The following is a 70,643-nucleotide window of genomic DNA, read 5'->3' on the forward strand; positions in this document are numbered from 1 at the left end:
TGGGGATCAAAAGAGCTGAGAAAGCTGGGATTCAAACCTATGTCTACCTCTAAAGCTTGTGCTTGTTATTATATTTAAAATTAAGCTGTGTGAGGAAAGTAGGGTGATGACTTCTCAGAAGAAGAGTATAGCATCCTTAGCATGTTTTCCAAGAGTTGCCTCATTCCAAAAGTGGACATGATGAGTCTTACTTATTGAGCTCAAAAAATAAGAATCTGCCTTGATTGGAGAAGGCAGTGGGCAGTTGTGCCTCACTGGAGGAGTAGGAGAATTCTAGTGATGCCCTGGGGTATCCCAGAGGATTCTGGCCACCATCTTTGACCCTGACACAGGAAAAAGATAACGTGGATGCTAAGCAAAGCAAAAGATAGAGAATGTAGAAGCCTAGGTGGGCACGTGATGTGCTGTTCTGTCCTCCATAGCATGGGAGTCCCAAGGGAGAAGATCAGTGGCTGTGTTCCAGGCTTGGGATTGGGTCCCCTGAGAATACCTCAGGCAATGGTGACATCTCTCCCCTGCACCTTCCTGAACCTGTATCGAAGGCTGGTTTGATTTTTGGCCTGGTAATCTTAGTTAATATTTCATATTTGACTTAGTTACTTTTCCCACAGATTTCTAACTCCTAAAAACCAGGTACATACTTGATTTCTGAGTAATTTGTGAGGTAGTCAACAACTTAGGTAATGTACTTGAAAGTCACACATATGACAGTCTGTGCAGAGTCAAGGATGGATAAACATGTGGGTGTCCCAGGCAGGTCACAATTTGGAGCTCCCTTAAAGCTAGGTTTTCTATCTACTTGCTCAACGTTTCTTTGATAGGAGCTAAGAGAAAATAATTTCTGTAATGTTCAACATAAGTAATTTGTTCTAGTATGTTAAAAATAAGGAACTTATACTATGCTCTGAATATGACAAAATATTTACTTATTTGGGATTATTTTCATTTAACTTTGTAAAAGAAAACACCAATAACTGGACAATATTAGTCAACCCAACCTAACTAAACATGAATATAGCCATAAAGTCTTTCAAATTATGTTTAGAATTTTTTTTCTCTCTGGCCAACTGGTTCTCACATTCCTGCATTTTGTTTCTGTTTTTTTTTTTTTATGGGAAGAAGGGGTGGGGAGACAAGGGAAGGGGGAGCCTAGGAGAGAGCAGAGAAGCCAGTAATAGAGGGAGAGAGACAAAATCGAAGCCAAGGGAGGATACGGGTGACAGTTCATTCCTGCTCCTTCCCAAAGGAATTGAGTCTTCACTACATAGATTTTTTTAAGTGATATTTGAAAGGTGACGCAATCATCCATTCATTTGGGTTCTGTCTGGCCTTTAAATGTAATATTTCAACTGAGAGTTCAAGCTGGTAGGGGTTTGAGGTGTTTTCACGAGAAGTAACCAAGTCAGACAGTTCCTATTGTCCAAGAGACCCTGTGGAAGGGGAGAAACACTAACATTAACCACCCAGGCTAATTTTATTCCTCAGGCCCAGGGGCACCAGCCTTCTAGGCTGTTCCATTCCTCCTAGCAGGAAGGTACTCTGTTTCTGTTTTTTTTGATTTTTTTGGCCATGCCGTGCAGCTTGCAGGATCTCAGTTCCCCGACCAGGGACTGAACCCGGGCCACAGCAGTGAAAGCCGGGAATCCTAACCAGTAGGGCACCAGGGAACTCCCTGCAATTGGTTTTCTTACTAGCTTTAAAAAAAAAATTATTATTATTATTATTTTGTTTGTGGTACGCGGGCCTCTCACTGTTGTGGCCTCTCCCGTTGCGGAGCACAGGCTCCGGACGTGCAGGCTCAGCGGCCATGGCTCACCGGCCCAGCCGCTCTGCGGCATGTGGGTTCTTCCCGGAACGGAGCACGAATCCGCGTCCCCTGCATCGGCAGGCGGACTCTCAACCACTGCGCCACCAGGGAAGCCCTTAAAAATTTTTTTAATCAAGCCATATATTTTCTTGGGAGTCATATTAAAATATTTTATCTTTAGATAATGTAATAACATATAGTGCACTAAACAGCACTATACTGTGATTGTTCAGTTACTGAATTTTAGCTGGAGACAGCGGGATTTCAGGAGACTGTCAGCTGACTGATCTCAGGGTTGGTGGTGTTGCCTGTAATTATGTTGCAAAAATATCATCAGGGATAGGCTGGCGCCTGGGAGGCCTGTTTTTAAATGTCCACTGGAAGATATTGTCTATTTCTGTAGACAATTATCATTTTACAGCAATACAAGGTGTCTCAAGGGCAAAACAGATAACAGGCACAGTATTTTTGACCATTTCAGTACGTTTTAATGTTCTCTACACAGGGACACCTTGGACACCTCTTTCATCTGGCTCCAGGCATGGTGGGAAAGCACTGGGCTGAGAGAATCCTGGGTGTGAATCTATGACCTTGGGCAAGACACTTAACCCCTCTGGGCCTCAGTTTCTCGCTTGTAAAAAGGTGATAATATCTTTTTTGCAAAGTTTTGAGAGATAATATTGAAGTTGTCAATGAGGCTATTATTTAAAAGTATATCATAGAGTATAATATACTATATATTAAATATTATACAAATAATAATTAACAAGCAATTATCCTCTTTCCACTAACCCTTAATGGCCTTACTAACATATTACTGCTTTGAAGAGTTAGTCCCAGAGTCCAGGCCCCTTATAAAAGGCTGATTTCTTAAATGTTTTCACTAGAAAAAAAAGGGTAATTATGTGACGTGATAGATGTGTTACTTAACTCAATGGGGGGAAATCCTTTCACAATGTACTCATATATTAAATCACATTATATACTTTAAATATATTACAACTTTGTCAATTATATCTCAAAAAAAAGGGCTGATCACCAAGCTGGGTAATGCTCAGCACTGTGTCATTTATATCATTGTCAAGGATCCTTGGGGGAGCGTGTCCTGCTCGGGCAGTGGTTTCCAGCAGAGGCTTTGGAGTCAGACGGATCTGGGTGGGACTGCACCGTGACTCTGCCCTTCCCTATCTGCCATCTCAGAAAAACTGCTTCGTCACAAACGTGTGCGTGTCTCAGAGGGTTGTGTTATCACCCCCTGCCCTCCAAACCCCAGTCATGCGAACCATTTGTAGTTCCCCAAAGCACCAGGCTCACTTCTCTGCTTAGCTTACTGTTTCCTCTCCAGGATGGTTCTCCTCCTACATGCTGCTCCTATTCTTGTTGGCTTCCTCTAAGACTTCCCTGCCCCTCAAGACTTGGTTAGGTGTCCTTTCCGTCTGCCTGCTCCCCAGCCACCCTCGGTTTACCCCTATGGTCACAGTACTGACATTGCCTAGTCATTGGCCCACCTCCCCCTCACTTCAGAGTTGACTAGCATGTTGGGGTTTAGTGTATGCCAGGCACAGTGTCTAGTTCTTTATGTCAGTTATCTTACTGAAGTTGCTTAACGACCCTAGGAAATACGTATTAGTACAGATGAGGAAACTGAAGCTCAGAGAGGGTAAATGGTCTGCTCAAGGTCACACAGATCAATGCAGAAGATCTGGGATTTGAATTCACGCCTGACTCTAAACCCTTTGCAGTCAATTGTAAATTGCTAAGAGTTTACAGGGTTGAGCACAGTGAAAGCACGTGCAAGTACTCAGCAAAGAATGGCTATTATTATTTGACCCAAGCAGATTATAAACCTCTGGCGGGAAGGAATCTTAACCCATAGGTGCTTGCACCCTTTGCACAATACCCCAACCGAGGCTGAGTCAGTGTGTGGAGAGCAAGGACAGAGTAAGGCTTCTGGAATATGTCCCAGAGCAGCACTGATTGCTTCTCAATAAATGGCTGATGCTTTCTATCACGCATCTCTGTATTTAAGAAATATTTCTTGTCGCACTCTGGCCCCTTTCCACTTCTGTGCGAGGAGGGGGTGAGACTACAGAGGGGGCCCAAAGCAACAGTGGAAGCTGCTTTTTGATGAGACACACAGGAACCACCAGCCACCTAAATAAACGTCCTCTTTATTTTACCAAATATAATTTATCAGTTACGTTGACATTTGTCAATTCAGTTATAGTCACTATAAATAATTGTCGTAGGACACAGTTCTGTAACTTTTTAAGGATAGAAGCGTAAACCAATGTTGCTCCTCACAGCTGGGCCACAAGTCCATGCAGTTTGTGCAATCGGGGGAAAAGAAATGGATCTTCCATGAAAGTCATGAAGTCCATTTTCTTTCCCTCTCACCCCGCAGTCCTCCCTCTGCTCACACACTCAGGGGTTGGGGCACGCCTACCTTCTTGCTTTTGTGGCAAAGGACACTCTGGAATCCCCCAGGGCAGCCTGGCTGAACTCCAGAGATGAAGAAGCGGTGAGTGACTGGGGCAGGGGTGACTGCACACCACAGGGGCACAGCCTCAGGGGCGGAAGAGTTGGTTTGGTGCCTGTATAAGAGTCTGTGTGCAAATGGGTTTGGAGGTGGAAGACAAGACGAAAGAAGGCCTGAGGAAGAGCAGAAACAAGGCCAGGCTGGTGTTAATAAACTCTGCTGGACACAACCCCAGCTAGATAACCTCTATGATTCCAATTCTAAAGTTCTAGGCTCTGGAAGGTGGCCTGGGTGGAAATGGAGGGAGAGGAAAGTCTCTGGAAGTAAAGGGCAAGTTCCTGGGATGAGGCATGGTAGTGGTAAAAGTCAGGGTCACTGCCTAGTCTTCCCCTGGAGAGGGGCCCTTTAGGCTACAGAGCGGAGGGCTTAAGGGAAAGCTGTGGATAGACAGGCTAGAAAAAAACCTGCATCCAAATGCCCAGATTTGTACATGTGAGTGTGGACAACAGAATCCTGATCTGCTCACGGTAACGTGTGGGGAAGGTGCAGAGACTCCAGTGTTCTCCCAGTCTTGTGCTGGGCAGAGAAAAGTGGAAGCAGTTGGTTGATATCCAGCCTTCTAGTTCTGAATCCTCTTTTGCGTGGCTGGTGAGGAGATGGGGGGAAGGGAGGGTGAGGAAGGGGAGTTTAGGGAAATCAGCAGTGGCTGAGCAATGGGGCTAGGGGCTCTAGCCGTGGTCAGTGTTGTGCGCAAGTGGGATCCAGGAGTGGAATCTAGAGGCGGAAGCTGGCTCGGTGACAAAGATGGAAATACAGCGAGGAAACTCTCTGCCAGATTGAAAAGGGCACATGGCCTTTATATCTAGGAACGAGGCGAGGTTAGAACCGTGTTTCCCTTACTGCTGGCTAGTCAGTGCCTGTGCAAACAGGACCTGACACGTAGTAGGCACTCAACAGATAGCGCTCAACAAATGTTTCAGACCGTGCCTGCAGAAGAGCTGCTCTTGGGGAGGCTGTGTATTTGCTGAATGAATGAATGAGTGAATGAATGATGAATGTGGGCAGAAGCCAAGAGAAAGGAAAACTGACCTCCATGGCATGAAAGAATGAGCGATTTCAGGAAGTGACAGGGTCTAAGGTGACCACGTGATTATGTCTTCAGGAGAACAGCAGCAGTGAAACACCCCTGGCTGCCCTCAACCTCCCAACCATTTTTCACATACCCATTCTCCGTCCCTAATCTTGGAACCCAACCCGGCAAGCTCTGGGAAAGGTCGTGCTTAGAAGTAATTAGAAATAAAGGTTGAACAGAGATAATCAGTTCTCTGGGCCCAGGGAGGATGTAGATCCTGGCAAACTATGGGTAGACGCGGGTCAACAGGGAGACCAGGCCACTGCTCATATCTTCCTGGATGAGACAATCAATTGGAAAAAAGATCAAAGGGAGGGGCTGGTGGTATTTATCAGGCAATTGGGTAAGGAGCATGTACACAATTTAAGGAGTTCACTTCATTCTCTTTGAGAGCAGGGTAGAGAATAGGGCTCGGATTATTTGGGGCCAGGAGCAGCTGTCTCCTGCTTAGTGCTTTGAAGTTGGTCCATTTCTAGAAAAAGTATGTGTGTGTGGGAGGGGAAGGGAGAGTGACATTTATCCCTCTGTTCAACCGAAAAGAAAAAAAGAAAACAAAGACAAACCCCCAAAACCAGAGCCCACTCACTGAGGCTGAGTTTGCTAAAGCTAAACCAAATGTCCCCAGATCCCAGATGGAAACCCCTGCCCCAATCCACTTCACCTGGAGGCACCCACCATGAAATTGCACTTGGTGATTGTCTCAAAAATCTACTTGTACTATTCATCTCAGTCCATCTGTCCTGCCTGAATTCTTGCTCTACAAACTTGGCTCAATGTATAAAAATTCCCATTGAAAATAATGAGAATTCGGTATCAAAGTGAAGTCCTAGAAAGAGGTGGGAGTGTCAAGTGGGGTGGGGTGGGGGAAGAGAAACCAAAAAAAAATTTCACACAGAAAGTGCAGAGAGGTGGAGAGAAGGCCGAGTGACCAGGCTTAGTCCCCGACATCCGTGTCTCGGTCCCCAATGAGCCAGAGGACATGGAAGCTGAGTGCTAGGAGCCCAGTGCCAAGCAGGTCCCCCAGGGCCGTCAAGTACGGGATGGAGAAGTTGTCCGGGTCCAGGCCCCGGCCCCACATCCAGTGCACCATCCAGTCTGCGATGTACAGGAGAATCAGCACCTGGAGAAACAGAAGGGCCCAGCCTGCAGCCATCCCCTCTCTCCAGGGGGAGACAGAGGCCATGCCATCAACCCATTCATTGCATCACAAGGCTTGACTATCCACAGTCCTTAAGCTGGGACAGCTCGTCCCTCTGCCTCAGCAACCCCTCTATGTTCCTTCACCCCACAGTGACCACCTTGAACAGATGACAGGAGTAATTCGAGTTCTTTGGGAAGGAAGATGCCCCTACCCCGTGGAGTTTCCCACATCAGCATTACATTCTGCTCCCAAATTTACTAAACAAGAGGCTTCCTAATTGACATCCCACTGGTTGCAGGAATTCAGCCCTCTTGCCTCTAATTCTGGGTCATCCTATCCTCAGGTCACTCCAATTCTTGCCATGTTGGCCTCTTTGGGAGCCCAGCAGGGGACTGGGGGTTGGAGTTTGCCTTTCATACAGGGATTTGTCCCAGAGCAGAGTGGAATAAGGACGGCGTTTGAGGCTGCTGCCGGCACAGCTGTCTGAGTAACAGTTGATTATCCCAAGCTGCCTTCCTCCTGACCCTTCCCATTCTGCTGTTGTGGGCTCAGAGAATGCAAGTTTATTTTAACATTAGTCCTAGCAAAACAGAATTAAGAATGAGTCGGCTAAATACAAAGCAGACAGTGCACACCAATTCAAAAGACGTTTTGGATTATCTGCTGCTTTGATTTATCTGTGCCCTTGCTTTTCTTCCATTACTACAGAAAATTAAGAATGATCTAGATTAGAACCTTGCTAGTGGGCCCAGGACCAGTAGCATCAACAACAGCTGGGAGCTTCTGAAAAATGCAGAATCTCAGGCCTCACGCTGGATCTCCTAAATCGGAATCTGCATTTTAACAAGATTCACACGCACTTTTAAGTTGGTGATGAACTCGGTCTAAAAGATTCTGGTGGAGTGGGCTGGCCTGCGTCTTTGATATAGTCCGCATGATTCCTGACATTTGGGGATCCCCAAATGACTGCATCTGCGTGAGAATGAAACGGTTTCTAACGGTAAAGCTCCAACACAGTCATTTGGGAGGTTTTACTCCTGACTGTACTTTGTAAATACTGTGGTATGCAAATTCTGCCCTGAGGGGCTCAGATGCCGGAACCAGGGCCACTGGGGGATCCAGAAGCCAGAAGTGATACCTATTTTTAGGCAAACCTGGTTGCTCTCCTGTCTTCTCTCCAAGGAAGCCAGAGGTTACAGTTCTAGCACCTTCACGTTCCACCTTGCCCCACACACGGCTGCTTTGGACTCCTGTGGCCCTGGCCCCAGCCCTGGGTGAGGGCCAGCCCCCCATAACTTCACACCCTGGCCAGCAGCTGCAGAAGCATCCCAAATAAAGAGCGTGGCCAGAAGGACTTCGGGACGTGTCCCACGAAGGGAATGGCAGCAGCTGTCCCCACATTCCAGCCTCCCGAGCAGGCCCTGGGACACATGGCTGGGAGGGGGCAGTGAGGGGGTCAGGAAGAACCTTTAGAGGGGATCAAGTGCCATGCTCCGGCCCTGCACAGGCTAGAGAAGACAGTAGAGGTGAGAGTGTCCCCCAGCGTGTTCACAATGGGGAATGAAGCCGGGCCCATCCTTCCCGACGTGGCCAAGGGCTACCCTCCAGCCACAGACCCTCGGTACACACACCTTCCCTTCTCCCACCGAGTGTGCTTCACCCCAACTCACAATGCAACGTGGCAACTTGGGTAACTGCCGCGGGGAAACTGCATGTGGTTGGCCCAGCCCTTGCTAAGATGTCCTAACACACAACATTTCTAAAGTCGGGGATGAGGGGTTGGAGTTATGGATAAGGGCTTACCAATAGGGGACTGGTTAAATGAAACTGTGGCACGTCTACACAACAGGAGAAAATGCAGCCATAAAAATCAGGGTGTTCTGCTCTTCACATATGGGTGTGGAATGATCTCTAAGATGAATTAAGTGAAAAAACCAGGGTGTGGACAGTATGTATAGTGTGCTACATGTGTGTTTAAAAAAAAGGAGGAAAATAAGAAAAATATGTATGTTTGCTTCCATAAATATAGAATAAACTTGAAGGATACATAAGAAACAGATATAGATAAACAACAAGGTCCTACTGTATAGCATAGGGAACTATATTCAGTATCTTGTAATAAACCATAATGGAAAAGAATATATATATTCATATATATATATATATATATATATACACATATATATATATATAAAACTGAGTCACTTTGCTGTACACCAGAAACTAACACAACACTGTAAATCAACTATACTTCAAAAAAAAAAAAAAAGAAACAGATAACACCAATGGCCTGTGAGGAACAGAACTGGATGGCTGGAAAAAACAGAGAAAAGACTTTTCACTGAGGTTTCACTATGAACCTTACACATTTTTTGAACTATGTGACTACTATTACCTATTCAAAAAGCAAATCTGTAGAAATTGAAAATGTGATACTAAGGGTGAGTTTGGCTATAAAGGGGCTGCATAAGGGAGGCTTGTGGTGATGGAACTGTTCTGTATCTCGACTGTGGTGGTGGTTGCATGAATGTACACGTGATAGAATTGCATAGAACCACACACACACACACACACACACACACACACACAGATACACACGAGTGCATACTAAAACTGGTGCAATCTGAATAGCTTTGTGCATTGTACCAACACTGATTTCCTGGTTTTGATGTTGTGCTATAATTATGCAAGATGTTACCACTGCAGGGAACTGGGTGATCGGTACATGGGATCTCTCTACATTTTGGGGGGCAACTTCTTGAGAATATATAATTATTTCAGAACAAAAAGTTGAAAAAAAGGTAATAAAAAGCCAGGGAGAAAGCATCCTAGTATTACAGAATGGCAAGGCTGGATGGGATCCAACAGATTATCTAGTGCAGTGGTTTTGACATGTTTTCAAGCTGTGAAACCCTTTATTCAAATGAAATCTCCCAAGGAACCCCAGCATGTGAACAGAACCACATGGAGCTGTGTGGCCAGGATAGTGGGGGTGGCACCTGCCTGAAGTCCACCACCTCTGGTCCACTCCTCTCAATTTACAAATGTATCACTGAGCCTCAGAGAAGTAAAATGACTGAGCAAAAGTCACACAGCATGTTAGTGACCTTGCTGGAACTACAGCCTGTTCTCCTGAGCCTCTGTCCAGTGTTTACTGGCCACACAGTCACAGAGAAAGAGTTGGAAGACTCTTTCTGGGCCAAACCTGGACCTCCCCTCCCATCCGTGCAGGGCAGCCCTGGCCCCCGCCCCCGTGCCCCTGCCAGTCCGTACCTGGAGCAGTGCAGCTGTCATATAGAAGATGATGAAGATGAGTGTGAGAGTGGTGTGCCCGCCCTGCATACAGCTGATGGTGTAGAGGAACACCAGATGTCCTGGGACCACGAGGAGAAAGAGGACCCGGGCCGAGCGAGAATTCACATCTGGAACCAGGGGAGAGATGGTGTGAGGAGGAGAAGGGGAGGAGGAGAACGGGCTCCAAGAGGCCTTTCGAAGTCAGGAGGTACCACGCTACACTCCAGGGCAGCAGACAGCTGACTATCCCTATGTCTCCATCCCATGGTCCCCAACCCCCAGGGTGACCCAGGAAAGGACAGCCTTCCTGCCTGGGCTCTGCCCTCCAGAACAGCTGGTACATACAGCCCAACAGAGAAGGAGAACCTACGTATGCAGGCCCCAGCTGTTTCTGAAGTGATGGAGTGAACCTAGGAGGTGGGGACTCTGGCATTACCGGGACTGAAGAAGGTGGTACAAGGGCTGGGGCAGCGGCGAGGGGCTTGCGCAGAGTTCTCCCCTGGCATTCCATTCATGTGGAGGAAGGTGGAGATGCGGCTGGCCTGCACAGCCACCAGATTGCCCCCAACACCTGCGGAGACACATAAGACCTGAGACGTGGGGGTGGGGAGTGGGGAGGGCACGGCCCATTCACCAGACCCCAGGAAAAGAGTGAGACACTAAGAAGGAAGACAAAGACACCCTTCCTTCCAGGGAGTCTTCCAGGCTCCTCCCATCCCCCATGCTATGGAGAGGTGGCAGTCCCACGTACTCCTAACACGGCTGAGAGTGCAGGAAGGGACACAGGTGGATCTGCAGACTCAGGGAGCCTGCCTTCTCCATCAATGCAGAGTGTACACCTGCGGTCAGACACAGCCGAGGGGACAAGGCCCTGCCTGGCTCAGCCCCTCTCCAAAACTCTGCGTGGACCCAGGCATCCAGTGCTCATGCACTGGTTCCAGTAACCAGTTTCAAGTAGCAGTTCAAGTCGTGAACTATCTGAGCTGGACTCTCTTGCCTGCTAGAACCCTGACTGATACAAAGCCCCCTAAATCCTCTGATCCCGCCCCCTTCTTTCCCCTAGGCAGCTAATGCCAAGACCTCACCATTAATCACAGGTGTGAAGACAGCCATCCCTGCAAAGTTGGGGTCTGAGACAGTCTTGTCCAAGATGAGGCCTCCCACACTACACAGACACAAAGACAAGACACAAAGACCACTGAAGGCTTCTGTTCCAGACCTCGGGATGAGAGGTACAGGTCCATCTGGACGTGGGCAGCAAGGTGGCTCCCAGGAGTCCCTTGTCCTTCCAGTCCTCGCCTCCCCTTGCCAGACCAGCTGATGCCCCTGACATACACACTGGCGCAGCACCTGGAGCAAACTGGGGCAGGCAGCTGTCTCCTTTACCCACCTCCCAAGTTGGCTAGAGGAACCGCCTGCTGTTCTGCCTGCTCAGTATGATTTCCCCTTCTGGTAACAGTGCTGGGCTTTTCCTCAGGGAACCACCTCTCTCAAACTCAGTCACTGGTTCGAGTGACACTGCTCCAATGATGGTGAGGCCCCAGGCCCATCCAATCAGAGCAGCACATCCCTAAGGCCACAGTGATTGGTTCAGGGATAGCCACATGACTGGATGATAGCCAATGACATTCTATAATGGGACTCTGCAGAATTGTTGAGAGAAAGAATCCCTGCTGGCATCAGTAAGCGTAAGGAAGTGCAAACCTGAAGCTGCAGGCCAACACAGAGAAAAGCAGAGCTGAGACATGGAGAATACTGGGGCCCTAATGATATCATTTATGTCCCTGAATCCAGCTGTGCCTCTTTAGTTCTCTAAGCCAGTGTGTTCTGCTTTCTAATGAAACCCATTTCAGATGGCTTCTGTCACTTGCACCGGAAGGACATGTGACTGATCCAGTGTTGAAGGCATTTCTAGGGTCTGTGCCACACTTCCTCTTTCCGGGGCTTAAAAGTGAGTCTGTGGAAGGGAGGGGGGAGGGGGAGGGTGGGCATCAAGAGCCCGAGCCTACCTGCTGATGGCCATGGCAATGATGACAGGCTCCCAGCCTGAGTACAACACCTCCCTTGTGGCTGGGCTCCGTCGAGCCAGCACCACCCAGACAGGCAGCAGGGCCACGAAGAAGGCACACACCAGGGGGTAGATATATTGCCAGACATCTGAGAGAGGCAGAGATGGGAGGGAGGTGAGCACTGCGGCTCCCTGCTCCCAGCCTCCCCCTGGCTCAGCCTGCAAATGCCCCAACTGACCAACAGTAACACCACACTCAATGCCAGTAAATGTATTACCTCATTTGATGCTCACTGTACACCCGGGAGGTAGATGGGGCCAGCCTTTTCCATTTGTAGATAAGGAAACCAAGGTGAAACCTCCTCAGACATTGAACTTATTAGGGGCACAGACCAGATCCTAGGTTTCTTGCTTAGATTCCCCAGAAATCCCTATCTCCCCTCTTCTTCTTCATTTTGCAAGCAGATTCCAGCCTCTAGCTCCTTTCCTTTCCCCCTTACCCCTCCAAGATAAGTGAGAATAGACAGCACCAAGCATATTTCTCAAATACTTTCACCCCTGCTCCCGCTGCCTGCATGAATTTGAGATAAGTACTTAGCCTCACCTCTCTAAGGCAGGGAGTTATTACAAACTGTGCTCCCACCAAACAGTTAAGAACATAGAAGACATCCTTACACATGTGCAAGCCCACTACCATCTCTCCCAGTCCCACCCAGGAGTCCACCCTGGTCACACCCTTGATTGCCTCAGCCTCACCCTGCTCCAGGTAGAGTCCCCAGCTGATGCCTGAGAGCAGTGCCAAGGTGATGAGGTCTCCCAGGCTGGCAGCAATGGGCGTGGCCACATTGTCTGGGTTGATTCCAATCTTGCGAGAGCCAATGATGACTCCAATCATGATCATGCCTGGGGAGGAAGGAGAGGGGCCAGCCAGGGTAAGAAGAGATAATGGGGTATCAACCAACAAAAAGAGAGACTGGAGGTTTAGTTGACACCCCTGGGGCAGCCCTTCCTACGCCCCTGCCCCTCCCTTCCCTTCCTTACCCAGTACCAGGGAGGCAATGAAGGCCGTGGCCACGCTGCTGGCACAGAGCAGGAAGGCATGTGGGATACTGAAGTGGCCGTCAGGGATCCAGCCAAAGACGACGGCTGCGATGGACGCCAGGAAGCCCACCACCGTGGCCTGCACCTGAGGAGGGGAGTGGTAACTCGGAGAGCAGAGCGTGTCTTAGCTGAGGTCACTGAGCACTTAGCCAGACCTCTTCCTGCCCTCAGCAGCCCCAGGAGGCAGGCGGGGCTGGCCTGTCCAGTCCTCCCAGGCGGGAATGATGTCTTTATTTATTTAGTTTCACACCAGACACCAGTACTGGGTAGTGCACCCTGCAGGAACCCAGGACATGTTACTGGCTGAATGAGTGTCCCTCTGGGGATTGGGGGAGGTTCAATAGAGCCTGAGACTTCAGTCCAGACACAAGGCCTGGGACTCAACGGGGAAGACTCCCAGTTCGGAACCTGTGTGGCCTCATGGGGAGATGGGACAACAGCAGTCAAGGACCGTCAGCACTCCCGGGTCTCCTCCTGAGTCTGATCTGTGGGGACGCAAGCCCTCTGCACCACCGGAAGCCAAGAACTGACAGTGGAGATACTGGGGTCTCCCCCATCTTGGCTGTTTTCCTGGGAAATCTGGTTACCTCCTGGAGTCCCTTTGGGAGAAGCCAGCTCGGCAGGATGCTGGAGCTTTACTCAGGAGCCGGCAGGGGCTGACTTAAGCCTTTCAAACTCCTGACCAGGGAGGAAGCTTAGCCCCGCTGTCTCTGGTCCCTGCTCTCTTACCTGGATGAGGGCCATATTCCCAGCGATCAACCGCCAGAGCTCCTTGGGTGTGTCCATGTGCCCGATGTTGGCCTGCGAGAGGGAGGACGAGGGTCTGGAGCTCCAGGCTGGAAAAGGCCTGCAGCTCCATCCATTAGGACCTTGCCTGGATCAGCAGGCAGTGCATGTGACCTAAGACTCTGGGACCAGGACGTGACCCCCAGGGAAAGTGAAGCAGGGTCAAGGGGCTGGGGTGAGAGGGAAGGAGCAAAAGAGCCTTGAGCTCCTGCCTCTGGCTGGGGTTGGGAAGGGGGCTCCCAAGGCAGCCTCCTCTTCTCCCCTCCTCTCAGGACAGCCACTGAGCAGAGGCCGATTCCATGCTCTGCCCTGCTCACCTGGGCAGCTCATTCCCACATGGGTTAAAATGACCTGATCCTTCCCTGGCTCTGAAGCCAGCTTGCCATCTTAGGGGAGAAAGGTCAGCTGCTGGTGCAGGACGGAGGCCACGAGAGTGTTTGGGAAGGAGTGAGGCGGCATGGGAATCGGCCAGGAGGGCAAGTTGGGGAGGGCTAGGCTGGCTGCCACTTCTCTCTGCTGCCTTCTCCAGGCTCATGGCCGTGCAGGGACACCCCTGTCACTTGGCTCCCCTGGGCTCCTGAGTTGTACTGCTTCCTGCCTCCCACCCCATGGGGCCTGTATCTGGTTCAGTCTCCGAACCATGAAGGCCGATCTAAGAGTTTGGGGAGGTGGGAGTGATGAGAAGCCCCTCTTCATCTATTCCCTTACAGAAGAGCAGCCTGCCATGGGGGAAAGGGAATGGGATTGGAGGGGGGCTGGGAAGGCCTGGCTCTGCTCCTGCCCAGCTGCAGAGTAGGGCTGGAGATCAGAGGAGGCCCCCATCTGTGCAGGTGGAGGGACCAGCATGATGCTCGCCTGTCAAAGCTGCACAAACAGTCACGAGGCGGGTTGCGAAGCAGGGGGTGGGGCAAGAGGCCAAGGATGGCTGGGACATCCAGAAACCGAGCCTGGGAACCACTCTGGGCAGGGAGCTCCTGCCCAGGAGCAGGACAACCGGCCTGGGGTCTCCCTACTCCTTTCCACCCCAGACCCACACTGCAGACCTGGACAGTTGAGAAAGGCCTGTGGTGATCTCCTAGTCAGGCTCTGTGCTGCCCCTGAGTCCTCTGTGTGCCCCATTCCTCCCAGCCAGGACACTCACTGCGGTGGAAAGCCTTGATGCCAGGGTCATTTCCAGGTTCCCCTTAAGCCCCAGCAGTGCAGGCACCAGGATGAAGACCTCTGTCACTTTCTGGAAGACTTCCCAGTGCTGCAAGGTGAAAACAGAACCCAGGCATTTCAGGGCCCCAAAGGGCTGGCATCGAGGTTGAACGTGAAACTGAGTCCTCCTAAAAGCGAGTTCCTGTTCCAAGGTTATGATTAATGTCTTTATCCAAAACTTTAATCCCTTTCTTGTCCCTTCTGACCTCAATCCTGTGCTAACTGAACACCAATCAGCCAGAGTCAGATGACTAAGATTGCTGAGGTCAATCATAACATCATTAACGTACAGACTCAGGCTGTTTCTCTAGGTCAAAATGAGCTAACAGACCCTTGGGTCATGGACCACCGGACCATAGACTCTTAAACTCTGAGTCCCAAAAGTACAATTAAGAAATGTCACAAGATGATGATTAACCCCAGCTTCTCTGTTCTTCCCCTTTAAATCCCCCTCACTCAGAGACCAAGTGGGAGTGGATCTGAGGTTTGTCTCCCACTCCCTTGCTCGGTGCCCTGCAGTCAGCCCTTACTTTGCTGCGAACCTGCTGTCAGAGTTTGGCTTTCTGGGCTGTGGGCACACGAGCCCTTGTTCGGTTACAACTGGATAGTCTGGGAGCAGGGGCTTGAGGAGAAAATGGAATCAGCAGGGAGTGAGCACGTCAGACGCCTTTCCTCCAGGAACCCTGGAAGCAAACCAAGTCCGTGGTACTCCAAACAACAAAGCCCCCCCTCCTGCCACCCAGAACAGGGGAGACGTGGAGGGTCCCTTCCAGTCAGGAGGCCCTAGCCCGTCTCTGCTGCTTCTGCCTGCTTTGTGGAGCTGGGGGAGAAGACGGCAGGGACCCACACAGCTGAGTCACCCCGGGCTGGCTTACACCCCAGAACTCCTTTGCGATCTCCCTTCCAATTGTCTTCAGTCTGGTTTCTCTGTGGCCTCAGCCTTGAGCAGTGTTGTCTCAGCTGTTGAGCACTGGGCTCCATGGGGCTGGGGTTGAGGAGATTAGAGAGTTTGTTTGGTTTCTATCTATCTCCAAGGGCTTTGTACCTCAGCCACGGCAGCTCTCCTTTAGAACAGGCTCTGAATTAAGGCCCCCAAACCTCAGAGTGTTGGTCTGCAAGAGGTTTTTCATTCCTCCTCTGCATTCTCTCACCCTACAGACCTGCCCCAATCTCTCAGTTAGGAAAGGTAAGTGTACCCCTGCAAGGAAGAGCCCTGGACTGGGAGTCAGGAGACAGGGATTCCAGCCCTGAGACCATCAGGCCTGGCTCTCCTACCTATTTCTTCAGCTAACATCTTTTAAGTCTGTACCATGTGCCAGCCTAAGGCTCTACGTGCATTTCCTCATTAGATCCTATCAACAACCCAGTGAGGTAGGAGCTATTATTATCCCACATTGTAAATGAGGAAACTGAGGTTCAGAGAGCACTGCACTCTTTAGTGCTAAGCAGGAAAAATATAGGAGCCAGGATTGGTTATTTGAAAGCTACTTTAGTTGCAGTTGAAACTGAAGACTTGCAAAAAAGGCTGGGACTGTGTTGCCTCCGAGGGCAATGTGGATTCCTTTCCCTGTGCCTTTATCCATTTCTAGAATGGAAAGCCTTCAGGTTTGGAGAGGCGAGGGGTCAGGAGGCCAGACAGAGGTAAGCAGGCTGATCAGAGCATCAAGGTCAGGAGGCAAAGTGCTCTCATGAGCAAAGGCACTGGACTGAGAGTCGTGGGTCTCGCAAAAGAGACCACAAGGATAGGCCTCATGCTGTGTCCCCAACATCCTCCCACAGAGACCAGCCAGGGGTACCTTAGACAAGTTATAAGGGCCTTGAGCTCTTGACTATAAAAGGTACACTTCAGGGACCAGATCAGATGGTCCCTAAAGGCAATTCCAGCACTGACAGCTCTATAGTTAATGATGAGCAAGGCTGCAAATCAAACCCACAATGAGATATCACCTCATACTCATTAGGATGGCAACTATTAAAAAACAAAACAAAATAGAAAGTAACAAGTGTTGGTGAGGATGTGGAGAAACTGGAGCACTTGTGCACTGTCGATGGAATGTAAAATTGTACAACCACTATGGAAAACAATATGGCGGTTCCTTAAAAAATTAAGGAGAGAACTAATATATGATCCAGCGATCTCACGTCTGGTATATACCCAAAATAACTTAAAGCAGGGTCTCGAAGAGATTTTTTTTTTTTTCGGTACGCGGGCCTCTCACTGTTGTGGTCTTTCCCGTCGCGGAGCACAGGCTCTAGACGCGCAGGCTCAGCGGTCATGGCTCACGGGCCCAGCCGCTCTGCGGCATGTGGGATCTTCCTGGACCGGGACACGAACCCGTGTCCCCTGCATCAGCAGACAGACTCTCAACCACTGCGCCACCAGGGAAGCCCTCGAAGAGATATTTGTACATCCATGTTCATAGCAATATTATTCACAATAGCCAAGAGGTAGAAGCAACCCAAGTGTCCACTGACAGATGAATGAATAAACAAAACATGGTCTATACATACAAGGGAATATTATTCAGCCCTAAAAGGAAGGAAATCCGGTTACATGCAACAACATGGATGAACCGTAAGGACATTATATTGGGCTTCCCTGGTGGCGCAGTGGTTGAGAGTCCGCCTGCCGATGCAGGGGACACGGGTTCGTGCCTCGGTCCGGGAAGATCCCACATACCGCGGAGCGGCTGGGCCCGTGAGCCATGGCCGCTGAGCCTGCGCGTCCGGAGCCTGTGCTCTGCAACGGGAGAGGCCACAACAGGGAGAGGCCCGCGTACCGCAAAAAAAAAAAACAAAAAAGGACATTATATTAAGTGAAATAAGCCAATCACAAAAAGACAAATATTATATGATTCCACTTATACGAGGCATCTAAAGTATTCAAATTCCGAGAAATAGAAGTAGCATGGTGGTTACCAGGGGCTAGGAGGAGGGGGAAAAGGGAAGTTCATGTTTGTTTAATGGGTGTAGAGTTTCAGTTTTGCAAGATAAAAAAGTTCTGGAGATCTGTTTTACAACAATGTGAAAACATACTTCACAGCACTGAACTATACATTAAAAATGGTTAAGATGATAAATTTTATGTGTTTGTTACCACAGTTAAAAAAAAAGAGGAGCACGGAAATCAGAGGGGGCTAAGGCCAGGATTAGAGTCCAGGGGAGGCTGGACATTGGGGAGTCCTATAAAGGCAAGGACCTCTCTTTTCCTGTCAGAGTTCTTTTTGTGGGTGTGTGTGGGGTGCTGATGGCAGGGGGAGTCCCTACCAGGATCCAGGGGAAGGGCTCATCTCATTAGGGCTGGAGCGTATCTGTACCTGAGCTCCTGGCCTAGCTCCTCACTGGTGGAAGGTGCAGGACGTTTTTAGGGAAGGCTCTTTCTGAAAACTAAGGATGGGAAAGAAACCGCCTGTCCCCCAGCCACAGTTGCTGAGCTTTCAGGCACCCACAGGAAGAGCCAGGAGGGATGCAAATCCCTTTTCATCCCTGGGCCCCCAAAAAGAAGGCAGCCCCAGTGAGTCCCGTCTACGCTGGAGGAACTCGGGGACTGTTGTTCTTGGACAAGGCCAGCACATAGCTCTGGGGCACCAGCTCCCAGCAGGCAAGGCCGTGCTCAGCTCTACCTCCTCCTCCCTCACCTCAACTGGACACGCAGCTCCAGAGACGAAGAATTCTCTCTGCTCCCCTCCCCGCCCCTCATAAGGGTGGCTGACCTATAAGGGTGGTTTGGAAGCTCCGCTCAAGAGCCCAGCCTCGTATCCCCTCCTCACTGCATAACACCTACCGCTCCCAGCTTCCAAGCCGCAGGCTCTGTGAAAAGCTTTGATCTCCAGGTAGGCGAATGTAAAATATGTGTACTTATTGGCAGAGTGAAGGAGCACGGAAAGAAATACTCCAAGTGTATGCCAGCAATATTTTCTGAATTGTTTGTAAGGTATATTGTTTGTCTTTACGATTAAGGAAAAAAATGTATGAAGCTCAGCTAAGCCCCTCCAGCTGCCACTATAAATACTCCCAAATCCCTGCGTCTCCCAGCTCACAGGCACCCTCTCCTTCAACTACACAAGGACCTAGAAGGGATAGGGTTTTAGCAGCGATAAGATTCGGGACAGACAGGAAAGGAGAACCAGCGGCTGCAATGACAGCCCTATGCAGAAGTCTTCCCGGCCAGCCAGGATACAGCCTGGAACCTCACACCCCCTGTGCCCCTACCCAGCAACGCCCTGAGCTGGCACTCGGGTCAAAGTAGCCAATGCCTACACACATACTTTCTTCACCCACCAAAGCCTCTCAAAGACACAGCTCAGACAGGGGAGCCTCTGACATGTATGTACACACACACACACACACACACACACACACACACACACACACACACACACACACACGGCTCTGAGAGAGCCCGAGAAGCAGGCTGCCCTGAGGTGAGGAGTGGGTAGAATGGGCAGGGGCCCGACAGTGTCTCTCCTTCCTCCTTTGGCCTAATTCAGGCCCATCCTGTTCATCCAGGCTGGAAGTGCCTGCCCCTGAGGTCAAACCAGTCAGCCAAGCCTTCACCCACACCTTCCTGCTCTGCTGGGGATGGAAAAGGGCACGTTCCAGGAAGCACTTGGCGGGAAGCGGGGACAGAACACATCGACACTGCTTCTCAGAAATGTAGCTCTTCTTCCCTTTCCTTCTCTGTCCGTGGATACAGGGGAGTGAGGGCTCACTGGGCCCTGATATTTTGGGGCTCAGGGATGAGACAGTTCCCTTCACACTTAGAAATAATCCCAATTCAGAACAATCACCCTAAGTCTCACACCTCAGTGGCCCTGCTGCTACTTCATCCTGATACTTCCATCTTGCCTCTTCCATCCCTCACCTCTTCTGGCCTCAAAGACAGACCCCTGCCTGCCTCTGAGTGTTCTGCCCTGAGCCTTCCCCTCCAGGGAGACAGCAGCAGGGAAGAAAGTCACAGCCTGGAAAAGCTGGAGTCAAGGACATGAAGAAGACTAAGATCCCCAGCAGCTCTGAGAACCAGGCTGTAGGAGAACCTGGGAAGGTGGGCTGGAGTTACCTTTCAGGGTGAGGACTAAGTCAGCTCAGATTAGAGTAAACCCAACCTTCACCTGAGGCTTTCCCCCGCCACCTGCAGACATCCTCTAGGTGTCCAAGGAGAAGGGCCTCAGGGCAGCACCCGGGTACAGAGGGCTGTACAAAGTGTGATCAAAGGGGTGGACATGTGGAACCTGAGTGTCCTAGCCAGGAATGCCAGCAGCCACGGGGGCAGGCCAGCCATGAGAGGAACGCTTCTTTCCCACTCCACTTCCCTAAGCCCATGCTCGCCATCCACTTTCACCTTTGTAGACTCTTCTGTATACACAGCAGGAAAGAAAAGCGAGAGGAGGAGGTATTTCGGGGAGGGGGTGTCTCCTTTCCTTGGGATCCTCAGCAAGTGAGGAGTGAGTCAGGATAAGGAGCTGGGAGTCTCATCTGTTTTAACACAGCTGGGGATTCCAGTGAAGGTTGGCACACCACCTCCTGCCACCCCCATCCCTCAAAAGGCTGACAGAAGAGGGGAGTGAGATGCTCTGCGGCCGCCTAGGACCAAACCAGGAGGTGGGGCAGGGCATCTGCAGCATGGAGGCTCCCAGATCCCAACCCCCTTCAATTCCAACACTGGGCCCAGTCCTGCTTTCCTTCCCAAATGCTATGGGAACTTTCAGCCACGGTGGGGAAGTTGCAGCAGACTGCAGTCCACTTAAACCTTTCCTACTTTTGGCCAGTACGCCAGCCCCTTATCTCACTGCAGAGGCTGGTTCTACAGGCTGAGTGGAGAGGAGGGCAGATAAGAGGAGAGAGAAATGGGCCTGGGGAAGAGACTGGGGCTTCTGCAGCAGTGGGGAAAAAAGGGGGGTGCCCTGGACCAAGGAGACATCTGTACCAACACGGCCTTCTGCTCAGCTGCTCTGAGACACTGGGGATACTCTACAGCCAGCTCCTCCTGATGGCCCCAGCCTCTTAGGGCCCCAGATTCTGTCCCACTGAAGGTCATCTTAGCTTGTGAAGGGGGAATGCGTGTGAATCCTTAGAAATTGTCCTGCTTTTCCTGAATCCGAGATTGTCAGACACCGCTTTTGCCCCCTTAGATATGGAATAAGAATCTCCCTGTGGTCCCTGATCTTTCTGCTCCCACCCCTGCCATGACATAACTGCAGCCATCTGCAGGGCCTGCTCCAGACCAGCTGTGGCAGGAGGTTGGGGGGACGGGGACAAGAACAAACCAGCCATTGTCATCCATACCAGCTGGACCTTAGCTTTGGGGTGGGCCTAGGTGCCACACTGAGGGCAAATGTTGGTCCTCTGTGGGCACACTGGTCAGGCTCCAAAGATTCCCTACCTGGGTTTCTCAGTGTCTCAGGACCATGGGTGAGGGGTGGAGGTGGGCAAGGTGTCAGAAGTCTTTTCAGTGTGTGAGATGGGGGGAGGGAGGGGCCCTCTAAGAACTTTTGTTCTTTGCTCATTTTAGAATGTAACTCCAGCTGTTCCTGATTCCAGTCTATGCTGTTCTTCGGGGAAAGACAAAGAGAGCAGACCCCTCCCAGAGCCTTTAACCAACTGGCGAACCACAGCCATGGTGAAGGCCATAGAGGTTAATGGCATAGGTTCTGAGTCAGATGACCAGGGACAAGTTACCTAATCCCTCTGAGCCACAGGTTCCCTATCTACACAATGGAGATGGTTACGGTTCCTACCTCATGGGCCCACAGAAGAGGCCAACAGATGCTCCCCACTACCGTTCTTACTATCCACAAAAGAAAACAACCCCTTCCCAGGTCACCACCAGATCCTGGTTCTATACCCTTTGGAGGCACCAAACCAGAACTGGAAAACTCTTAGAATGAAAACCAAGGCCACAGGAAAGGGATGGAAGAGGTGGAGAACTGCTACCCTGGTCTCATTTCTCCTCCTCCCATTACCTCCACTCGCTGCCCTAGAAGGAGCAGCTACCAGGGGGAGGAATCCAAAGCCTGCCTTCCTAGCTTCTGGCATGAGGAACAATCCCCCAGATAACAGGTTAGGGGAGAGAGCAGGAATGACATAAATGTCATCCTCATTAGCAACCAAAGCTGCAGTGTTCTCCTAAGGACTCAAGCCAAAGTGGTCCAGGTAGACACCATTGAAAGAACCACCTAGAACCAACCACCCTGTTTCCTGGGACAAGGGCCTGGTGAGACTTGCCAGCAGGACTCTCTGTACTACCACATGCATCGTTGGTAGGGTTGGATGGGAAAAGGGGAGGGGATGCTGAACTCCATGTCCTCCTGAGAGATTCCATGAGAGATTATATTTTGTCCCCATATATGTCACACAATTAGCACTTCTATGTCTCATCACACCAACACCGCCCCCCACCCCCGCAAATCATGTATCAGACAGCATGTGCCCACCCCCAATCCCCAGCAAGATCCTGCCAAGGTTACAGGCAGACAAGCAACACAAAATGCCTTTAAGAACCTTCCCACTTAATTTGAGACCCTCTTGGCAGCTAGACAAATTCCTGCCCAGCAGGGGGATGAAGGGGAGACTTGAAACTGAGCTTTCTCCTGTGGGTATCCTTGAAACCCCAAAGTAAAGCGAAAAGAAAGTATAAAGAGGAGACCTATCTAAATGTCTCCTACTGAGCTGGGCTCAGCAGAAATGCCCAGGAGGGACAGCAGGTAACAACCCTAATTCCATCTCTCCTCTTCCAAGCCTGAGCTCTGGAACCAATTCTGCTTCTGTTAAGCAATACTGCCCTGACCACCTCCCTGGGACTACTGAGCTTCCTCAAGGCTTCTGTAGAAAGTAACTAGACGAAGAAGCAGCCAAGGACATGATCCAAAGGGAAAAGTACTCCAGGAAACAGCAGCTGCTTCTGACAGGGAGGTGGAAGAAAAGCTCCAAGAGACAGTTTCCCGGGAGGAAAAGGTGGCTCCGGGCTCAGGGTCAAGAGCTGCCCTCCCCAGGTCCTACCTGTACGATGTCCAGCACCATGCCGGCAGCCACAGTCCCAAAGCCTGCCAGAAGGAAGGGAAACAGCACTTGCAGCCCGATGGAAAAGGAGGTCTCCTTGAGCGGGGAGGGTGGTGCGGGGCCACGGTCTGTGCTGACGTCGTCACTTTCATTGCTCTGGCTCCCGTTCTCCAGCAGGGCATCCTCCTCCCGAACCCCCTTGGCGTTGGCGCGAGACTCAATCGCCACCACCTCTACCCCAGCCCCATCAGGCCCCAGGAACTCTGAGGTCCCGGCCAAGGGCTCTCGCCCGGGGCCATCCGAAGGGCAGGGTGAGGCAGTAGGGCCAGTCCCGTTCAGCTGGTGGACGTCCTTCGGCTCCGGCTTAGAGGACATGACGGGAAGGGAGGAGGAGAAGGGGGAACTCTTCTCTCTTTGTTTGCTTTCTCTCCCTTTCTAACTCTGGAAAGAACTTAGTCTTGGGGTGAACCCAGGCTTGGTCGCCGCGGGACCTCTTCCCACGGCTCTCCGCTCCTATCAGGTGCTGCAAAAACTGATCCACCAACAGGCAGCCCCATCAAGCACTGAAGCCACGAGCTGGAGGGGAGCAAGAAACTCCTCACCAGACTCTGCAGCCGGCCACTAGGGGTGCAGAAGCCTGACCCAGCTGGCCAGCGCTGTGCTTGGGGGAAGCTTCTCTGGCCTCTTAACTTCTTTGGTTCTCAGTGCAGGCTTCTCAGAGCAAGGGCCATCCAGAGTAGAAGAGCCCAGCTAAGTCTGGGGTGCCCTCTGAGGTGGCCCTTCTTTCATTAAAGTAGCTTGAGTTCAGATCTTTCAGAAGGCAGCCTCGGCCGGGGGCTGTGGCTCCTTCCCCCGCCTCTGGTTGGGCTCCTTCAGCTTCCCACAGCTCCTCGGGCTCTGCTGGTCCCAGGGCACTGTCTGCTGTCTCTCTCCTTTTTTCCAGAGATGTCCTTCCTTCCTGGGAAGACCTTGCACCTTCCCAAATCCCTGGTCCTTAAAGTCACAAGAATCTGTATGGAACACCTTATGTATGAAGAAAGAAGACAAGAAAAAGAGAATGTTATGATACAGCAAAGGACAGCTCCTACTGGGAGAATCCTCCCACAAGGCAGGTATAAAGAGTTTGCTATTTGCCTTCCTTTTTTTCATTAAATCACCCATTCCTGCCCTGTGACATCTAGATGCCCAGAGGGCACTATCCCTGCCATGTTCCCAACAGGCAACCCACTGCCTCACAGGGACCACCACTGTGGTCAACAGCAATGAGATGTGGCCAGCCTGGGATTAGGAAGATGCTGCGCAGGAGACCCTGGCATTGCCTTCTCAGCGACCGGGGATGGGAAGGGATGTCCTGGGGGAGATCCCTTCTTGAATGCGCATTAAGAACCCAAGATTATTAAGGTGTGGTCTCCCAGTGGGGTCAGTTACAAATTCAGTCACAAGCTCCCTGTAGCCACCCTGCTGTAGAAAGTGACTGTTTACAGCCACACAGGGCAAATAAGCAGGGAGAATTTGATCACTGAGTGAGGGACCCCAGACCCCTAAAAGCCCCAGCCCCTGAGCCCCTGAGGAAAAAAAACCAACAACTGGGAGGACTTCCTGGGCAATGGGGCAAGGCTGCCAGACCAAGGCCAAGAGCCAGAGGCCTACCCACTCCTGCCCTTGAGAGTCAACAGTGTTACAGAAAGCTCAGACACTGACTTGGATCTAGGCCTCTGTTCCTACTTCTCTCCCCCTGCTCTTGGCCTTGTGAGCTTGTCAGATAGGACAAGGGTGTTATCTCAGTTTGAAGGGAAAGATGGTAAAACTATTGGTTATTATGCACACATTTCAGTTCTCTAGGTTCACCCTGTTCCCCAGGGTTATTGAGAGTTGGATATAATGTAATTCTTAAAAAACAAAAACAAAAAACAAAAGCACCATCCAAATAAATAAGTAAATAAAACAAAGCAAAATAAAAAGCAAAGCAGCATAAGCCAAAATGCACTTGCTCCCATGCACTTGCATGTCTCTTTAGCTGTAATGGCCCCACTTTTTTGCCTAAAGAAATCCCCAGGCCTTGATCCCACCCTATTCCAGCTCACCAGAATAGCTCTCACAAGTAAAAAATAAATTTAAAGAGAATTTCCCTAGGAAAGATGAATAGGTCCTTAAGTATTCCAAGCACACACAATTAGTCAACTCCTGTTTGGGAAAGGGTGGATCAAACTCCAGTAACTGGCCCATGGGAACTGTTTTCTCTTTCTAGTCACTCACGTCACCAGGACTCCCTTTTCCAGTCTCCTGAAACACTGTCCTGTGGTTCTTTCAAAAACCCTCACTAGAGATCCAGGAGGAAACCTCTGAGCAAGAGAGTCCACTGCCCCTTGCCAGAAAAGTTTCTGAGTCCGTTAAAACTTGACCCTCCCTCCTCCTCCCGTCTTCCTGGCAGGTCACCTAACCTGAAAGGGGGGCTCGAAGGAAGAGAAGCCAGTCCCTCACCCCACTCCTTCCAGTGACTGAGACTTCAGATGGGCCTAAGGCCATGGGATGAAAGAAGCAAAAGTGACCCAGGATGCCCTGAGGAGGGGACAAAAAAGACCGTCTTAGTATCCCCAAACCCCGGGAGGGAGAGGTATCTGGGTGGCCCTCCCGCCTTTCCCCGATTCAGACTCAGCAAATGCGCTGCGCTCCAGGTCTCCCGCCCTCGCCACCCACCCTCTAGACCCAACAGGACTGACCTGCCCCTCGCTGGGGAGGAAGAGGGGCGCCTGGCGTGTGGCAGCAGGGACCCGTGGTCTTGGGGGGTGCAGGGATCCCCCTCTTCTCATCACTCCTCCTCGGCAGTCCTCCTCGGCCTCCGGCGTGCCCCCCACACCCCCAGCCAAGGCGAGCGTCCAGCCGCGACACCCGGCTCGCTACATTTCGCCTCTGCGTTACTGCGAGGCCGCCGCTCCGCTTCCACGAAGGGGAGGTGGTCAGGGAGGGAGTGCAGGATATACCGCCTTGCTCCCGGGCGGGGGCTGGGGGACCCGGACGGGGGACCGTGGGGCCGAGCTCACTCGCCCCCAATCGCTTCTTGGCCGGAGACTTGGGCCCGACTGGTTGGCTGCTAGGGGCAAACGTGATCTGGGGCAGACTGGGTGGCACCCCCCCCATCAAAAATAGATTCTGGATGGACAACTGCAGCAGCCAATCGGGGGCGGGGGAGGGGGCGGGCTCAGACTCGGCCTGGCCCCTTTCCTTCGCTTCGAGCCGCGGAGGCGGGGCGCCAGCAAAACGCAGTGCGAGGAGCGACTGGAGCCAGAGGCTGGCTCGCGGGTCCCAGCGCCCATCCGCCGGCTGCCTGAGGTTCCCGCTCCAGGCGCCTTGCCACCTCCCTCGGGCCCGCCCCGCCGCGCTGGGACCTTTCCTCGCTCTTTAAAGCCGTGTTCGCCTGTGCACGTCTATCCCTGCATCTTGAATGTTTCCTTGAGCCGGGGAGACTGGGAAACCTCCCCGTGGAGCCAGCCAGCTCTGACCTCCGGGCCTCAAGCAGCCATCCCCGTGCTCTTAACCCCGCGCTTGGTTCCCGGAGAGAACCGTCCCTACCTTGTTCTCGGACACAGCTCCTCTCCTGCTGGCTAGTCTCCTCGCGCTTCCGCCAGAATCCGCATTCCTCCAAGCGCGTGGCTCAGCCTGATAGAACCGGCCTTAATAAAGTCCCAGCCTTGAAAGGGGCGGGAAGAGAGGTCAGACTCACCGCTGTGGTCCCACACGCAGCAACTGAGGTAGGGGCGGGGGGGAGCCTGGCTTCCTCTGACCCACTGATCCTGGTGGCAGCATGGGAAGAGATGTCTCCGTCCCTGCCTAAACGAAGTCCAACTTTCCCTGACGCACCTTATGGGATCAAAGAGGGGTGTTCCCATTTCGCCGTTTGCCACTTCCTCCCTGGGGTATCTCTACCTCTCTAACGCAATTTCAGTACAGGTTCTTTTGGGGATGTTTTCGTGCAGGGGGTGTGACCTCCCCCATAAAGGAACCGCCTCCCCCATAAAGGAACCGCCACCCCCAGGTTTTCCCCTCTTGTCAGTGGAACCTGTGACCAGTGGTTCCTTCCTGTCATTTTCCTCCCGGAAAGTGGCTAAGGGGTGCATTCGAGCATGACTCTAGACCCCTGGATGGGTTTTGGAGTAGAGGAGTGCCTGGGGAGAGAACACAGTGCTGGGTATGAAGCTTTTGGCTGCGCTTTCCTCTTTCCGAAGTACACGCACCCCCCAGCACACACAGCAACAGAGGCAGGTGATTCCCTTGGGCAAGGATGGCAAACGTGTACAACCTAGCTCCTCACCTCCCACTCTAGTCCTCAGGATTATTCCAGTTTAGCTGCTGGGAATTTGCATCAAGGGCCTGAAGTCTCACAGCACCTAGTAGAGAAAATGTCAGTGTCAAAACTGGGGTTCTAATTTTGGCTACAAACACTGAGTCTCTCCGCCTGGAGACAGAAGTAACTGCTAGACTAGGAAACATTGGGTTTCTTCCAAAGGATCAGTTTTTCAATAGGTGGTGTAGGGATGGGTGGGGAATAAAGGTTGATGTATCTGGAGACTTTTCAGTCAGGGGCTGGAAACAGTTCCTGCTCCATTCAACAGTCTTCCCTGCTCCCTTTTCATCTTGCCGCAGCTAATCCACCTGTATGTAAAATCTTGATATGCCTTCTATTCCCTTCCCACCTCCTATTTTTTTTATCCCCCTTTAACAGTTCCCCCTTTCCTGTGAGTTTTTTTTTTTAATTGAAGTATACCAGACCTATGGGAAAGTGCACAAATCCTAAGTGTGCAGGTCAACAAATTACGACACAGTGAACATACCTGTATAATGGCCACCCAGATCAGGAATTCGACCATTACCAGCACCCCCAAAGCCCTCCGCATGTCTCCTCGCAGTCACTATGCCACCTTCCTTCCCAAATTAACCTCTATCTAATCCCATATGTTAGTTGTATCCGCTTTTGAACTTTATATAAATGAAACCATTCAGTTGGTACTATTTTTTAAATTAATTAATTATTTTTGGCTGCGTTGGGTCTTCGTTGCTGCACATGGGCTTTCTCTAGTTGCGGTGAGCGGGGGCTGCTCTTCATTGCGGTGCACGGGCTTCTCATTGTGGTGGCTTCTCTTGTTGCGGAGCACGGGCTCTAGGTGCACGAGCTTCAGTAGTTGTGGCATGCGGGCTCAGTAGTTGTGGCATTCGGGCTCAGTAGTTGTGGCTCACAGGCTCTAGAGCACAGGCTCAGTAGTTGTGGCACACGGGCTTGGTTGCTCCGCATGTGGGATGTGGGATCTTCCCGGACCACGGCTCGAACCCGTGTCTCCTGCATTGGCAGGCGGATTCTTAACCACTGCGCCACCAGGGAAGTCCCTCAGTTGGTACTATTTTGTGTCTGGCTTCTCTCACTCAGTATGTTTGTGAAATTCATGCATATTGTTGTGGTAGCAGTAGCTCATTTATTTTCATTGCTCTATGGTATGCCATTGCAGATGTTGATGAAAAAATTAATCAATAGTCAATCTAAGAAACAAATAGAAAATTTTATTTGAGGCAACCTGAGGATTATAACTCAGGAGACAGTTTTTCAGAAACCTCTGAGGACTGTTCTGCCCATTAAAGGTCAAAGCACAGTTATATACGTTTTTGAGACAAAGGTTTATACACCAAATGACATATTGACAGTTTACGCAATCCAGATCTGCAGTATAAAGCAGTGGGTCATCATGACCCCTTACAAGATTGAGAAGGAATGTTATCGCCTAAGGAGGTCTGGTTAATACAGACGCACGATACACACTAAAGGGGAAGGAGGAGGCCCAAATGGGAGAGAAAACTTTTTTGTTTAAATTTTTCCTGTCTTGGAATAAAATATGAATTTTATTTCGTCACCATTAAATGCATATACCACAATTTATTTTTCTATTATTCTGGTGGACATTTGGGTCGTTCTCAGTTTGGGATTGTTATCAATAATGCTGCCATAACCGTTTTGTTTCTGTCCTTTGATACACTTATGTTTCTATTTCTGTTGGATATATACCTAGGAACAGACTTACTGGGTCATAGGCTATGTTTATATGTTTAGTGTCAATAAATGCTACTAAATCATTTTCCAGAGTGCTCATGTTAGTTTACACTCCTGCTGGCAGCGTCTTAGAATTCCAGTTGCTCCACATCATCATCAACGCTTTGTACTGTCGATCTATAAAGATTTAAAAATGTTAGCCATTCTGGTGGGTGGTATCTCATGGTGGTTCAGGTTTGCATTTCCTTGGTAACCAGTGAGATTAAGCACCTTTTCATATATTTATTTACTATTTGGATATCTGTTCAAGTACTTTGTCCATTTCTTTGTGCACTTTCTATTAGGCTTTCTGTCTTATTGCTTTGTAGGATTAAAAAAAATTAATTTATTTTATTTATTGATTTTTGGCTGTGTTGGGTCTTCGTTGCTGTGCGCAGGCTTTCTCTAGTTGCGGCGAGCGAGGGCTACTCTTCGTTGCGGTGTGTGGGCTTCTCATTGCGGTGGCTTCTCTTGTTGCGGAGCATGGGCTCTAGGCGCATGGGCTTCAGTAGTTGTGGCTCAGGGGCTCTAGAGCACAGGCTCAGTAGCTGTGGCACATGGGCTTAGTAGCTCCGCGGCATGTGGGATCTTCTCGGACCAGGGCTCGAACCCATGTCCCCTACATTGGCAGGCGGATTCTTAACCACTGCTCCACCAGGGAAGCCCTATAGGATTTCTTTATACATTTCAGATATGAGTTCTTTGTTGGTTACGGGTACTGCAGATATTTCTATGAGTATATAAATACAGAAGGCCCCAGTTTTGGGGTCTTCCAAAGCCTCAGGGCCACTGGGACAAGACTATATTTTGATCACTAGTGTACTCCCAGCTCCCAGCACTTAGTAGGTACTAAATAAATATGTGGAATGAATGATGGATGAGACTCATTCAGGTAGTCTGCCCTGTGTTGCGCTGATTCCTAGGGCCAAACACTGAAAGGGGATAGAGGGAGCAGATTTCCTTCCAGCCCAGCCAGCTGTGACCTTGGGAAGGGGAAGACACCCAGCCCTTCCCTACTGAAAAAAGCAGAAACAGCTACAGTCTGTGAAGAGAGAAGCAGGGATGTAGGGAGCAGAGGGCGCAGTTGAAAAGACAGGAACTACAAGCAGGGAGCAAGCCAGCCAGATACTTCAGAAGGAGAGACTCGGAGGTGGAGGGGGCGGTGGTGTCAAAGAGAGACAGTAAGGGTCTCTGAGCATCACAGTGGACCTTTGTATGGCAAAAGCCTCCAAGGTCATGCAGGCGCTACTCCTGCTTACTCTTGTTTTTCTTTTGGCCGAGCTGCTCTGCATGCAGGATCTTAGTTCCCCCACTAGGGATTGAACTGGGGCCCCCGGCAGTGAAAGCACTGAGTCCTAACTACTGGACTGCCAGGGAATTCCCTCCTGCTTACTCTTTTTTGTAGATATCTCTATTGGGGTATAATTGCTTTCCTCCTGCTTACTCTTAAAGCTTGTTAGTTGAGAGAGCTCTTCTACACTTTTCCTTTCCAAAGGAGATGCCTTGAGACTGGTTGTGGCGTCTCATTCCTACCTCCCCAATAAGGAACTTTCTTCTTCAGAACTGGCTTTAACTTCGTTATGGCCTATAATATCCATCGTGAAGATGAAAGACCACTGAGTCACTGCCAGCCCCTTCATCTCCAGGAAGTCTTTCCCCAGGCCTGTTGTGTTCTCTCACAGTGTTCTGTCACCATCTTTCTCTCCACTGTCCTCTCCTTCCTCTCCTTCAGCTATAGCTGATACCAGGTCAGGTCAGAAGTCTGACCAACTCCCATGACTACAGAAGAGAAATTGCTCCCTTGCAACACTGCAAAAACCTCACAGCATCCCCTCCCTCCAGAAGACAATGAGGCTAGAAGCTGCTCCAGAATTTTCTATATAGGATAAGCGTGGGGACTTAGCAGTTTAGCCGGAGACGGGTTGATGAAGTGTCATGAAATGGCGCCTCTATAGCAGGCACAGCGCTTCGCTTAGAGTATGAGATTGTTGGCGGGGGTGGAGGATTCGGGGGAAGGAGGAGGTGTTGATCACTGGCCAGGGGCCAGTGGAGGAGCCTGGGAGGGAAGTACCTCCGTGGGCGGCCCTCTTCAGTCTTGCTTGGCACTTTTCTAATATATGGTTCATTTAGCTTCCATCCTGAGGTCCTCCAGGTCCCTTGGCCTTCTTTCAGGAACAGCCGCTATCTACCAGTGGCTTCTCCACGAACTACCTGGATGCTCATCCTGAAACGTTACAAAATTCCGGAGCCCTGTAAATCCTGGATCCCCTAACTAGCATGGTATAGTCACAAGACTAGCCTGACATGGCTGGAAAGTTTTCTGTCTTTTGTTTCTGCTGGGGAAGGGATGCCCCCTCCCATTTTTCCCTTTGCTATAACCCCTCCCCAGCTATCTCCCTCCCAGAGGTCAACTTCTTTCCTGCTGCCCTGAGCTAAGGTGATATCCCCTTCCGGCTTTATTCAGTTCTAGGAGGATGTAGTGATGGGGGTGGATGGGGAAGTGTGGCCATCTGTGCTCAAAGCTAGTTGCTCTCACCATCCCCTTTTCTTCTAACTGAGCTCTCCTTTCCCAAAGCCCCCTGGGTACTCTCCCTGGATTCCTTTAGGCTGGATGGTTCCCGGTATTTTGGAACTGCAGTTCTGAAATTACTGGGTATAACTGGGAAGAGTTAACAGCAAGCAAAATAGTCTGGTGAGCTATAACTGGGGAGATGAAGTAATCTGTGAGAGAGGCAGAGTTGCAGAGTGGAATGTGCCACAGCTTTGCAATCACATGGGTTTGAATCCATGCTCAGTCACATATTAGGTATGTGACCTTGAGCAAACTCCTTTATGTCTCTGAGCCATTATCTAAAAAATGGAGACACTACTCTCTTTCTTAGAGATGCTGTGAATATTAGTGATACCGTAGCATTTGGAACATTTCCCACACACGGTAAGGACTAGTATGATTTCACCAAAGAGGAAGAGCCACAAATAAGAATTAGGTACCTGGAAGGGGCAGCTCAGGCTCTCTCTGGGACTCACACTGAGGTCTAGACTTCACAGAGTGTGAGGGCACTCCTAACTGCAAAGTGTTAAAGATGGACCATCTCTGTCGCATGGACGTGGGTGGGGAGATAGTCTGGGGGGCAGCACTCCTGTAGTAAGTTATCGGCCAAAGATGAGTAAGCTTGATCTTTCCAGAGACAGGATGCAAGAAGATCATATTTTGCAAACCAGATTATCTAGTTTCAAAATGCCCTCTGCGTTTACTGCCCTTTGATTGTCTGCTAGCCCAGGGTTTCCTAAACAGGCTTGGTCATAGGAATCTCCTGTGGGCACTTCTTTTAAAATATAGATTTCCAGGCTTCTCTCCTGGAAATTCTGTTTCCAAAGATCTGGTGCCAGGCCAGGAAATCCACCCTTTTAATTAGTGCACAAGATGACTCCCATGATCTGACCAGTTTGGGGAACAGTGCCCCAACCCTGTGGTTCTCAATCAAGGCTACATATTAGAACAATATGCCTTTGTCATAGGAGGAAACACTGAACACTTGGAAGGCTCTGGAAGTCTTCAAAGACATGGAGATGCTTCAGTTGAATCTTCCTGTGTGGATTTACATATTGACTCATTTAATCCTAATAATTACTCTGTGAAGTAGGCTGTTTCAACGTAACAGCTCAAAACCAAGTCTGTGGATTGGAGAAAAGTAGGTGTATTCAAAAGTTATTTAGGTTAGTGACTAGGGAAATGCAAATCAAAACCACAAGGGAGGGCTTCCCTGGTGGCACAGTGGTTAAGAATCTGCCTGCCAATGCAGGGGACATGGGTTCGAGTCCTGGTCTGGTAAGATCCCACATGCCGCGAAGCAGCTAAGGCCATGTGCCACAACTACTGAGCCTGCGTGCCTAGAGCCGGTGCTTTGCAACAAGAGAAGCCACCGCAATGAGAAGCCCGCGCACCACAACGAAGAGTAGCCCTCGCTTGCCGTAACTAGAGAAAGCCCATGCACAGCAACGAAGACCCAACGCAGCCAAATAAATAAATTAAAAACAAACAAAAAACCCACAAGGGATACCACTTCACAGTCACTAGGTTGCTCATTAAAAAAAGAGGAGCAAAACCCAGAAAATATAACAAGTGTTGGTGAGGATGTGGAGAAATTGGAACCCTTGTCCGTTTGCTGGTGGGAATGTAAAATGGGGCAGCTGCTGTGGACATAGTTCAATATTTCCTCAAAAAGCTTAACGCAGAATTACCATATCACCCAGCAATTCCACTGCTAAGTATATGCCCAGAAGAATTGAAAACAGAGGAGAAAAGCATTCTATTTAGAGGAAACTGAGTGACATGGCAGGTAAGCAAGGGAGACTGTGGCATTTCCAGGAACAGCAGAGTTTTCAACGTGTGGCTGCACGCATGTAGAGAAGTGGAGGGTGAAAGATGAAATATAGTCTTCGATGATTAAGTTACACAACTTAAGACGTATTGTTTGATGTGTTGGGTTTGTTTTCCCAACTAGGCTACAAAGTCCTTGAACATAGAGGCTTTATGTTTTAAAATTTATATTAATTTTTAATGCCTTTGCTGACACCGTCTACTATTTTAAAGACTATTTTCTTTTTGGCCACACCACGTGGCTTATGGGATCTTAGTTCCCTGACCTAGGATCCAACCTGGGCCCATGGCAGTGAAAGCACCGAGTCCTAACCACTGGACCACCAGGGAATTCCCTAAAGATTATTTATTTATTTTTAGATGTTGGGGGTAGGAGTTTATTAATTAATTAATTTATTTTTGCTGTGTTGGGTCTTTGTTTCTGTGCGAGGGCTTTCTCTAGTTGCAGCAAGCGGGGGCCACTGTTCATCGCGGTGCGTGGGCCTCTCACTATCGCGGCCTCTCTTGTTGCGGAGCATAGGCTCCAGATGTGCAGGCTCAGTAGTTGTGGCTCACGGGCCTAGTTGCTCCGCGGCATATGGGATCCTCCCATACCAGGGCTCGAACCCATGTCCCCTGCATTAGCAGGCAGATTCTCAACCACTGCGCCACCAGGGAAGCCCAAAGATTATTTTTTAAGAGCAGTTTTAAGTTTACAATAAAGTTGAGAGAATGATACAGAGATTTTCCATATACCCCTTGTCCCCACATGTGCATAACCTGCCCCGTTAATCAACACCACTCATTAGTGTGGTACATTTTTCACCAAGGATGAACGAACGCCGACATCATAATCGCCCAAAGTCCATAGTTTACCTTAGGGTTCACTCTTGGTGTTGTACATCCTACGGGTTTGGACAAATGTATAATGATATATCTCTCTCACTATACTATCATACAGAGTATTTTCACTGCCCTAAAAATCCTCTGTGCTCTGCCTATTCATTTCTTTTTAGCACTAAATAATATACCATTGGCTGGATGTACCACAGTTATTTATCCATTCATCTACTGAAAGATATCTTGGTTGCTTCCAAGTTTTGGTAATTATGAATGAAGCTGTTGTCAACATACATGTGCAGGTTTTTGTGTAGATATAATTTTCCAACGCCTTTGGGTAAATATCAAGGAACACGATTGTTGGGTCACGTGGTAAGAGTTTGTTTAGTTTCGTGAGAAGCTGACAAACTGTCTTCCAAAGTGACTACTATTTTGTATTTCCACCAGCAATGGAAGAGAGTTCTGTTGCTTCACATCCCCAATACCATTTGATGTCATCAGTGTTCTGGATTTTGGCCTACAATTATAACAGGTGTCTAGTGGTGCCTCACTGTTTCAATTTGTATTTCCCTGATGACATATGATGTGGAGCATCTTTTCACCTGCTTATTTGCCATCTGTGGATCTTTGGTGAGGTGTCTGTTAAGGTCTTTGGCCCATTTTTTTTTTTTTTTTTTGTGGTACGCGGGCCTCTCACTGCTGTGGCCTCTCCGTTGCGGAGCACAGGCTCCAGACGCACAGGCTCAGCGGCCATGGCTCACGGGCCCAGCCGCTCCGCGGCATGTGGGATCTTCCCGGACCGGGGCACGAACCCGTGTCCCCTGCATCGGCAGGCGGACTCTCAACCACTGCGCCACCAGGGAAGCCCCATTTTTTAATTGGGTTGTTTGGGTTCTTATTGTTCAGTTTTAAGAGTTCTTTGTATGTTTTGGATAACAGTCCCTTATCAGACGTGTCTTTTAACATGCTAATTTAAATTTACAAATTTGGTTCTTCTTCCTTGATCAGACCCTTAGATATTGAGTCTCATTTATTCTTGTAGTGTTAATTTATGTTGCTATGTTGATGACTCCCAAATATCTTTGTCTTAGACTTTTCTTCTTAGCTCCGGACTTGGGTGCCTCAACACTTCCCACTTGTCATATCTGAAATGGAGCTCATCATCTCCTAGATATCTACTCCTTCTTCAGTCTTCCCCTTCTCAGTAAATGTAATCACTCTCCTATTTGCTCAAGTCAGCTGGCTGGGAGTCATTCTTGACTCCTTCCTCTATTTCTCCATCTCCCTACCATCCATCAATCACCAAGTGCCATCCATTGGCTCCACCTCCTAAAGACTTTTTGTTGGATTGATTTTTTTTTTTTAATTGAGGTAAAATTCACATAACATAAAATCAACCATTTAAAAGCATACAATTCACTTGCTAATGGATAAACAGCAAGGTCCTACTATAAAGCACAGAGAACTATATTCAGTATCCTATGATAAACCATAATGGAAAATAATATTTAAAAAAAGAATGTATATATAACTGAATCACTTTGTTGTACTGCAGAAATTAACACAACTTTGTAAATCAACTATACTTCAATAAATAAAATAAAAGCATATAATTCACCAACATAGAAAACAAACTTAGGATTACCAAAGGGGAAGGGGGGGAGATAAATTAGGAATTTGGGTTTAAAAGATACACACTACTATATATAAAATAAATAAACAACGAGTATAGCAGAGGGAACTATATTCAATATCTTGTAATAACCTATAATGGAAAAGAATCTGAAAAAAAATAGAATAACCTAAAATGAAAGAAAAATGTTTCACGTGTACACTATTCTGTACACGTGAAACATTTTAAATCAGTATACTTCAATTTAAAAAAATACGATCCAGTTAGCATTTAGTACGTTTACAATATTGTGCAACTATTACCTCTATTTAGTTACATTTTCATTACACCAAAAGGAAACCACTTAATCATTAATCACTCCCCCTTCCCCCCTCCCCCTAGCTCCTGGCAATCACTAGCCTGATTTCTGTCTCTATGGATTTCCTATTTTGGATGTTTCGTAAAAGTGGAACCACGTAATATGTGACCTTTTGTGTCTGGCTTCTTTCTCTCAACATAATGAGTTCAAGGTTCATCCATGTTGAAGCATGTGTCATTGCTTTTCATGGCGACTTAATAGTACACAGTATGGATACAATGTATTTTGTTTATCCATTCACCTGTTGATGGACATTTGGTTTGTTTCCACCTTTTGGCTATTGTGAATAGTACTGCTAGGAGTACAAACTTTTGTTTGAATACATGTTTTCAGTTCTTTTGAGTATATGCTTAGGAGTGGAATTGCTGGGTGATATGGTAATTCTATGTTTAACTTTTGGAGGAAACAATAAACAGTTTTCCACAGCAGCGGCACCATTTTGCATTCCTGCCAGCAAAGGCACCAGGGTTCCAATTGCCCCACACCCTCACCAACACTTGTTGTTTTCCTCTTTTTTAATTATGGCTAACCTAGTAGATGTGAAGGGGTATCTCTTGTGGTTTCGATTTGCATTTCCCTAATGACTAACCTAAATAACTTTTTAATACACCTACCTTTCTCCAATCCACTGACTCGATTTTTCAACTGTTACATTGCAACAGCCTACTTCCTAGGGTAATTATTAGTATTAAATGATTATACACACACAAATCTATCTATATCTAGATATAGATATACATAGATATAATTATTTAGAACAGTGCCTGGAATAGAGTAATCACTGTGTAAGTGTCAGAAAGAAGGAATAAAAGGAAGAAAAGAAGGATGGAAAGATGGAAGGAAGGAAAAATAACCTCTTAACTATTCTTCCCTTTCCCATTGTCCCTAAGTCAAGTTCCAGAATTCCTATCCTGACTTACAAGGCCCAAACAGGCCTCCTTTCAGTTTCCTGAAGGCAGCAGGCTCTCATTTGCACACTCTATTATGTCTGGCACATCTTCCACCGCACCCCACCCCATTCTCCCCAATTCTTTGCCTTGTTAACTCTTATTCAATCTTGAAGTCTTAGCTTATTCATGACCTCCTTACCACAGAGGCCTTCCTGATTCCTCCGACTGGGCACCATCGGGTATATAAAATAAGACCTTATCTCTTAGACCTGGGCAAGAGAGCTCCTTGCCCTGGGCTTCATGCTTTAGAAGGTACCATAGATTACAGCCACAAAAGAACTAAATCTATTAAAAACCTAGAGGTGTTTCTGTCACTTGGGATTCAGCACTCAGTGCTGGCACAGAGCACCTGTCACCCTAAACACATATTTCTAAGACTAACATAGTTCAGGCCCCAGAGAAACGCTTTTCTACATAAATTGCCCTGTGTCTTCAGAAAGAAAAAAAAATTACATCTGAAATGCCCTGAAGGTTTGTGTGTTGTGTCACTGTGAACTTTGGAGACAGACTAGCTTTGGAGTGCAGGGAGGAATTCAGCTGTCAAAGTGCTTAGCTAAGGGAAAAGAAAATTGACTTGTCAAGTCCTTCCTCTTGGATAGCATGATGGTAATAGGTTCCTGCGCGACATGTTATTTCCCAGGAGTGCTGAGCGACCATTATCTTGCTCCTCTTTGAGTCCCAATTTCTGGTTTTGTAGGAACTCATGAATTAGTGTAATATCTGCAACATTGCACATGGTGGTTGAGGAACATTTTGTAGCATTAAGTAATTTATAGCATTCTTACATTTGTAGGTCTAGATGTCACATATATGAAATGATACTTATCCTTTTTATTGATAGCCTCATGGACACTGAACACAAAAATTGCAAATAGTTTCATTGTTATTAAAATATTTAATTAGGTTTAAAATTTGAAAAAATTAATGAAGTGTCCAACTCTTCAGTAGGAACTTTGTCTCTCTTATTTCCTCTGGAAGAAAAGAATACTGGGTCTAGAATGGCCAAGTTTTCAGCAACTCAGGCTCAAAATCAAGGGACTTCAGCCAAAATTTACTCCTTTCCTTTCCCACTCTCTTTGCTTATGAATATTTTGTCTTCCTTCCAACCTTAGGGAGGTATGAGTGAGAAGCTTGAGCTAATTCCTTGATGGGGGTGTGCTGTGCACTTGTGATTATCTGCTGAAGCTCTTTCAAGGTGGACTTGGGGAGTGGCAGATGGATGAAGGTAGGGGTGGAGGAAAGTCCCAGGTTCATTGGCCCATCCTGCCCAGAATCTTAGGGCTCACGTTGTTCTGGCCAGCACTTTCAGCTGCTCTTTCCAGAAAACTTCAGGGGACAGAGGGCTGGAATTTCTGTGTTCTCAGAGACAGGATTTGGAGCAGCTCCCTCTCAAGGCTTTCCTTCCCACTCCGGGGGCTCAGAACACTATTGTTTCTGATGCTTGAAGAGAGTGGTGAGACCAGACAGGGACAGCGTTCCCTGCTCACTCTTCTCCCAGTTATCCCACAGATCATTAGAGACCTGGCTGTCCCCAAACTCAAGAAGGGGGAAGAGCTGAACCCAGAAGCAGGGGGTGGGTGTGTAAGGAATGCTGCCAGACGGACGGAGAGATGTGACTAGGGAGAGGTCAGCCAGGGGAACAGAGAGCTTGAGCTAAGAACCAAATCCAACAGTAGAACAGTCTTTGTCCTTGAGATCTCCCTGGGTCAGAATGAATGAGCCAGACACCACAGGTTCTTGGGGCAGGCAGTGTGGTGTGACTGAAAAAGCACTGGACTTGGGGATTTTTGAGCTGCATTTGAATTCTAAGGCTGCCCCTTAAGAACTGTGTAATCTGGGCAAATGACTTCTCCGAGCCTCAGTTTCCTCTTCAGTACTATTAGCACAGGCTTTGGATGCAGACAGACTCTGCCCCTAACACCTGCATGACAAATTACTTAACCTCTGAGCCTCAGTTGCCTCATCTGTTAAAAACAGGGGCAGTAACCCCTTTGGAGTGATTGTCAGTATTAAATAAGATAATCAGTGGGAAGTAGATTTCATCAGTCACAAAGGATCATGGGATAACAATGAGCTTGGGGCCAGGTGACATGGGTTTGAAACTGCCTCCAGCTAGATGCGTAACTTCTCTGAGAACCAACTCCTCCTCTGTAAGAAAAATGATGCCTTCTTCACGGGGGTTCTTATGTGGCTCCGATGAGATAAGGTGTTGTGAAAGCACTTTGTACAGCTCTGCCCAAATGTGAAGAATCCTTTTTGTTCTTCAGCTTACCCTCTAACAAAGGCTGAATGAGTACTGAATTGGCCAGAAAAGGGAGGGCGAGGGAAGGAATGTGAATCTTAGGGGGAGTAGCAGAAAACCTCAAATAATTCCTGCACTGTGTTTCTAACACTTTCCATTAGGCCCCAGCTCCTAAGAACAGCTCACATCCACAGGCAGGCAGGAGGGGCCGGGCATTGTGAGGAGGGAAAAGGAGCCCACTGCCATCAAACCCCAGGAAGGCATGGAAGATCCTTGTCTGGAGAAGAAAAAAAGAGGGAGTCTTTCAGGTCTCAGCTCCCTCTGTGTCTCCCTCCATGACCTTGACTCCCTTGTGATCCACAAAGCACAGCTCCCAGCCTTGAGCCAAGAAATGCTGCCTTTCAATGCTCCCCACCTGACAGCTACTGAGCAGATTCCAATACGCTCAGGCTTAGATTCCAGAGAAAAAAGACAGGAGCTCTGCAGTCCCCTAATGGAGGGCAGCTCGCCCCTCCCCCTGCCCCACCAGCCAGAGCAGAGCCCCTCCAGGCAGCCCCCCCACCCCATGTCCTCCACTTCTCTTTGATAAGTCTGAATTAGGACATGATGCCAGCGTCCTGCTGGTCCTGGGCTCCAGAGAGAGGCTGCCCTTCTCCTGGGAGCTCAGCCCGTGGGATGTGCAAGGGAAATGTTTCCACAGATTAGTGCCTCCTGGGGTGGGACAGCAGCAGCAGGTGGCAGGAACAGGGCAGGGGAGGGAGCAAAGCCCAGGGAGCCCTTTGGAGGAGCCCGAGGACAGAGGCTTTCTTCTCCAGGCTCCAGCCTCCAGAACCAGGAGGTCTGGGGTTCCTCCAAAGCCCCCTGCCTCTGTTTTACCCCCCAGCTGATGCAGCATAGACCATTTTATTTGACCAATTGTTATGGCAATTATGGGAGTATCATAGTTTGACTAAGTCTTCCTCCAGGGGTAGAATAAAAGGGAGGATAAGGGGAGGGATGCAGGGGCAGGAGAGGAGAGATGAAGAGCCAGCTAAACAATCCAAGATGACGGGGCGGGGGCTGGGGGAGGAAAGGAAATTACAGCAAGAAGAAATATATAGGCCATGGAAAAGGCAGCCCAACAAGCGTGCCCTAAATTAAACACTTGTAGAAGGTCAAATCTGGTTGATATTTTTCAAATCTGCATTTGTTCAGTCAGGACTTAACAAGGAGCAGTTAAATCACCAGCGTGAGACAGACAGGCCAGATACCTTCTAAGGTAGTGACAAGAAGGCAGTAAATGCCGGTTGGCTGAGGGATGGAGTTGCCGGGAGGAAGGGAGAAGCCGGGCTCCTGCTGGCCTTCCCCTTCTCCCTGGCCTTGTTCTTGAGTGTTGAGTGAGTTTAGGAGTGAGCAAGGCAGGTGGGTGAGGTCAGTATAATGTGACTTTGACCCAAAGTTTCATCAACACTGGCTTCCCCCTTGGGTTAGTCCTGGCCCAGCATCAGCCATCCCTGATCCAGCTGGCTCCCCGACCTCACAGTTCGTGCAGGTGAGGAACTGGCCTTGGGTCTGCGTCAGCATTCTGGAGGAACTCGAAGATGAACTTCACCTGGGTCTCGTAGGCTTGGACTGAGATTTTCTCATTGATTCCGTGGATGCTGAGGGAAAGAGATTTGGGCGGGAGAGTCCATTGCTCTAGTACAAGTGTTATTACAGAGCACTCCCCACCCTACATCCCCTGAAGCCATTGGCCTTTGACTGTCCAGGGGTAGGAAATGGGCAAGGTGGGAGCAGCCCTTTGTAGGAAGCGAGGTTTCATATGACATGTTGGTCATCTCTCCAGGATCCGTGTCCATGGCGAAGAACAGTGGGGGCAGATAATAATAAACTCCTGGGGACTGCAAATCATCTCCTGCTCTGGAATCCATTTGATAATTTCTCCTCTGAGGGAAAGTTATCTTTTAATTCTAAGGCCAGAATTCCAGCTAGACTTATCTCTAAGCCAGCCATCCCCCACCCCACATTACTAGGGGCACAAGTGGATAGGGAGGGCAATTGCCCAGGGTACCTATGACTTCTCTACTTCACCTAGAACTTCACCTCCAGATCCGATGCCCACAACCTGCCTCAACACAACACAACATAACCACACATGTAACCTCAAAGATGAAAGGAAATAAAGAATAGCTACCTTCCCCTACCCCCATTAAAAAATGAACACCCCCCCATGAAATCTGTTCTTAAGCTCATATTGAGATATTTTTGTTTTATTGGTAACTGACTTATGATGAGGAAATCGGAGCTGGATATGGTAAAGAGCAGAGAGGTAAATGGCAATCATCCCCCCATACCCCAGGACTAAAAATTTGCTGAAGAACCCACAAAGTAGTAATTCACATGCAGTAGTTGAAATTAGTGCGTAGGTCTCAGACTCCTACACTGTGCTTTCTTTTGAGAATTCAAAGCACAAGCCCACCTTTGACCTCAAATGTGTCTGCATTTCACTGACTGGAAATTGAGAACTCTGGAGTACCCCCTCTTGGGGGAGAAAATGAGATCCAGAGGGGAAGCACTCTCTCAAAGGGAGGAAGAGGTGGGATTAGCGCTCAAGGGTCCTAATTCTTCCAGGTTCTCTCCGGTCATCTGATTATCTCCATCCCTGAAAACAGTCACCAATTCCCACTCATTCTGGGGAGTGGCAAGACTGGTGCTCAGGAAAATTGGCCAGTTGGGTTCCATAATATCTTTATTTTAGTTTGTGCAAACCCTGGGTTTCTCCCATTCTGTGGACTGTCAGAAGAATGGTGTGGGAAAGGGACAGGTCAGATGTATCTCCTCTCTCCACCAAGCTGTCCAAACCTGTTCCATTCACTCACCTGCTGAAGCTCTGAGGCTGCAGGTAGATGGGGTTGAACCGGTAGATGCCAGTGGTAAGGTTCGTATAGTGTCTGCTGTCTGTGTTGCCAATACAAGTACCTAGAAAGGAAGAATCAAGAGGAATGGGGCTTTATGTGAGCAGCCAAGCCAGGGAAGTGGTGGCAGGTGGGCTACCTGGGAAACTGGGACCCCTGTGTCACCACAGAAGATGTCTGGCCCTTCCTTGGAAGGCTGAGACTATGAATTTTTGTCCTTTAGGCTACCCATTCTCAAAACCTTTCTAAAACACCACTTCAGCCAGGAACATGGGCTATCTTCCCAAAGGCATTCATGAGACATCCCTTGAATGGTCCAAAGTGCCCTCTCTCCGTGATGACCATGGAGGCCAACAGCATCATTTCATACCCATAGCCAGGTTACTCTAGAAATCTAGATATCCAGAAATCTAAGTACATCTTCCTTATTGCCTGAGTTTTCTTGTATATCACCCAGGTCAGAAATAAACACTCTCTGGGGGAATTTTACTGCTATAAAATGCAATCTTCTTCAAGTAGAACATAATTTCCTATTATTCTTGTCCTCTGAAGGATGACTCTGTCTTCCTAGAGTCAAACTTCAGGTTTGGAAAGTCCCAGGATACTCTCTAGTGTCCCCCTCTCCTGAAGGTAGCAGGTCACCCCATTCCCCAGTAGGAGTGTTCTTTAAAGAAAGACCCCCTGGAACATCAGTTAAAGTGTGGTGGGATGATCTGCGATGGTAATTTGTGTTTTGTTCTACTTTTCACTCCTGGTTTTAAATGGATAATCAGCCCCTTCACAATTCCTGGCTTTGGGGATTTCTGCCAGTTGATGCCTGCCTATCTTTATTCTGTAAAAGCCCAACTCTGTTGATGGGATTATGGCAGGTGCCCCAGAAAGGAGAGGGTAAGATAGGGAGCCTTTGAGGGCCAAGAGAGGAGAATCTGGGAGTGTGCAAGCGAGGGTTCCTAGGTGGTGGGGACCCAGGCCCCGCTCTGTGGCAGGAGTCCAAGCAGGTGGCAAATCTCAGAGGGTACATTCAGGGTATGTTCTTGGGTCTAGAGTCAAAGATCTCACCCCCTGGACAGGCCAGGGAATCCGAGGAAATCTGCAACCTGAAGTGACCTTGTGGCCAGGATAATGGATGTCTCAGAGGCAACCACAAGGACCGATGACCACAGACTAAGGGATCCTGATGCTATGCTGTCGCATAAGACCCCAAGGGCCTGATTCAGGTGGTGGTGGTGGTGCTTGGAGGCTTCAATAATGTCTGAGGTTGAATTTCTGAGGAGTGGATCTGATTTAAGTTGATTAAAAAACAAGGCTGCTCTTTTTCCCCACACCCGAGGAGCTTATGGGTGCAGAATTTCACTGTAATCTCTTTAAGGGCCCATGCCTAGCACAGGGGCAGGTCCTAAGTATTAATATTAGCTTAGAAAATGAGAGAATCCATGATTAAAGCTAGATAAAAGGAAAGTGAACACAGGTCTTCACATCAGAGCATCTCTTCCTCACATCACAGACCACAGATTCTCAAACTGTGGTCAGTCATCATTCCAGTGTCAGAATCCCCTGGAGTATTTGTTAAAAAGGCAGATTCCAGGGTCCTCTCCAGAGCTGGTTAACCTGAATCCTTGGGAGTGGGTCCAGGTAATCTGCATTTTAATAAATTCCCTAGGTGATCCTCTTCTCCTGTTAAATTTGAGAACCACCGTCTATACAGCATAGACTTGGAAGGTACGTCAGAAGACTGGGAAAGGGGTGTAGCGGCGCTGCTACTGGGAGAGGTGAAGGAGGTTAATTCAGATGGTACAGCCAGGAGGAGTTTCTGGGCTGCGGATTTTGAGCTCTGTTGCTGAACTGCTATCCTAGAATGGATCAAAACCAGATGGGGAACCTGGCCCCCTCTGGGGCTCCTCCAGAGGAGGGGGAGTCGGAGCCGATCCTCTCCTCCATGCCAGACTGGCTGGCCTAGGTTAAGCAAGGACCCAGGCTTGGCTGACCTAATTTATTGTTTCTGATCCTTTCCTGTTTGCTTTTTCACTTCTACTCAGAGGGGAAAATACAGCTCCAGTCCCATCAGGAGAGGAAGCAGCCAGCTGTTTCCAGGCTGAACAGCTGGGGTGGGGGTGGGGCAGTGGATATTAGACAGGATACAGTTCCAGCTCCCCCTCCCCCCAGCCACAGCTGATGAAGTCATTACCTGGGGCAACAATGTTGACTTCCGGGAAGACAGACTGTATGGTCTGGCGGAGCAGCTGGTAGCCCAAGGCCTGATCATCAGAGGGGCTGACAGGCAGGGGGTCAAAGGCATTCAACACGTGGAACTGGATCCGGTCATCAGCCACAATGTCCTTGGCTAGTTTTAGGACCTTGAGGGAGGAAACAAAGGGAGTTCGATTTATTAATCTGCTATCCAAGTACTGTATGAATTTAAACAGTCTTGATTTCTCTCCAGCAAGGCAGAGCCCTGGAGTTTACAGAGGAGACTCATTTTGGCACTGGGACCTCAATTTCAGCCGACTGGTTGTAGGAGATAGAAGGGCTGGTCTTCCTGGAAATCTACAGCATGGTAGATTTAGGTTAAATGTTTGGGAGGTTGCCTTAACAGCCACGAGGCAGGTGGGGGATTGGAAAATCAGGAAATTGGGTCCTTTCCCTTGGGTTGAGAACCATGGGCTGGGTGAAAATGTAGAAGAGACAGCACAGTGGAAATCTCAACCATCTCGAGACAGGGGGATAGATGTGATGACCTCACTTCAGCCAGGGAGAGTCTCTGACGGATGGTGACAGGGTCATATACTTTCTTTCTTTCTTCTCTCTGGGCATCCCTGCTTCCTCTTTGAAACCGACTGCACTGGAGCCAGGAAGATGAGCTCAACAGACAAGAAGTCAGGAGTTGGGGGACTGGTATTCAAGTTTTCCCTCTGTGCCTCCTTTCCTCAGGAAGGAACCTGAGGAAGCTTCTAGAAAATTCAGTCTGAAATAACTAGAGCTGAACTCAGCAAAAGTCCTGGTCCCAGGCAGGATGTAGACCAGACCCTGAGGATCAGGTCCCGTGGAGCCATGTGGGAATGGACCAGGAAGCTGACTTAGGGTGGCCCCCCAAGCCCACTCAGCCACCCAGGGAAAGTCCCAGCAGTAGTCTCAACCCATCTGATCAGCAGTTGTTTTAGAACTGTCTCTGCCCTAGAAAGGGGAGTGTCTGTCTCACAGCTTGGGGGCATTATCTCAAGAAGACCACTTTTAGGTCAGTGTCCCCTAGAAGCATGCTATGAGCTGAGTCTGGGAAGAAAATGAGGGTTCCTACTTCTGGCTTCGAAACCACCATTTAAAGCAAACCAAATTCCCTGCTGTTGGATTAGGGGTAGGAGCCAATTCACTTGTCAGAGCTTATTTTCACTCTAGCACTTATGTCCCTAATACTCTGCTACAAGAATTAATATATAGTCTGGATATATTCTTGACCCACTGGAAAGGTTCCTGAAGTCATCCCCAGAAGTGTCTGCTGCTCCCTGTCCCAACTCACTTTAAGGTTCCTGCCTCCAGAAATTGAAGACGGCACACAGATTGGACCACCCTCAATGAGCACAAGAGCCCAGGTTTCCCACCAGCTGTTAGGATAGGTCCTGACCCAAACACCTCATTTTTGTATTTCTAGTACGAAGAACATAAAAGGCATGCAATGAACGTTGGATACACACATTTTAAAAGATGTGAACCCATAAAAGTAACAATGGGAGTTGTCTCATTAAGGAGCTTTTGCCCAAGGTTTATCCAGTTGGTATTGCTGGGCTGGGTATCTGAACGTGGTCTGACTTCACCGGGATGCTGCTTTACTGCTTCCAAAGTACCTACAGGTTGAGGTGGCGTGGAGCAGAGCCAGCAAGAGCGTGGTGTGCATTTAAGATGGATTCCTTTGTGGTATGAATTTTGAGCCAGAATTTGAAGGAAGGATACGAAACTGATGGAGAAGAGGCAAGAGGCAGTCTGAGCATGGAGAGGGGCATGTACAAAAACTGAGGAGTAACACCGAACTTTGTGCCACAGACAGCCACTTACTGCTGTGTGATGTTCGGCAAGCTGCTTAACCTCTGTGCCTCAGCTTGCTCGTCTGTTAACAGGAGGATAATAGTAGCACCTACCTGGTAAGGTGGTTGTTACCACTACTGGAATATATGTAACGTGCTTAGGCTGGTTCCTGGCACTCCATGTATGGTAGCTGTTATTTGCCTGTTTAGAATGGAGGGACCACCCTGGGCAATAATCAGAGGCACAAGGATGGGACTAAGAGAAGGGACTCATCAATGGTAAGAGGGACCTCAAGGGTCACTGTAGAGCACATTGATCCCTCATTTCTCTGAGCTCTTTTCTATTTTATGCGAAGCTGTATTTTCCTCTCAAGTGAATGATAAATTCGTTGAAGGCAAGGACAATGTGTACTTAAAATTGGTAAGGTCTTTTAGAGTTAGCAAGACCAGCTTCTATCCTACTGAAAGGCTGTTCATTAGATCGTCTGTGACAGGCTGTCATCAGCTTGTCCTTGAATATTTCCAGGGGTGGAAAGCTCACCGTCATGTGTTTTAATATATTCCACCTTTGAACAACCTGTTATGAATGTCTTCCTAATAATGAACTGAGATATGGCTTCCTGTAGCATCTAACCTCCCCCCCACCTCTTTTTATTTATTTTTTAAATATTCTGTAGAGTCCACAGGATAAAATAGTACAAGACACATCAGCAGGATTTCATCTCTGTTGAGATTAGAGGCCTGTGCTCTTGCTACCTGAATGCTGCCCCCAGGTCTTTGCTCCTTCTTGGGTTTCAGTTTGATCGCTTGCTTACTGCTGTCTCTACCCACTAGCACCTAAGCCCCTTTAGAATGGGAATCTTGGCTTGTTCGCCATTTTCCCAAGTGCTTGGAAGAATGTCTAGCCCATAGTGGCCACTCAATAAACACTTGGTGAATGAATCAGTGAAGGAAGAAAGGAATTTTCTGTAAAACACTCTAGATAGGTGGACATCCAGCCTCTGAGAAGCTCATTACCATCCAAGATGCCATACTCCAAAACTCTCCTTTAAGTGGGGGCTCCCTGAAGTATCTCCCAGTGGCCTTATTTCTACTCCCTGAGGCCCATGCAGAACAAACTTTCCTTTCTACATGGAAGCCTGTTACATTTCTGAAGGCACTTGTTCCGCACAGATGGGTGCCGGAGACCTATCTACATCCACGACATGGGAGAGACCAGCTAAAGATGGAGGAAGAGGGCTCTGGGAGCCATTTACGTTTCCATCGGATCCAGCGCAAGGCTCTGCACCCTCGGCCCTCAGACCAGCAGGGAGTGTCCCTGATGCATGGAATGGGGCACGAGGGAGAGGAGTGACCAGGACAAAGAGGTGCTGCGTGCTTTTGGGATGACAGGGGCTTTGCATTCCTCCCTGGGGCAGTTGAGCAGGATGGGCCTAAGGATTCCGGAGATTTCACGAGATAGGCCGGGAAGGAAGGCCACTGTGGCAGGGGACTGGAGAGGAGGGAAGAGTGCCAGAACCTGGGGAGATGAAAGCCCCAGCTGGTGGAAAACAGCCCGTGGAAAGGGCATGGAGTTGGAATGAGGATGGAAAAAAAACTGGTGGAAAGAAGCTCAGTGAGGGGAATTCAGTGATTTCCTGGTCCCATGAGTCCCCAGGGAGAGGACAAAGGTTGGCACTGGATGAAAAGCAGCAGAGCCCAGGGCTTACACTGTCCCAGATCCCTGCCAATGCTGGGTGACTCTGGGCTGGCTGTCAACTCATCCCCCCAACCCCTGCAATGAGGGGTGTGCCTCCCGCCCTGTGTGAGGACACACAACATCCTCTGTAGGGAAGGCCCCAGGGAGAAAGGACCACAGAAGTCTAAATGTGGCAGACCCTCGATGACCTGACCCTTACCTTGCTTAATCCTGGAACATATTATTCATCTGACAGTTGTTAGGTTGCTTTTTTTGATCCTTTTCAGAAGGATCAGATTTACCTTCGAAATTCTTTTTAGCTCAACCTGATGTTTAAATAAGCTAGCCTTTCCTACAGATGTCAAACATTCTGTGTATTTCTTTTCACCCTTTAGCTTTCAGTTCAAATATCACATCCTTAGGGAAGCCTTGCCTGACCCCACAGACAAGGTCTGGTTCCTTGTTATATTCTGTGATAGCACCCGGCCCCCTTTCCTCATAGCACTCATCATGGTTTGCAATTATACATTCATTTTTATAATTTTAAAATTGATATTCATAGCAGAACATTGCAAGGCGCTGTCCGCAACCCTCTTCTCTCCAGACTTCACACACCCTTCCCGCGGGATTTTATTGGCTGTAGAGGTTTCAATTAATAATACTCCAGCCTCTATCTCTAGTTCATTCTTTCTCTAGATCTGAGGTATTTATACTTGCCTATTAATATATTAGAAGCTTCTCAAATTTCTAAACCCTTTTATTTCTCTGTGAACTTGCTCTTCTTCCTGAATTCCCAATCTTGGTTAAAGGCATCAGCACCTGGCCAACTACCCAGGTTTAAAACCGTGGGGCCATCCTGTCTTTCACTCACCCCACATCCATTACACACAGCGACCTGCTGAACCCAACTCTCACACCCACCTCTGGTGGGTACCTTCTTCACCCCATGACCACAGCCTTAGTTCAAACCTCTATACCCACTGCCTGAGATGTTGTAACAGCTTAACTGTTTCTTCTTACTCCAGGGCTTCCTCAGCATCACCACTAGCACTGTCTCCCTAAAAAAGAATCTGAGTCTATCACAGCCCTGTTTGAAGACCTCTGAAAGTTCCCTTTTGTCCACAGATTAGAGCCCAAACTCCTCGGCATGGCATACAAGGCCTTGATCCCCAAACTACAACTCCATTTTCATCTTCCATTACTTCTCCCCCAAGTTATCCAACTCTTTAGACTTTATTTGAATTCTGAATGTCTTACTTCTAGCAAAGTCCTATTTGTCTTTAAGTCCCAGTTCAAATTTCTAGTGATCACAAAAGACTTTCTTGATCCTCAGAGGTAGCATCAGCCCCCTTCTGTGCACTGGTCCTGTGGTAATTTGTTCAGCCCTATTTGTTATAATCCAAGTATAGTGTAGTGGCTAAAAGCACAGACTCCGGAACTAGTGCTGGATGTATAATCCTGGGCATGTTATTTACCTCCTCTGTTTATCTGTGCCTCTGTTTTCCCTGTTAAATGAGGATAATATATTTCCTACTTCATAGAGTGGTTGTAGGGATTAAATGAGTACATGTCTACCTGAGAACAGTGCCAAGAGCACAGAAAGTTCACTGCCTGTGTTTGCTACTATTGTTATCATTTCCTATTTGTCACTTATTATTATCATTCATCTCCCATCCCCAGACTCCAAGTTCCCCCAAGCCAGAGATCTCCTATCCCAGCCCAGCACCTGGCACATAGGAAGCCTTTGAAAAATCATTGAACAAATGAGAGCCTGGGCCAGCCCTGGGATTGCAGCTCCACCGCAGTCCCGACAGACACATCTCACTGATGCTGACTCAGTTGTCAGGAACACATGGTACGTACCTCCTGGACTGTCTGTGCAGGGTGAATTCGGAAGTTGACGGTGGCCTGGGCCACAGGGGGGATGACATTCACCTAGAGAGAGACCCACAAATCCTGGCTGAGCCGACTTCAAGCCCCCCACACCTGACCCCTGCCCAGGAAGTGCCAACTACCACCTGCAAGGGGAGAGGAAGCTGATTTGATTGAAAAATCCAAGGCTTAATTTTTTCAGTCAGCCCCTGTCTTCTCTGGGCCCTTGACATGTGTTCAACGCTAGAGGTGTGTCTCTGCTTCAGGCCAGACTTTCATGCTTCTTGGTCCTGGAGGGGGTCACAGAGAGATGCTCAGAGAAAGACTGCTTTCTCTGGGAGTGCACGGACACCTCTGCTTTGGCCCCATGCAGTGTCACAGGCAGTCTTCTGCGTGTGCTCTTTCCCAGGGCACCCAGGACATTTCTGCAGCGGTCAGCGTTAGTCCTTACTCAGGACAGGGCACCCAGAGCATCTGAGGCCCCATCATGGCTCTCAGGGGGTTGATCATGATAATGGTGGTGGTGACGGTGATGGTGATTTCCCACATCCAGCTGCAAAATTTGACTCTGTTCTCTGTTTGACCAGGAAAAATCCAAGACTAATTGGAGAAGAGAGTTAAGCTATGGAGGGAATTTTTCCCCAGAGCCCGCGAGAGAACAGATTCCCCAATTGCCTATCTTTCTTTGAACTGGTATCGTGCAAAAAAAGCACCAGGCTAGGGACAGGAGAACTGGCTGTTATAAATTAGCCATGTGATTTTGAATAATGACAACCTCTTTGTGTCTCTGTCTTTCAATTGGCAATTGGGGCAATAATCCTCTGTGAGGAGGACCAAATGGAATAACAAATGTGAAAGTATTCTGGACAGATAAAAACACCATTCAAATGCAAGGACACAGTACTGTTATTTTGGTGAACTCTCTAGGCAGCTGGTGAAGCCAGCTCGGGCCTGGCTGACACGCCAGACACACTCGGGCCTGGCTGACACACACAGTTACGTCAGGAGTGAATTCTGAGGCACCATTCACTTACACTCAACCCGGGCTGCACAGTACCAGGGCTCCACAAGGCCACACTGTATTCTAGGTGAATGGTGCTCCTTGAATGTGTGCTGGTGGTACTGGTAGAAATTGGAATGGTCTAACTCCTTTCCAGATTTCAGAAAGGCCTCAGCCCAGGCGAGCTAGCGTGGCTAGTTCAAACAGACAAGCCCCTTAGTGGCTGGTCCAACTGGAAGTAGACCAATTTGCTGAAAAGTAGTTCTTGGAAAAAAAATTATCAAAGTAGTGGTTCACCTGAAACTTATTTCTATAAAATGTAAACCTCGGGCGTTTCCTGGTGGTCCAGTGGTTAGGACTCTGCGCTCTCACTGCTGAGGGCCCGGGGTTTGATCCCTGGTCGGGGAACTAGGATCCCACAAGCCTCGCTGCGTGGCCAAAAAAAAAGTAAACCTCATAGAATTTACGTTTGCAAAGGCCACCCAATATTTACTGTATTTTGGGGAATGACAGTGTATGTATTTTAAGTGTTATGTATATCACAAATGTTATAGATTTTTTAAATGGCAGGTGAGTTTCTCTCATTCAATTCAGGGTAACACTAGGGGAAAATATATTCATCATTCATTAATTTGTGAGGTGAATAAATCTTCCAAAATGTGAGGAAGAATAATACAAAGGTGGTAGGGAGGTTGGGAATCTTTAAGCCTATGTGACCAAAATGCTAAATTAATATATTACATGTTGAATGAGTATAGGTCACAAGAATTAACTCCCAAATAATGCCTCTTCACACCAGCGTAATGGTTGTTTTTTTGAAGGGGTACAGACCCAGAGAACCTGAGGGGGCCCCTGAAATGCACATATATGAAACTTGCCCAGCAATTTCACGGAGTTTGTAGACGTCAGCTTAGAACGCTTGCTCTTGAGGCTTACCCATCTGATGACACAGGACAGTTCAGCACTGGGCCTTCCTACTATTCAAATTGTAACCAGAGAAGGAAGGAGAAGCCAGGAGATAAAGCCAAGGGATGGAGGGGTGTGTGGGAGGAACCAGGTGGTGTTACCTTGACCCCTGCATTGAACATGGTGAGTGCCGTGGTGGTCCTGACCAGTGCATTGGTTATGTAATTCCTCTCCATCAACCTAAAGCAGAAGGACTAAGGTAAGACATTGTACAATGGAAAGAAAGAATGGGTTGTTGGACTACCCCCTTTCCTGAACCTTGGAGGTCTTTAAGACAAGGAGGGATGTCCTATGTACGAATTAGATGTAGTGTCTGGTGGCTGAGGGATGGTTCGTCAGGCCCAGTTAAGCCAAAGAGAGGGGACTGGGAAGTGGGTAGGTTTGGGGTGGGGGATATGAGGGACAGAAAGATAAAACTTTACCTGCTTACAAGGGGCTGAAATAGCCACAGGTTGCTCAGGACTATGTTGGTCGGGAAGGGGAACTGAAAGGGAAAGCAGCAGGTCAGCAGGATTTCAGAGGGGTCAGCATAACAGGCTCACTGTTCTGGGGCCTGCGTCTCTCCCTACTTTGGATCTGCCTTGAGGGCACTTGGCAGTAGCCTCAAGGATGAGTGGGAACCAGCTCCCTCAGGCTGCCCGGTGTTAGATCTCAGGTTCTCAGCCTGAGCACCAAGAGCCCCAAAGAACAAGCTGGATCCCCACATCTTGGGCTCAGCCACAGGCTGGGAACAGGGGAGAATGGGCAGAGCACTGGTCAGCAGTAGGGCTCCTTTATTACTCGAAAGGCAACTTCTCCGCCACCCTTTCTTCCTCTTCCACAGCTGACAAGGGGTCTGCGAGATTCCTTCTCATACCTCGTTTGCCAGCTGCTGCAATGCCATCTTGAACGGCCCGCCTCCAAACATGTTTGGCATTGGTGTCTGCTCCAGTCTGGAAGAGAAATGGAGCTCTCAAGACTCACTCAACTCAGTCTAAGACCAGCAGAGTCTGAAGAGAAGGAGAGAGATAGGATGTTTCAACAGGCCTGGCCAGGAGGCCTCCCACTCACCTCCCCATCACCTCCACCAATCCAACCGTTCCAAGATCTCAAAGCACAAGTGGGGCTGTCCCTGTCTACCAAGCCCAAGGTAGGCACCCCCAGTCTCATTGCACCTACCACACTGCAGCCAAATTGTCAGTCTCTTTCGCTAACTGTTGAGTTCCTAGAGGAAAGGGACTGTCTGTATGCCCATCACTGGGCACAAAGTCTTGAACATGGTAGATAGTTAAATATTTAAATGAATGAATATAATTCCTCTTCCTACTCTGCAAGAAAACCGGCCAGAGGTAAGCTCTGCTGTTATAGACCCGGACCCACAGCCAGCAGCCTTTATTTGCCTTAGTTATCTTGCCAGGGCAGGTGGAGAATTTAGACAGTTCTTTTCCAGCTTGTGAGCTCTAACTTCAGGCCTGGACTTTGGACTGTTCCAGCTACCTAACCTAGCTTTTGCCTGCTGGCCCTTACTTGCCATAATGGATAGATCCTCTTCTGATGTCTAACCCACTGTCCTTCCCGCAGCCCCCATGGCGGCTTCTCAGCCCAGCTTCAGGACAAGAAGCTTAGCTTCCTCACACTCAAAGTGGGAAAATGCCAGGTCTTCCAGCCTGAGTCTGGCAAGGGAGCAGGGCCAGGAATTGCTTACCGGCTGACAGCAGCTGCGAGGATGCCAATGCTTGTTTCCTTTGGAGGAGCTGAAGAATGGCCTGGAGTCATGTTTACTTGCAGCATGAGGTCAATTGCACCCTTCTCGGAGACTGAAACCCTGTAGGAGAGGGTCAGAGAGGGCCCTCCTGACCTCCTCCCACCCTGAATGATCCCATAGGCCCCAGGCCCATCTGTGCAGTGTCCGGTGGGCCAGGAGGTCAGCTTCATGCTGCTTAACAAAATGTACTCTAGAGGAGGAAGGGAAAGGGAAGCCCAGACCTGGTCGAAGATCGGGGTGATTAAAGCAAGAGGAGTAAAATAAAGAGTTGTTTCGCATGGTCTAGAGACACCAGGCTGAGGTCAACTCTAATGGGGTGAGAACGCCTTCCAAGCTGGGGGCTGGGGTGCTTTACTCACATGGCAAAGGGCTTCTGGAGGTTGGGAATGAAACCATCCAAGATGAAGCTCCCCTCATCCACAATGAAGGCTAGCTGGATGCCCCTTGCCTGTAGGAGGGCTGAGATCTTCTGAGCCCCCTTTACCCCTGATACCTGCAGACATTGAACCCAGAGCCACAGTCCTTCTCAGCCTGACCTCCAGAGGTAGCTCATAGAGACCCATTCAGCATAGCTGGGGGCTCCAGAGCCTCCCCACCCAGGCTTCTTCCTGGGGGGCAGGGCCCTTGACAATCCTGCCTCACAGAATCCTGGAGTGTCAGAGCTGGAAGGGCCCAATGCCCCTCATTTCACAAGGGAAGAGACTGGGACCCAGAGCGTGAAGTGATTTGCCCAGGGTCAAAGCAAGTGGCATCACTGGAAATAAAACACATTCGTTGATCTCCCTGTTATTTCTCTTCCCATCACACCAGTCCTTCTCTAGGCGTATCTGATGGATTACGTGCCTGCCTCAGGTATTACCAGGGAGTCTGTTAAAAATTCAGATCTATGCATATCACTAAGTGAAAGAAGCCAATCTGAAAAGACTATATACTGTATAATTCCAACTATATAACATTCTAGAAAAGACAAAATTATAGAGACAGTAAAAAGATCAGTGGTTGCCAGGGTTTGGGGGAAGGAGAGAGGGATGAATTGGCAGAACACAGAGGCTTCTTAGGGCAGTGAAAATATGTATGACACCATAATGATACCATATATGTTATTACACATTTTTCCAAACCCATAGAATGTACAACACCAAGAGTGAACCCTAATGTAAACTATAGCTTTGGGTGATTATGATGTGTAGGTTCATCATTTGTAACTAACATACCACTCTGGTGGGGGATGTTGATATTGGCAGAGGCTGTGCATTTGTGCAAATAAGGGAAATCTCTGTATCTTCTCATTTCTGCTGTGAACCTAAAACTGCTCTTAAGAAAAAAAGTCTTGGGCTTCCCTGGTGGCGCAGTGGTTGAGGGTCCGCCTGCCGTTGCAGGGGGCGCGGGTTTGTGTCCTGGTCCGCGAGGATCCGCGTGCCGCGGAGCGGCTGGGCCCGTGGGCCGTGGCCACTGGGCCCGCGCAGCGGGAGAGGCCGCAGCAGTGGGGGGCCCACGTAACGCAAAAAAAAAAAAAAAGTCTTTAAAAAACAACAAATTCGGATCTATGGCACAGAGCCCGGGCATCTGCATTTTGGTCAAAGTCCTTAGATATTTCTGGCGACAGATACACAGAGAAGTTGGCAAATTACCACGCCATATCCTGGAGACAGTGCAGCCGGGCAAACGAGACCAGGGCGAAGCATAATCCCTCCCCCAATAGGGGACCCAGAGATAGGTATAGGATGAGGGGGTTCTACCTCCTCATCATGGCCCAGAGCGATGAAGAAAGATCTTCGGGGGATGTAGTTTCTGATCAGCAGAAGCTCCAAGGCCTGCAGGATTGCCTGGGGGACAGAAGGACAATGGAAGAGGAGAAAGGCTTATTCTCTAAGGTGTGGCACCAACGGGCATCAGAGACATTTGGCTGCTGGCAATAGGGCTGATGGGACTAGGATGTGATAGACTCTCTTTGGAGAGAACAAATTAAAATGGTCCCAGGGGATGGGATGTACGGAAGCAGAGCTCTGCATGAAACTTTTACCACCTAGAGAAAAGCATAAATTTATCAGTGTCAGAGCTGAAAGGGTACCTGGGGATCATCTGCTCTAATCCCTATTTCACACTTGAGAAATCGGGGCCTAGGGAAGTAACAAACTGATGACTGCAACCGAGGTATCCTGAAGCCTAGGTTCTTTCTACCATAGCCTCCTGCCTCCCAGGGGTTAGCCAAGCACCCCCCTCCTGGGTTAATCTTTAGGACTCCAAGGCAGAGGGAACATAGCGTTTCAAGACCATAAGAGAGTTCTTGTTGTCCAGTGTGCCTCGACCATAGATGAAGCCATCACTCTCCAACCCAGAGAACGGGGGCACGTCCCAGCCTTCGTCAGGGGCAGGCACCACATCAATGTGAGCGAGGAGCATGTAGGGCTGCAGGCTGGGGTCCGAGCCTTGGACAGTGAACAGGTGGCTGTACTCTCCCACAGCTTCATGCTGGATAAAGCTGGTTTTGAACACAGTAGGAAAGACTAGAAGCAGAGAGATGAAAAGCAATGAGAGAAAGCCAGATTCAACAGTTGCTTTTGGTTTTCCTACCATTTGATTCTCCCTGCTTTTTTCTTTTCCCTTTAAAACATGCAGCCTCCTTTAGGAAGCCTTCTGGTACAAAGCCAGTCTGATTCCTGATTTGCCCAATCTCTGAAATACCTCTTCCCTATATTATAATGTGCTATTACTGTGTAATAACCTGCATATCAAGACCCCACCCTTACGACAGATAAGAGCTCAATATCTGGCTTGGTCTGACCTCTAATGTTGTCACAAATACACGTTACAGGATGACGGAGATGAAGACTGTGTTAAATTTTAAATATAATAGGCCCCAGTATCCAAATTACTTGGAACCAAACGTGACCACTATATATATATTAAAAAATCAGAGATAGTTTTCTTTTACAAAATAATACTTTTAATGTTTGTGTTATATGGAGATAAAAGATTATTCTGTCTAGCATATGACCACAATTTTGTGTGCAGGTGTGGGTGTTCCCAGGGTCAACTATTCTGGTTATAGATAAGTATTAACACAGGCGGCCTTAGAAACATGGGAGAAAGAACTTTGATCTCCCTCTGGGCTGTGTTGGAAGAATCCATATATACCTCTGTGGATACCTAAAACCAACCAACCAAACAAAAACAAAGAATATGCTTTTTTCTTGTCAGCCAGCTTACCTAGTCTACTCTTACTGTACATTTCTTTCCTGATTTTTATTTCCTATTTAGTGAAGACTTTCAGCCTGCTGGATTGATCCCAGATCCACCCGTCCCCAGAGTGTTAGAGAGGGGGCTACTTGCCGTGCCTTTGCCAGCCCCTCCCGCCTGAGACTTGAGGGGGGCTGTTTTTTATTTGATTTAGGAAAGTGGCCTCATTACTTTCCATGAGCTTTTTCTATGGGGAGGGGGAGCTCCAAGTCTCCTTTTTTCCGTTGACCCATATTTCTTTAGCTCATGGGCAGTGGGGTAGGGGGAGAGGACTGATGTGATAGTTCAAAGCTGTCGACTGCCTAGAAGCTCAGAAACGTGTTAGTAATGAATCTGGAGTAGGGCTTGGGTAGGTGGGATGTGCACATGTGTGGGCTGTAGGTATGTGTATGGAGGTAGGAGTGGGAGGAGCATGGAGCATAGTTCTGGCAACTATGGGAGAAGGAATTCCTAGTCCTACCTTTTGATTAGATTATATGTATTGACTGACATATTTAGGGCAAAGATTGGGAGAGTTCAAACTCCAACCCAACAGCTATGTGCCTTGGTTCTTCAAAGGGCAAATCTATAGTCTCTACTCTGTGTCCACTCTAAGTCCTGGACTCTCCCTTCTATTGCTCCCCACTGTGTACAAACTTTGGTCAAAAGAGGCCCATACAAATTAGGTTGCCCGTGGTCAGTCACAAATTAAACTTCTTTATCACTTCGTAAAAGCACCGTGTCTCCAGCGCTACCTCTCCTGCCCCTTGTGCACAGTTTGTGGCTGACCTTTATGAATGTATTCTCCAAACTGAGCCAGGGCTGTCGTGTTGAGCTCCTCGGGGCTGAAAGACACTGTTGGAATCTGGACGGCACCTATCAGAGTCAGAGATGGAAGATGATAACAACCATTGATTTTTCCACAGCCCTCTGTACATAAAAAGTTCTCTTGCATTCATTATCTTATGGTGGAGGGCAATACAATCCTTTGAGGTAGGCACTGTCGTTTTCCCTTATTCGAAACTGAGGAAACAAGCTTACAGGCGTTAGGTGAGCTGCTCAAGACCGTCCAGAAACAAGCAGTAGAACTGGGATTTAAACTCAAGTTCTTTGAATTTATTTAGGCTAATATGGTTCTTAAAGGAAAATAAAGTCCGAGATGGGATGGGGTGGGGGAGGTCAGACAGGAGTAGATTTTATATCCTGACCCTGAGTGGGAAGCTGCTATAAATTGCTTCTAAGGTCTCACTCTGCCTCTGAAGCCACCCTCCCTTCAATGAATCTAAGGAGCCCGCTGTCCTGGGTCCCTACGAGAATGAAGCTTTGTGTGCTTTTCTGTACAGAGAGTAGGCATATTCCTCTTAGACTGGCTCATCCAGAGTCTCACTGTTCTCTCAGCCAAGGCCAGCTTTTTGGGCACATGATGCCTGGGAAGGGGTGGATTTAGAAGCTCCCAAACAAGCTCTTCAGTCATAAACAATCTCATCCACTCTACCCGGAAGTCTCAGTTGCTGAGTTGCCACTAGGTTGATCCCTTGGTGAAGGCTTTACATTCTTAAAGAGTTCCACTATCAAATGCAAACAGCGGGGGGGGGGGGGGGGGGGGGGGGAGGGGCGCAGAAACACATGGATCATGAAATTATTTGATTAGATGGCTGTCCGAAAACACTGGGAACAAATGCACCCAGGGCAGCTTGATGTCAAGGGAGGGCCTCTGACTTCTGTACTCAGTTTTGCTAAGAGTCAACCCTGCGTCATAGCCTACCACATAGTTGGGGAAGCCAAGGTTCAAAAAGACTAAAACTGCCTACATGAGATGGAGAGGCAGACTCAAGTTCTGAACTCAGGTGTTTTGTCCCCTGCTCAGCATTCTAAGCCATGTTGCTATGAGGCCCCTTTTTTAGGTTCTAATCTAGCTTTTGCTTTCTTCTGTGCAGGGAGACTCTAGTGAGCTGCTTGCCCAATGCCCTTCAGAGAACTATTTATACTATGATGCTTTGGGAAAGCCCTGCTCTGCCTCCCAGGCCTATCGCTCCAGCACAAACACAATTTATATTTAACAATGAGGGCTAGCTTTTGCATCTGCCGGCACATGTTTACGTAGGCAGTTTCTTTTAATCCATCACTTAATGGAAGGGAAAAGACTGGCGTTAAGCCCAATGGTGAGGAAGGATCTCATTATACCACAGGATCTAGCACTCAACAGAAACTTTCTTCTTTTCTCCTGGAAAATGCAGATTGGGAAGGTAAATAAATTTTTAGCCTTGGTTTGCGGTCTAGGGGAGAGATGTCCTTTAGGAGAAGAAATTAGGAACATCTCACACCCCGGCAATACTCCCACACCTCTTTTTGGAGCCATCTAGAAACTACAGGCACTAGATGTTGTCACCCAGTGCTTACTCCAAGGTGCGGGGTGCTGGGGAAGATCATTTAACTGACCTAAACTTCAATTTCCCTTATCTGTAGATAAAATTCAGATTATTTAGTCTTAAGTGATTTAACAAGTGAAAACTCTCAAAGTTAAAAGCTGTTGTATTTTTTTTTTTTACTCATTACACATTTATTGTACATTTTCACAATCTGGATTTGCCACAGAACTGGGGGCATGGGGTGAGGGAAGGGGGGGCAGGGGATACTGGGATAATATGAGGGGTCTAGAACACAGCACCCTCACCCCCAGCATCTCTCCCTGCCCTTTCACACCACAGCTTAGATCTCCCTACTCCCCCTCCACACAGAAACCTCGAGTGTGGGGGGAAGAGTTTAGGGGGTCCCCTCCAGTGTCAGGTTAAGGGACTGCACCCTCAGATCCCTAAAATTGTGCCATTTAAAAAGACGTTAGACCCTTCCTTTATCACTTCACCTAAGGAGGAGACCTGGAGAGGGGCAAGAATCCCCATCTTCCAGCAAGTCCTACATTGGCAGTGATCAGTACCCTCAGCCTGAATTCAAGGGGGCAGTCAGAGGAGCTGGGCAGTGATGGGGTAACACCCCCCAAATGAGGGAGGAGGGTATCCAGTCCAACCTCCAGCAGGGGTGGGGCCAGAGATTTCACGCAGGAGTTGGAGGGATTCTTTGCCCTGCCCCGTCCTCCCCAAGGCAGTGATGACCCCCTGACACACTGGCAGCCATCTCTTCCAAAAGAGATGAGATTGTGGCCAAACCCCGTGCTCCAGGCAAGCGGAGGTGGGGGTGGGGTAGTGTGGATAAGGGCAAAGTTGAAGCTTCCAGGGTAGGCTGGGAACGCTGGAGTCCCCAGAAGCCAGGTCTAGGAGAAGAATGGGCTCCCCAAGCCGGGCACGAGGTGCCGTGAATGGGGCCAGGGCTCGGCGGTGGGGTGTTGCGGAGCTCGAGCTCGAGTAGCCGACCTCTGTGGCGGCAGAAGGGAGTCGCGGGTTGGCCCGAGGAGACAGCGACCTATATATGAGAATAAGTGGTGAAGGGGACCCAGGTTCACCTTTCAGAGCCTCCTTCATTGCGACGCGCTCCTCTTGGCTGAACTGAGAAGGGATTCGCGGCGCCCTCTGATGCCCCTTGCCCTTGCCCCGCAGGCCCTTCGATCTGGAGACGGCGGCGATACCTAGCAGTAGCACAGCCGCCAGGGTCAGGAGGCAAACGTACGGCCGAGCCATGTTTCTCTCAATTCCTCGCTGCCAGTCGGCGGGCTGGAGTTTGGACCTAAATACCCAGCCGGCGATCTTCGGCCTGTCACTGCTCTAATTCCCGCAACTGCCTTAGTCTCACTCCATTCCCAGGGCTGGCCAATCATCCCTTGCCTGGAGTTGCAGGACAACCAATCCACGGGACGGCCCCGCCCCAGGCCCGCAAGGCCTTTTGGGGGTTGTGGTTTCTCGCCCTGTAGCTCGTAGCGTGGGGTTCCAGGCAAGTTAGTGCAAGGTCTTGCCTGCACTTGATCTTCTGCTTTGAGATACTCGTAAATCCCTTTCTAGATGACAACAGACCAAATAAAAGGGGGAAAGGCAAATAAATGAACAAAGTTTATCAGACCTTTATCTACTTCTCGCTTCCTCTGAAGCTTAGGGCTTGACTACCATTCCCTTAGATTCCATTGAGAAAGCTCTGCACCCCCTGGCTTGATTTCATTTGAATTGGAACAGTATTGCTCTGTCTATAGACATTGTTTTGAAGTATATTAGATGAGAGTGTTTGCGTCTGTTTAGGAATTCGCTGAAAGTGTTTTTGATATCAATGTTAACACTGCATTTTTGCAACTCCAGGCAAATACATTAAGACTGAAGGATTTTTTATTTTATTTTTTTTAACATCTTTATTAGAGTATAATTGCTTTACAATGGTGTGTTAGTTTCTGCTTTATAACAAAGTGAATCAGTTATACATATACATATGTCCCCATATCTCTTCCCTCTTGCATCTCCCTCCCTCCCACCCTCCCTATCCCACCCCTCTAGGTGGTCACAAAGCACCAAGCTGATCTCCCTGTGCTATGTGGCTGCTTCCCACTAGCTATCTACTTTATGTTTGGTAGTGTATATATGTCCATGCCACTCTCTCACTTTGTCCCAGCTTACCCTTCCCCCTCCCCGTATCCTCAAATCCATTCTCTAGTAGGTCTGCATCTTTATTCCCATCTTGCCCCTAGGTTCTTCTGACCATTTTGTATTTTTCTTTTTTTAGATTCCATATATATGTGTTAGCATATGGTATTTGTTTTTCTCTTTCTGACTTACTTCACTCTGTATGACAGTCTCTAGGTCCATCTATCTACTGCAAATAACTCAGTTTCGTTCCTTTATATGGCTGAGTAATATTCCATTGTATATACGTGCCACATCTTCTTTATCCATTCATCTGCTGGTGGACACTTAGGTTGCTTCCATGTTCTGGCTATTGTAAATAGTGCTGCAATGAACACAGTTGTGCATGACTCTTTTTGAATTGTGGTTTTCTCAGGGTATATGCCCAGGAGTGGGATTGCTGGGTCGTATGGTAGTTCTAGTTTTAGTTTTTTAAGGAACCTCCATACTGTTCTCCATAGTGGCTGTATCAATTTACATTCCCACCAACAGTGCAAGAGGGTTCCCTTTTCTCCACACCCTCTCCAGCATTTATTGTTTCTAGATTTTTTGATGATGGCCATTCTGACTGGTGTGAGATGATATCTCATTGTAGTTTTGATTTGCATTTCTCTAATGATTAATGATGTTGAGCATTCTTTCATGTGTTTGTTGGCAATCTGTATATCTTCTTTAGAGAAATGTCTGTTTAGGTCTTCTGCCCATTTTTGGATCGGGTTGTTTGTTTGTTTGTTTTTTTGCTCGGTACGCGGGCCTCTCACTGTTGTGGCCTCTCCCGTTGCGGAGCACAGGCTCCGGACGCGCAGGCCCAACGGCCATGTCTCACGGGCCCAGCCGCTCCGCGGCATATATGGGATCCTCCTGGACAGGGGCACGAACCCGCGTCCCCTGCATCGGCAGGCGGACTCTCAACCACTGCGCCACCAGGGAAGCCCGGGTTGTTTGTTTTTTTGATATTGAGCTGCATGAACTGCTTGTGTATTTTGGAGATTAATCCTTTGTCAGTTGCTTCATTTGCAAATATTTTCTCCCATTCTGAGGGTTGTCTTTTGGTCTTGTTTATGGTTTCCTTTGCTGTGCAAAAGCTTTTAAGTTTCATTAGGTCCCATTTGTTTATTTTTGTTTTTATTTCCATTTCTCTAGGGGGTAGGTCAAAAAAGGATCTTGCTGTGATTTATGTCATAGAGTGTTCTGCCTATGTTTTTCTCTAAGAGTTTGATGGTGTCTGGCCTTACATTTAGGTCTTTAGTCCATTTTGAGTTTATTTTTGTGTATGGTGTTAGGGAGTGCTCTAATTTCATCCTTTTACATGTAGCTGTCCAGTTTTCCCAGCACCACTTATTGAAGAGGCTGTCTTTTCTCCATTGCATATTCTTGCCTCCTTTATCAAAGATAAGGTGACCATATGTGCATGGGTTTATCTCTGGGTTTTCTATCCTGTTCCATTGGTCTATATTTCTGTTTTTGTGCCAGTACCAGGATATGCTATCTTTTTTAAAAAATTAATTAATTAATTAATTAATTTTTGGCTGTGTTGGGTCTTCGTTGCTGTGCGTGGGTTTTCTCTAGTTGCGGCGAGCGGGTGTTATTCTTTCGTTGCAGTGCGCAGGCTTCTCATTGTAGTGGCTTCTCTTGTTGCGGAGCACGGGCTCTAGGCACGCGGGCTTCAGTAGTTGTGGCACACGGGCTCAGTAGTTGTGGCTCACAGGCTTAGTTGCTCCGTGGCCTGTGGGATCTTCCTGGACCAGGGCTTGAACCTATGTCCCCTGCATTGGCACGCAGATTCTTAACCACTGCACCACCAGGGAAGCCCAATGCTATCTTTTTAAAATTTTAAACTTTTGCCTTTTACATCAAAGATCTTAATCCATCTGGAATTGTTTCTTCTGTAAATGGTATGAGGTCAGGTCAAATTTTTTTTTTTTCCAACTAGATAACCAATTTTCCCAGCAACATCCATTAAATAGTCTGTCCTTTCCTCAGTGATCTGCAAGGACAACTCTCTCATTTATTAAGTTTTCATGTATGAATGAAAACTGGGCTCTCTATTTTGTTCCATTGGTTGCTTTGTTTATTTCTATGCTAATATGACTGTCTTAATTACTATAACTTTAAAATACATCTCAAAGTCAGGTAGAGCATGTTTCTCCTTTAGCCTGTTAATGTAATGAATTACATTAATAAGTTTAAAATATGTAAACTGCCCTGACATTCCTGGGATAAACTCAACTTGGATAAACCCATTGCTGCATCTTCCTTTAGGATTTTTGCAATTCTGTTTGCAAGTTTGATTGGCCTGTAATTTTTCTGTTTTGGGTTTGATATCAAGTGAATAGTAGAAATCTAATTAGAGAATATTGTAGTGATTTCTAGCTGCCCCAATATTCTTTCCCCCTTTCTAAGTAATAAGAACCCTGAGTTTGAGCTCAACACATTGATACCCAGCTAAAAGAATAAATTTCCCAGACCCTTGCAACCAGGTTTGCCATGTGACTGAATGTGGAGAATGAAGGATAAGCAGATACATTCTGCTTAAATTTCTTCCTCCATTCTCATATGTGATGGCTGCAGCTCTAGCAGCCATGTTGGACCGTGATGATCTGCTTTTATGGCTGGGGGGGGGGGGGGAAGGGAAGGAGGGAGGGGGAGAGAGAGAGAGAGAGAAGGAGAGGTGGGAAGGGGAAGGAAAGGGAAATTTCTACCACATTTAAACTACTAAAGGATTGACCTTCCTCTCCACCCCGCCTTTTTTTGCATTCTCTGGAAGAGTGTGAATGTAAAGTAGGACCAAAAACCTAAGATATTTTTCTAATAATTCTAAAAAATAATGTAATTTGGACCTGGTATTTTCTCTGTGGAAAGCTTTTAAACTGCTGATTTCATTTAATGGTTATAGGATTTTTAAGGCTTTCTACTGTTTTCTTGATTCCATTTTGGTATATTATATTTACTAGCAATTTATTCATTTTGTTTAAGTTTTCAACTTTATACTAGCTAAGAGTTTAAGCTCTGGAGCCAGATTGCCTGGGTTAAATTCCTAGGCGCTCTACATTCATGGAGTTGTGCTGAGTGATCTTGGGAACCTTACTTAAATTTTTTTTTTTTTTTTGCCATACGCGGGCCTCTCACTGTTGTGGCCTCTCCCATTGCGGAGCACAGGCTCCGGACGCGCAGGCTCAGCGGCCATGGCTCACGGGCCCAGCCACTCCGCGGCACGTGGGATCCTTCTGAACCGGGGCACGAACCCGTGTCCCCTGCATCGGCAGGCGGACTCTCAACCACTGCGCCACCAGGGAAGCCCTTTACTTAAAATTTTGAGCCTCAGTTTGCTCATCTGTAAAAAGGGGATAATAACACTATGTACCTCTTAGAATTGTTGGAAAGATTAAATGAGTTAATACATGTAAAGGGCTTGGAAGAGTACATGGCATATAGTAACCATTCAATGGATGTTAGCTATTCTATTATTACTATCTCCTTTCTTTTGCTTTCTTTGTTTTTTTTTCCAACTACCATAGTTGAATATTTGGCTCATTAATTTTTGTCTTTTTTCTTTTCTAACAAAAGCATTTTAGGGCTATAAGTTTACTTTGAAGCATACTTCCCTATGTACCACAAGTTTTGATATGTAGTATTTTCATTATTGTTTAGGTCTAAGTGTTTTAAAGTTTCCATATAATTTCTTTGACTATGAGTTTTTCAGAAATGTTTTTAAAAGCTTTTTAAATGCCTATTTTTTTTTGTTCAAGTTATGTTTTTGTAACTGATTTTTTTTTTTCTTAGTGGTACGCGGGCCTCTCACTGTTGTGGCCTCTCCCGTTGCGGAGCACAGGCTCCGGACGCGCAGGCTCAGCGGCCATGGCTCACGGGCCCAGCCGCTCCGCGGCATGTGCGATCTTCCCGGACCGGGGCACGAACCCGTGTCCCCTGCATCGGCAGGCAGACTCTCAACCACTGCGCCACCAGGGAAGCCCTGTAACTGATTTTTAAGTTCAATGCATTATGTCACAAAATGTGGAATGACACCTATGCTTTGAAATTTTTTGAGAATTGCTTTAGGACCTAGTGTATGATCAATTTGTGTAAATATTTCATGTGTACTTAAGAAGTGTAAATTTTAATTGTTGTGTGTACAATTCCATCTGTTTATTAAATCAAATTTGTTTATTTTATTGCTTAACTCTTTCATACCTTACTTTTAAAAAACCTGTATGACTTAATGAGACAGTATATTGAAATCTTCCATTTTGTTGGTGGATTTGTCATATTTTCAGTTTAAAAAAAATCAATTTTGCTTTATTTATTTTGAGACTTTTATTTGGTACATTCAGGTTTAGAATTGATGAAAATTTTATCATGACATAGTGGTTTTTTATGCTTCATAATCTCTTTGTCTTAAAACCAATTTGTCTGCTAATAATATAGCTATTTCATTCTTTTGGTTAATATTTATCTTGTATAGGTTGTTTTTCCCATTTTTGTGTCCTTATGTTTTATTTAATTAATTAATTTATTTATTAGTTTATTTTTTTCATTTTAAAAACATTTTTGGCCACACTGCATGACATGTGAGATCTTAGTTCCCCGAGCAGGGATCAAACCTGTGCCCCTTGCATTGGAAGCACGGAATCTTAACCACTGGACCACCAGGGAATCCCTGTCCTTATGTTTTAGAAGGACCTCTGAATTTAAAGTTTAATCTAATCAGACAATTTCTTTTACTAATGAGATTAGTTTAGTTACATTTTTTCCGTGATTTCTTCTGTATTTGGACTTATTTCTATCATCTTCCTATTAGCACTACCTTTTCTATGCTTCTTTCTCCCCACGTATTGCCTTTTTAAACAATTAATTAAACTTTCATCGTGTGGGTTTTTTTCTTATTCTATTCTCCTCTGCCCCACTGGTTTGGAAATTATATTCTTTGTTGTCTTATGATTTACTATTGAAATTTTAGTACTCATATTTAATAAATTTGAATTTAATATTGTAACCCTTTTCCTCTGAAAAATGTGAAGACATTTGAATGCTTTAACCCTGGTCTCCTTCTCTCTATATGCTATTGTTGTTCATTATTTTATTTTTTATTTATTTTAGGTTTTAAATTTATTTTTTAAAATGTCACAAATTAGTTATTATTATTATATAGAGACAGTTTCTTTATATTTACCAGTATGTTTACCAGTTTCCTTGTTTAATCTTTCTTCTTGAATCTCAGACCTTACTTCTGGAATAATTTTTCTTTTTCCCAGTGTTCATCCTTTTGAAGCTACTTTACTGAAAGTCTGATGACAGTCAACTCTCTCAATTATTGCCTATCTGAAAATATCTTTATTTCATCCTCATTCTTGCAAGATAATTTTCTTGAGTAAACAATTTTAAGTTGATGGTTGTTTTCTCTTAGCATTTTGAAGACATTAGTTTACTGTCTTCTGGCTTCCATCTTTCCTGTTGAGAAGTTGACTGACAATGTAATTATTGATCTTTTGTAGTGAACTGTTTTCTCTCTGGCTCCTTTCAAGGACTCCTCTTTGTTTTTAGTGTTCTTAAGCTTCACTACAAGGTGTCTAGATGTCAAATTTCTTTTTTTTTTTAAAGTGTACAATTCAATGGTTTTAATATGTTCACAGAGCTGTGCAACCATTAATACAGTCAGTTTTAGAACATTGTCATCACCTCAAAAAGAAACCCTGTACCCTTTAGCCATCATCCCTAATTCCCCCCATCTTACTCTCCCTGGACCTAAGCAATCACTAATCTACTTTCTGTCTCTGTATATCAATACTTGCCTATTCTGGACATTCATATAAATGGAACCATATAATATGTGGTCTTTTGTGTCTGGCTTCTTTCACTTATATTTTTCAAGGTTCATCAATATTATAGCATGTATCAGTACTTCCTTTTTATGACTGAATAATATTCCATTGTATGTATATACCACATTTCATTTATTCATCCTTTCATACATTGGTGGACATTTGGATTTTCACCTTTTGACTATTATGAATAATCCTGGTATAAACCTTCATGTACAAGATTTTGTGTGGACCTATGTTTTAATTTCTCTTGGATATACACCTAGGAGTGGAATTGATGGGTCATATGGTAACTCTATGTTTAATCATTTGATATATTTCCATACTGTTTTCCAAAGTGGCTGTACCATTTTGCATTCCCACCAGCAATGTATGAGGATTCTGATTTCCCCACATCCTTGTCAATACTTATTATCGGACTTTTTGATCCTAGTCATCCTAGTGGATGTGAAGTGGTACCTCACTGTGGTTTTTTTTTTTTAATTTTTAAAAATTGAAGTAGAGTTGATTTACAATGTTGTGCCAATCTCTGCTGTATAGGAAAGTGACTCAGTTATACACACATATAAACAAAAAGGTCTTACTGTATAGCCCAGGGAACTATACTCAATCTCCTGGGATAAACCATAATGGAAAAGAATATTAAAAAAAGAATGTGTGTATGTGTATAACTCACTGTGGTTTTGATTTGCATTTCCCAGGTGACAAATGATGATGATATTTACATGTGCTTATTGGCTATTTGAATATCTTCCTTGGAGAAATGTCTATTTGGATATTTAGCCCATTTTAAAATTGGGTTATTTGTATTTTTATTTTTGAGTTGCAAGAGTTCTTTATATATTCTAGATACCAGATGTATGATTTGCAAATATTTTATCCCATTCTGTGGGTTGTCTTTTTATTTTCTTGATGGTGTCCTTTGAAGCACAGAAGTTTTAAATTGTGATGAGTCCAATGTACCTGTGTTTTCTTTTCTTGCTCATGCATTTGGTGTCATATCTAAGAATTTTTTTTTTGCCAAATCCTAGGTCATGAAAATTTACCTCTGTGTTTTCTTCTGTCTTATATCTATATTCTTCTAATAGCTATTTCTTGAATAGATATTTCTTCATATGTTGTTTGCCCTTAGGACCATATCTACAGGCTTAATTTTTTTAAAAAATTGTTACCAGTTTCACTGGGGAGCTGATCAGTGTAGCTCCTCACACTGTCATGTCAGACGTTGATTGTTCTAGATCCTTTTGTGACAAAAGTCTTAAAATGATAAAATATATATTCCAGTACTAAAGCCAGAATCATGTTTAATGAGAAAAAAGCAGAAACTTTAGCATTAAAGTCAGAGACAAGAAAAGGATGTCTATTATCACCACTATTATTTAGTATTAGTTTTGCAGGTACTAGACAAGACAAGTAAACAAGAAAAAGAGATTAGCAGTATAAAGATTTGAAAAGGAGATAAATTGATAATGTTTATTACTTGTACACATAGGATGTATAGCTAGCAAACTTGAAATAATCGACTGCCAAACTACTACAAAACTATTAGTACTGTAAGAGAATTCAGCAGGTAATCTGGGTACAGAGTTAATATACAACAGTCAATAGCCTTTGTATATGCAATCACCAACGAGTTAGAAAATATAAGAAGAGATTCCATTTATAATGGGAAAGGCAATAAAAAAGGTAAAAAATAACTAAGAATATACTTGAGAAATGTGTAAGATCTATATGAGAAGACACTATTTAGATTATCAAAAGGAGATTAAAATGGAAAATTATATCCTTGAATAAGAAAACTGTATCATAAAAATGTTATAGGTGGGGACTAAAGCTTCCAGATGTTACAAAATACTAGAAATCCTCTAGAATTATCTTCTATCCATCCATCCATCTATCTATCTATCTATCTATCTATCTAGTATTGGTATAGAATCAATTCTTGTTTTTATTGGTTTAAAATTCATCATTGTGTTTGTTTTGGTGCCCAAATTACCCTACATTCAGTTAGTAGAAGGTGCTTGAATCTGGTCCTTGTGATATGCCTCCATCTTTTTTTTTATTTAACAGTTCCTTGCCTTCTGGCATAAAAAGTTGTTTCAGACTCATTTTGTGCCTACCCTACCCTGGCCCTGGAACCAGCCATTGCTCTGAGGGGCCCTGGTTCTTCTTAACAAGGAATTGTATTAGAAACTATGTTTAGGAAGGCAGAGTCTTAAAATACTCCATTCCATTGTAGAATGGGGAGATGATCATCTTATAGAATTTTAAAAATTGAGATATAATTGACATATAACATTATATTAGTTTCAGGTGTACAACATAATGATTTGATATTTGTATATATTGTAAAATAATCGCCACAACGTCTAGTTAACATAGAAGTTTTGACACTACTCCCCCAAAGACTGCTAAAGCCATGTTGTAGTTTTACAACTAAAGGTAAAAATGTGTTTTAAAGATAAGTTAAAGAAATGCATCTGATTTAGATGCCACTTTTACGCCACTTGAAACTCTCCTACGAAGCCTCTTTTGGGGTAACAGTTCTGAGCAGTCTTATCTGCTGGTCTCACGCACACCTCTTCCCTCCTGTCCTGGGGGGCTTCCCTGATGCCACAGCATTGGACCCCTTTGGAACTGCTCTGTGCTCACGTCCATGCAACCCATAATTTTTGGAGAGTTAATATCCAAGGGATCACCCTTGACCAACAGAAGATGGGAATGATGGTTAAATGTTTCTCCAGGACAGTTTAGAGATGCATTTTGCAGCGCTCCTAGGAGGTTGGAGCCTCAGTTGCCCTCCACAGGGGCTATCTCAGTAACTCATTCTTTTGTTGGCCTTCCCTCCTCCCTGTTTCACTCCTCCTGCCTTTCACTCCCGCTTGCTGGGATCACCTCCCAAATACCTGTATGGAAGCTTCTGTCTCATGTTCTACTTTGGCGGGGGGAGGGGTTCAGGCTAAGATAGCATCATCAAAAACATATATAAAATTCAAAGTGGAGGGTTGCTAATTGCCAGTTTACTCAGATCTTGCAGGGCAGTTGAATAGCATGATAAAGCAAGATTAGTTTATTTTACATAAATTATCATTTTGGAACTCAGTGACTTCTCTGCCTCTGCAATATATTCTCTTCCTCCTTCACCCGTTTCTCCCTTTTCTAGCTCTCCTGATCTCTTTGTTTCCATGCATCTATCCCGCTGATCTTTCTTATCTCTAGCCCTCCATCTCTTTCCACTTCATTCTATTTCTGTCTCCCTCAAGCCTTTGCTCTTTTTCTGTGATTCCTCTTTTTATTTTATTTATTTATTTATTTATTTATTTATTTGCGGTACGCGGGCCTCTCACTGTTGTGGCCTCTCCCGTTGCGGAGCACAGGCTCCGGACGCGCAGCCTCAGCGGCCATGGCTCACGGGCCCAGCCGCTCCGTGGCATGTGGGATCTTCCCGGACTGGGACACGAACTTGCGTCCCCTGCATCG

At 47.3% G+C, this 70,643-nt stretch overlaps 2 protein-coding genes across 3 annotated transcripts; both read right to left on the bottom strand.

The window, feature by feature from the left end:
- Positions 1-2,119: 2,119 nt before the first annotated feature.
- Positions 2,120-26,532, bottom strand: SLC41A1 (solute carrier family 41 member 1). The gene is made up of 12 exons (XM_079939564.1): positions 26,517-26,532; positions 25,667-26,034; positions 22,947-23,969; positions 14,890-14,997; positions 13,692-13,763; positions 12,903-13,047; positions 12,618-12,764; positions 11,863-12,010; positions 10,939-11,018; positions 10,290-10,424; positions 9,833-9,981; positions 2,120-6,538 (listed from the first exon to the last, which is right to left on the bottom strand). The coding sequence occupies exons 3-12, from the start codon at positions 23,319-23,321 to the stop codon at positions 6,353-6,355; spliced, it is 1,545 nt and encodes a 514-aa protein (XP_079795690.1). The 5' UTR covers positions 23,322-23,969; positions 25,667-26,034; positions 26,517-26,532; the 3' UTR covers positions 2,120-6,352.
- A 401-nt stretch (positions 26,533-26,933) lies between these two features.
- Positions 26,934-60,532, bottom strand: PM20D1 (peptidase M20 domain containing 1). Of its 2 annotated transcripts, none has more exons than XM_079939572.1 (13): positions 60,246-60,532; positions 57,578-57,664; positions 55,844-56,076; positions 55,309-55,395; positions 53,929-54,062; positions 53,510-53,629; positions 52,682-52,757; positions 52,248-52,309; positions 51,927-52,005; positions 49,851-49,922; positions 44,482-44,650; positions 42,261-42,360; positions 26,934-28,475 (listed from the first exon to the last, which is right to left on the bottom strand). In XM_079939572.1, the coding sequence occupies exons 1-13, from the start codon at positions 60,418-60,420 to the stop codon at positions 28,460-28,462; spliced, it is 1,410 nt and encodes a 469-aa protein (XP_079795698.1). In that variant the 5' UTR covers positions 60,421-60,532; the 3' UTR covers positions 26,934-28,459. The 2 variants fall into 2 exon arrangements, with proteins under 2 accessions (XP_079795698.1, XP_079795697.1); XM_079939571.1 differs by lacking the exon at positions 26,934-28,475 and adding an exon at positions 39,981-41,042.
- Between the last annotated feature and the right edge of the window lie 10,111 nt (positions 60,533-70,643).

The sequence above is a fragment of the Stenella coeruleoalba genome, assembly GCF_951394435.1.
Source record: "Stenella coeruleoalba genome assembly, chromosome: 1".
Taxonomy (NCBI): Eukaryota; Metazoa; Chordata; class Mammalia; order Artiodactyla; family Delphinidae; genus Stenella; species Stenella coeruleoalba.

Excerpts from the sequence above, each read along its gene's own strand:
- SLC41A1 (XM_079939564.1), bottom strand. The coding sequence starts at position 23,321 with ATGTCCTCTAAGCCGGAGCCGAAGGACGTCCACCAGCTGAACGGGACT. Across the intron at positions 11,019-11,862 it reads ATTGCCATGGCCATCAGCAG|TGTGGGAGGCCTCATCTTGG; the intron begins GTAGGCTCGGGC and ends GTGTCTGTGTAG. Across the intron at positions 10,425-10,938 it reads CTTCACACCTGTGATTAATG|GTGTTGGGGGCAATCTGGTG; the intron begins GTGAGGTCTTGG and ends GTGTCTCCGCAG.
- PM20D1 (XM_079939571.1), bottom strand. The coding sequence starts at position 60,420 with ATGGCTCGGCCGTACGTTTGCCTCCTGACCCTGGCGGCTGTGCTACTG. Across the intron at positions 55,396-55,843 it reads ACAACAAGAACTCTCTTATG|GCAATCCTGCAGGCCTTGGA; the intron begins GTCTTGAAACGC and ends TCTGTCCCCCAG. Across the intron at positions 52,310-52,681 it reads TGCAGCAGCTGGCAAACGAG|TTCCCCTTCCCGACCAACAT; the intron begins GTATGAGAAGGA and ends TTTCCCTTTCAG.